The sequence below is a fragment of the Hyaena hyaena genome, unplaced genomic scaffold (genome assembly GCF_003009895.1).
Source record: "Hyaena hyaena isolate Hyena2069 unplaced genomic scaffold, ASM300989v1 scaffold_1349, whole genome shotgun sequence".
Taxonomy (NCBI): domain Eukaryota; kingdom Metazoa; phylum Chordata; class Mammalia; order Carnivora; family Hyaenidae; genus Hyaena; species Hyaena hyaena.
In genome coordinates, this window is record NW_024081983.1 from 327725 (window position 1) to 399813 (window position 72089).

The 72089-nt window shown below is 38.4% G+C and overlaps 1 protein-coding gene and 1 long non-coding RNA gene across 3 annotated transcripts; one reads left to right on the plus strand and one right to left on the minus strand.

Moving 5' to 3' along the window:
* Positions 1–10067: 10067 nt before the first annotated feature.
* On the plus strand, positions 10068–38646 carry VSIG4 (V-set and immunoglobulin domain containing 4). Its single transcript, XM_039223451.1, has 8 exons — positions 10068–10122; positions 15341–15697; positions 16626–16907; positions 29918–29980; positions 30543–30620; positions 35347–35451; positions 37562–37583; positions 37916–38646. The coding sequence occupies exons 1-8, from the start codon at positions 10068–10070 to the stop codon at positions 38151–38153; spliced, it is 1200 nt and encodes a 399-aa protein (XP_039079382.1). The 3' UTR covers positions 38154–38646.
* Positions 38647–41705: 3059 nt separating this feature from the next.
* On the minus strand, positions 41706–45088 carry LOC120225192. Of its 2 annotated transcripts, none has more exons than XR_005526760.1 (4): positions 44995–45088; positions 43569–43732; positions 42303–42369; positions 41706–42124 (listed from the first exon to the last, which is right to left on the minus strand). It is a non-coding gene; the product is annotated as an uncharacterized LOC120225192 (long non-coding RNA). The 2 variants fall into 2 exon arrangements; XR_005526761.1 differs by lacking the exon at positions 43569–43732 and adding an exon at positions 43759–44015.
* Positions 45089–72089: the final 27001 nt, after the last annotated feature.

The following is a 72089-nucleotide window of genomic DNA, read 5'->3' on the forward strand; positions in this document are numbered from 1 at the left end:
ATCACAAAAGCAGTAAAAGTGAATTTCTCTACAGAAAAAAACAGTGAAGAAACTCACACAGAAAGTATATAAAAGATAAAAATTTATACCTAAACTGTGGGGATAAGAGGAAAAAAGAGCGGATTCAAACTTGAACAACCATCAACTTAATATAGAATGCTATTTGCAGAAGACATTACAGACAAACACAATGATAATCATATATCAAAAACCACTACTAAACACAGAGAATAAAGAGAAATAAATCAAAATATTTCACTAAACAAAATCAGCAATACATGAAAGAAAAGGACAAGAAAGGATGACAGAAAATTTTGAGAAACAATGACAAAACAAGTAATAAAATGGCATAAATATATATCTATCAATAATTACTTTAGGGGCACCTGGGCGGCTTGTCAGTTAAGCGGCCAACTTTGGCTCAGGTCGTGATCTCATGGTTGGTGAATTCGAGCCCTGTGTTGGCTCTGTGCTGACAGCTCAGAGCCTGGAACCTGCTTCAAATCCTGTGTCTCCCTGTCTCTCTGTCCCTGCCCTGGTCATACTCTGTCCTTCTCTCAAAAATAAACACTTGGTGGCACCTGGGTGGCTCAGTTGGTTAAGCGTCTTATTTCAGCTCAAGTCATGATCTCACGGCTTGTGTGTTCGAGCCCCGCATCGGGCTCTGGGCTGACATCTCAGAGCCTGGAGCCTGCTTCTGATTTTGTGTCTCCCTATCTTTCAGCCCCTCTCCTGTTTACACTCTGTCTCTCTCTCTTTTAGAAATAAAGATTTAAAAAACTTACAAAAAATAAACATTTAAAAAATTAAAAAAATATTACTTTAAATGTAAATTCCCTAAATTCTCTAATAAAAGATATAGGATGTAAATCAAAACCCACAAAAGCTGGTCAACAACAAGATATATTGTAATTAAATTTGCAAAATATGGTGATAAAGAAAAAAAATCTTAAAAGCAACAAGGGGAGACAACATCAAGCTAGCTGCAGATCTCTCAACAGAAGCTTAGCAAGCCAGAGGGAATGGCATGATATATTCAAAATGCTTAATGGGAAAAATCTGGAGCCAAGAAGAATGTTCTCTCCAGTAAAACTATCATTCAGAATAGAAGGAAAAATAGTTTCCCAGATAAAAAAAAGGGGGGGGGGAGATTTTATGACCACTGAACCAGACCTTCAAGAAATATTAAAGGAAATGTTTTTGAGTGCAAAGGAGAGACCAAAAGTAACAAAGACAACAAAGGATCAGAAAAAAATTCCAGAAACAAAGACAAAACAAGTAATACAATGACAATAAATACATATCTGCATATCTCTCAACAATTATTTTGATGTAAATGAACTAAACACTCCAATCAAAATATACAGTGTCAGAAATAATAATAATAATAATAATAATAAAACAAGACCTATCTATAAGTTGCCTACAAGAGATTTACTTTAGACCTAAAGACACCTGCAGAATGAAAGTGAGGGGGTGAAGAAACATTTATCATGAAAATAAATGTCAAAAGAAAGCTGGACTAAGAATACTTATATCAGACAAACTAGACTTTAAAGCAAAGACTAGGGTTGCCTGGGTGACTCAGTTGGTTAAGTGTCTGACTCTTGATTTTTGGCTCAGGTCATGATCTCTCAGTTCATGAAATTAAGTCTTGCATCAGGCTCAACACTGACACCACAGAGTCTGCTTGGGATTTTCTTACCATCTCTCTCTGATCCCTTCCCACTCATGAGCTCTCTAAACAAACAAACAAACTTAAAAATATATATAATTAAAAATAATAATAAATTAAAAATAAAACAACTACTAAAACAAGCGAAAAAGGACAGTATATAATGATAAAGGGTAAAACCCAAAAAGAACTAACAATTCTAGATATTTATGCACCCAATGTGAAGCACTCAAATATATAAAACAATTAATAACAAACAGAAAGGAAATATTAATACAATAACAGCAGGTGATATCATTAATATGTTCCTTTCTGTTTGTTATTGATTGTTTTATATATTTGAGTGCTTCACATTGGATGCATAAATACAATAACAGCAGGTGATTTTAACACCCCACTTACATCAATGGACAGATCATCTAAAGAAAAGATCAACAATGAAACACTGGCTTTAAATGACACCCTAAACGAGATGGACTTAACAATTATATTGAGAACATTCCACTCTAAAGCAGCAGAATGCACATTCTTTTCAAGTGTACATGGAAAAATTCTCCAGAATAGATCACATATTAAGTCACAAGTCAGCCTTCAACAAATACAAAAAATTAAATTCATACCATGCACCTTTTCTGACCACAGTTATGAAACTAGAAGTCAGTCACAAGAAAATATTTGGAAAGAATACAAATGCATGATGGTTAAGCAACATGAATGGTTGCTTACTAAACAATGAATGGTTCAAACACGAAATCAAAAAATAAATTTCCATGCAATTTTTAAAATACATGGAAACAAGGGAGTCTGGATGGCTCAGTCAGTTAAGCGTCCAACTTTGGCTCAGAATATGATCTCGCAGTTCTTGGGTTCGAGCTCCACGTCGGGCTCTGTGCTGACAGCCAGCTCAGATCCTGGAGCCTGTTTCAGATTCTGTGTCTCCCTCTCTCTCTGACCCTCCCCTGATCTCTCTCTCTCTCTCTCAGAAATAAATTTCAAAAATTTTTAAAAATTATAAAATAATACATGGAAACAAATGAAAATGAAAACTCAGCAGTCCAAACCCTTTAGGACTCAGCAAAAGTGGTCCCAAGAGGTAAATGTATAGCAATATAGGCCTACCTCAAAAAACACAAGACATCTCAAATAAATAACCTAACTTTGCACCTAAAAGAGCTTGAAAAAATAGCAAATGAAGTCTAAAGTCAGTAGAAGGAAGGAAATAACAAATATTAGAGCAGAAATAAATGATACAGAAACTAACACACACACACACATGCACACACAATAGAACTGATCAATGAAATGGGGAGCTGATTCTTTGAAAAAATTAATAAAATTGATAAAACTCTAACCAGACATCCAGACATACTGAGAGAGAGAGAACACAAATAAATTAAATCACAGATGAGAGAGGAGAAATAATAAAACCATGGAAATACAAAAATCATAAAAGAATATTAAGAAAAACTGTGTGTCAACAAATTAGATAACCTAAAAGAAATGGGTAAATTCCTAGAAACATAAACTACCAAAAATGAAACGGGGAAATTAGACAACTTGAACAGACCAATAATTAGCAAAGACACTGAGTCAATAATCAAAAAAATTCCAGAAAACAGAGGTCCCGGACACATGCCTTCACAGGCAAATTCTAACAAACATTTAAAAATGAGTTAATACCTTACCTTCTCAAAATATTCCAAAAATAGAAAAGGAAGGAAATTTTTTTTTTAATGTTTTATTTCTAGGAGAGGGAGAGAGAGACAGCGTGAGCAGGGGAGGGTCAGAGAGAGAGGGAGTCACAGACTGAAACAGGCTCCAGGCTCTGAGCCGGCAGTCAGCACAGAGCCCGACGCGGGGCTCGAACCCACGAACCGCGAGATCATGACCTAAGCGAAAGTCGGACGCTTAACCGACTAAGCCACCCAGGCGCCCCAGGAAGGAAAATTTTCTACTTCATTCTATGAGGCCAGCATTACTCTAGTATGAAAACCAGATAAAGACTCCACTAAAAAAAGAGAACTACAGGCCAATATCCCTTATGAACACAGGTGCAAAAATTCTCAATTAAATACTAGCACACCAAATCCACCAATACATTTAAAAAATAATTCACCACAATCAAGTAGGATTAATTCCTGAGTTGCTCAGGAATATGTGTTGCTCAATATGTGTAAATCACACCAATAAGAGAAAGAGTAAAAATTATATGATCATTTGAATAGATGCAGAAAATATTTGATACAGTAAAACATTAATTCATGATAAAAACACTAAACAAGATAGGTTCAGAGTGAATATACCTCAACATAATAAAGGCCATATATAAAAAACATACAGTAAAAATCATCCTCAATGGAGAAAAACTGAGAGTTTTTGCCTACAAACCAGGGATAAGACAGAGATGTCCACTCTTACCACTGTTATTTAATAAAGTACGGTAGGTCCTAGAGACAATAATCAGACAATAAAAAGAAGTAAAAGACATCCAAATCAGTAAGGAAGAAATAAGACTTACACTCTTTGCATATGACATGGTATTCTATATAGAAAACCTGAAAGATTCCACCCAAAAACTGCTAGAACTGATACATGAACTCAGTAAAGTTGAAGGATACAAAATCAAAGTATAGAAATCTGTTGCATTTATATACACCGATAATGAAGCAACATAAATTGAAATTAAAAAATCAATCCCATTTGCAACTGCACCAAAAATAAGATATCTAGGGATAAACCTGACCAAAAAAGTGAAAGATCCATACTATGAAATCTATAAAGTGCCAGTGAAAGAAATTGAGGATCAAACAAAGAAACGGAAAGACATTCCATGCTCATGAATTGGAATAACAAATACTGTGAAGATATCTACACTACCCATAGCAATCTACACATTTACTGCAATCCCTATCAAAGTACCACCAGCATTTTTCACACAAATAGAAAAAAACACTCCTAAAATCTGTATGGAATGACCCCTCTTATATCAAATACCCTGAATAACCAAAGCAATCTTTAAAAGAGGGAAACAAAACTACAGGAACCACAATTCCAGACATCAAGTTATATTACAAAGCTATAGTGATCAACATGGTATAGTACTGACACAAAAATAGACACATACATCAGTGGAACAGAATAAAAATCCCAGGAATGAACCCACAATTATACGGTCAGTTAATCTTCAAAAAGCAGGAAGTAATATCCAAAGGGAAAAAGACAATCTATTCAACAAATGGTGTTGGGGAAACTGGACAGCCACATTCAGAAAAATGAAAGTAGATCACTTTTTTACTCCATAAGAAATAAATTCAAGATGGATGAAAGACCATTTCATGATCTTTCACAAATTATGAAACAGGAAACCGTCAAAATGCTAGAGGAGAATACAGGCAGTAACCACTTTGACATCAGCTGTAGCAACTTCTTTCTGGACATGTGCACTGAAGCTAGGAAAACAAAAGCAAAAATAAACTATTGGGGTTATATTAAAGTAAAAACCTTCTCCATAGTGAAGAAAACATTCAACAAAACTAAAAGTACCGTATGGAATGGGGAAAGATATTTTTAAATGACATATCTGATAAAGGGTTAGTATCCCAGATACTTAAAGAAGTTATAAAACAACACGTCCACAAAAACTCAACACCAAAAAAAAAATCCAATTTAAAAATAGTCAGAATACATAAACAGATAGTTCTCCAAAGAAGACATCAAGATGGCCAACAGACACATGAAAAGATGCTCAACATCACTAATCATTAAGAAATGCAAATCAAAACTACAAATGAGATATTACCTCACATCTGTGTGTATAGCTAAAATTAACAACACGAGAAACAATAGGTGTTGGTGAGGATGTGGAAGAAGCTGAACCCTCTTTCAGTGTTCCTGGAATGCAAACTGATACAACCCCTATGGAAAACAGTATAAAAGTTTCTCAAAAATTTTAAAAATAGGGGCGCCTGGGTGGCTCAGTCAGTTAAGTGACCAACTTCGGCTCAGGTCATGATCTTGCAATTTGTGGGTTTGGGTCCCATGTCAGACTCTATGCTGACAGCTCAGAGCCTGCTTCAGATTCTGTGTCTCCCTTTCTCTCTGCCCTTCCCCTGCGCTCTCTCTCTCTCTCTCTCTCTCTCTCTCAAAAATAAACATTTAAAAATTTTTAAAAATTTTTAATGTTTTATTTATTTCTGAGAGAGAGACAGCATGAGCAGGGGAGGGGCAGAGAGAGAGGAAGATACAGAATCTGATACAGGCTCCAGGCTTTGAGCTAGTTGTCAGTACAGAGCCCGATGCGGGGCTGGAACCCTCAAACCGTGAGATCATGATCTGAGCCAAAGTCGGATGCTTAACCGACTGAGCCACCCAGGCGCCCCAATAAACACTTTTTTAAGTTAAAAATAGAACTATCCTATGATCCAGAAATTGCACTGCTAGGAATTTACCCAAAAAGTTACCAAAACACTAATTCAAAGGTATACATGCACCCTTATTTTTCTAGAGCATTATTTACAATAACCAAGATATGGCAACAGCCCATGTGTCCATCAACAGACGAATGAGTAAAGAGATGTGGTATTTATATACAGTGGAATACTATTAAGCCATTAAAAATAATGAAATCTTGCTATTTTCAGCAATGTGAAATGGAGCTAGAGAGTATTATGCTAAGTGAAATAAGTCAGTCAGAGAAAGACCAATACCATATGATTTCACTCATATGGAATTTAAGAAAGAAAACAAATGAGCAAAGGAGAATAAAAAGGGATTGATAGGCACACTAAGTAAGAGACTCTTACTCAAGAGAACGAACTGATGGTTCCCAGAGGGGTGGTGGATGAGAAGATGGGTTAAAAAAAATAGGTGATGAGGGGGCGCCCGGGTGGCTTAGTCGGTTAAGCGTCCGACTTTCGCTCAGGTCATGATCTCGCGGTTCATGGGTTCGAGCCCCGCGTCGGGCTCTGTGCTGACTGCCAGCTCAGAGCCTGGAGCCTGTTTTAGTCTGTGACTCCCTCTCTCTCTGACCCTCCCCTGCTCACACTGTCTCTCTCTCTCTCTCCTAGAAATGAATAAAACATTTAAAAAAAATAGGTGATGAGGATTAAGGAGTGCATTTGCCACCATGAGCACAGGGTGATGTATGGAGCTGTTGAATTACTACATTGTACACCTGAAACTAATATAATGCTGTATGTTAACTAACTGGAATTAAAATTAAAACTTAAGAAGAATAATGACATAAAAAGTTAAAAATACAGCTACCCTATGATCCAGCAACTGCACTACTGAGTATTAACCCAAACAGTATAAAAACACTAATTTGATGGAATATATGCACTCTTTTATTTATAACAGCAGTATTTTCAATAGCCAAGATACAGGAGTAACTTAAGTGTTCATTGGTCAATGAATGGATAAAGAAGATGTGGTATATATATACAATGGAATATTATTCATCCATAAGGAAGAATGCAATCTTGCCAGGTGCAAGAACATGGGTGGAGCTAGGGAGTATAATGCTAAGTGAAGTAAGTCAGAGAAAGACAAATATAATATGATTTCACTCATATATGGAATTTAAGAAAAAACAAATAAGCCAAGGGAAAGAGAAAGAGAAATCGAGAAGTGGGCTCTTAATTAAAGAGGACAAACTGATGGTTACTAGAGGGGAGTTGGATGAGTCAGAGTTAAATAGGTGATGAGGATCAAGGAGTGCACTTGCTGTGATGATCACCAGGTGTTGTGTGGAAATATTGAATCACCCTATTATCCACCTGAAACTAATATAACACCATATGTTAACTAAATGGAATTAAAATAAAAACTGGAAAAAGGAAAGAAAACAATAATGTTTTATTAAATATTCATCTGTGCCTGAGGCAAAAAAGAGCAACAAAGAGTAAGTGCAATAACCACCATGGAAGTACCAAATGATATAACCCCAAAAAAGTGCTTAGTATAGTGCATGGAAGAGTAAATGATCAAGAAAGAGTAGCTATCATTGTTATAGTTGTTATTGTATGTATAGTGTAGTTTGATTCTTAAAAATCAGAAACTATGTAAACATCAAATCTAATAGTGCTCATGTTACAATTGGGGAAGTTAAAGTTCAGATTTCACTTGCTCAAATCCTCAGAATGAAGTACATGCAGAGCCAGGCCCTTCTCTAGGCTTCCTGACTTCCCCTTCAATGTTCTTCTCATGGCTACTGATCTTACCTGTAGGACTGGAATTCTTCCCCAGAGAAAGGATGTACATGTTTCCCAGGAATTTCTTTATCTTCATGTCTATAAAGTCCTAACAAGAGGAAAGAGGCAGATCAAAAATACAGTTACCAGGGACCCTGGGTGGCTCAGTTGGTTAAGCATCCAACTCTTGATTTCCACTCAGGTCATAATCCCTTGATCATGGGATTGAGCCCCATGTCAGCCTCTGTGCTGACAGCGTGGAGCCTGCTTGGAATTCTCTCTCTCCCTCTATCTCTATGCCCCTTCCCAGCTCTCTCTCTCTCTCTTTCCCTCTCTCTCTCATAAATAAACAAACATTAAAAAAACAACAACTAGTCACCAGGCCAGGCAAATTAACACCAGTTCAATGGGACATGGGTTTTTGGTAGGCTCTTCATTAGGAAAGAATGTAAAGGGGAGGGGTGTGTGTGTGTGTGTGTGTGTGTGTGTGTGTGTGTGTTGGTAGTGGTAGGTTATTAGTTCTAAAATACAAAAGGAGGGATATCCAAAGTTCACAGTGTGCTATATGAGGATCCAATGGAAAACAAGGCCTGGAAGTTCAAATGAGGTGGACTGAATGAAATAACCAAAATTCAAGGGACAACCAGACAATTGGGATTGAATTGGAGGCAGAGGTGCTTGACAGAATTCCATGAAATAATAATATCAGGAATAGAAATGGTGAAGTCTTCTTCTAGCCTTTGTCAAGTCCCAAATCATCTGTATATAACTACCCCTTGGCAAGCATGTGGAGGAGATGATGTCTGTCCTTGGGGTCTCACTCACCATTTCTACAAAGTTCACCCCTTCTCTGATCAAGGCCTCTCATTTCCTTCCAATCAAAAGCAAAAACAAAAATAGGAGCACTTGTGGGGATGAGCACTGGGTGTTATATGGAAACCAACTTGACAATAAACTATTTGTAAAAAAAAAAAAAAGAAAGAAAAGAAAAGATGCAGGAGGAAACTTCTGAGGTTGATGGAAATCTTATCTTGACTTTGACAATGGTTTTATGAGTGTATATATATGTGAAAACTTATCATCTTTCCCCAAGTACAGTTTATTATCATCAATTGTGCCTGAATAAATTTGTAAAAAAAACAAAGTAAAAAAAAAAAACATAAAATCAAAGGCCAAGGTTAGACTTTACTTATATTTTGGTATGAATTTATTGGATGTATTTCTCCTTCAGGAGGTGTTTATATTTTCAAAGCTTTGTAGACTATGAGTAGTGCCAAACCGAGGGTAGACTGCTAGTGAACTTACATTTGCTCTGGGGGCTATGAACAGAATCAGTTAGGCTTGGAAGCTTAATTCCTCTCTCTTGCTAATCATAAACATGCAGCAATTGAAAGTTATTGAAAAGTTCAACCTAATAGAGCATACCACTACCAGGTCAATGGACAAGTACACTGGATGTTAAACTTAACTTTCTCTTAAATAACTAAATAATAGAACCCTAATGAGCACTAACGGGAACAAAAGAAGTGGAGCGATTGGAGAAAGTGATTCAAAAAGCATCCAAAATATGAGATATAGGGGTATATATCCCCATAATGACTTTATCCAAGGGCTTGCCAATTATTTACGTTTTGATTTACAGAAAGTTCTTTCATACATTTAATCTCTTGTAATCTGAAGCCCATAGGCACCCACTGCCAACACTCTGTTCATTTTCATAGGTGTATCAGGCATGAGTTAAAGGTATCACTGCTAAATATTGCATAGGTGAGCAATGTTGATCTCTCCTCCCTGCCCCACCAGAAAGGAAAATATCTCCATACTAGAGGGAGAAAACTCATCCCCAAAGGTCATCCCCAAACTCCGAGTCTTGTGGAAGAAACCCAGAATAAACACAGCCTGGGAGATCAAAGACCAGAGAGCTCTGTTGGCTCCAGGGAAAGTCAAATCAACAATCTAGCAGGGGGAGGAATTGCTTCACTCATCCTGAACCTCCAATCCAAGGCAGGGGAGGAAGGGGATGCTCACATGACTTGTGCTGAAATAAGGAAGGAAAGAGAATGTGAGATGGGACTGGGAGTCCAAGTGAGAGATATAAAGAAGGAAGGGAAGTAAGCAGGCACAGAAGCTGACAGCCATCAGAAGTTCAAGCCTTTGACATCAGAAGGTTGGAACAAAGGAAAAAAGTATCTAAGGCTGTGATGGAGCTTTTACTGGACCTCCTGCTCCTGGGCCACCTAGCAGTGATCACCTATGGTAAGGCAGAAAATTGCGACCTGGCTGTTACTGCTGGCACAAGCAAAAGGCTGGAGGGTGGGGATTGAATGGCTACTGAAGAAAGCCTATTCCTGCTAAATAGGTGAGTGTTCGCAGTGTTACAGACTCAGTTTGGGGGCAGCTGAAGCCTGTTGAAGAAGCCAGAAGGTAAGTTCGGGTAGAACTTGAAAAGGGTCCTCTGTTGAAAATATCCATATGATTTTCTAGTACTTGTCGTATTTGAGGGAAATTAAGAAGTTGCCCAATGCCACCCAAATCCTTCCTCCATCTTCTGTCTTTCACCTGAAATTCTACCATTATACCTTAACTTCTCTGATTCTAGGTCTTGATCCCTTTTAAGATATATAATATTCAAAGAAGGAATGTTGTCCAAGAGTTAGATGGGACCTTAAAAATAACCTAAACACATTCTTCATTGTTATGAACAAGTGCTCAAAATGTTTACATTCTTCCAGTGATTGTGAGTTCACCACTTCCCCAGACTATCTAGTCTATCCAGGAGTAGTTCCAAATGTCAGAAGGTCTTCTTTGTGTTGAACTAAATCCACTTTCTTGTGACTTCCATCTTAAAGCCCCACTTCTATTTCTTGGAGACACATAGAACATATCTACTCCCTTGATGTTGTGACAGCCCTTTAGAGCTCTGAGGACAGACATCATGTCCCATTGATTCATGTCTTCTCAAAAATAAACAAGCCCTAACTTCCTCAACTGGTATTCACAGGACTTGGTGGTTTCTTACTGCCTCCTGGGGTAACTCACTTCCCTGTGAATATGCCCCAATTTGCCCAGGTTACGTGAGGGAAATTAATGCTAGATATATACCCTAAAAGCGGTCTGACTATCCCATAGAAGCATTGTATGTTTGGCTATTCCCTCATCCCCATTTATAACCCTGAGAATTGAGATAGACTTTTAGGTAACTAAGCCTGAGTAATAGCTAAGTGAAACCCAAGATAGGACAAAGGGGTTCTTCCTGCATCTCTACTTGTTCCATATCTTTATAGGAAGAGGATGTATGTATGTATGTATTCTAGGGGCCAGAATCAGCTGCTGGGTCAAAGCAGCTGATTAATAATAATAATAATAATTAATAAATCCTAAATATTTTCATTTTATAAACACTATAAACATTTTATTAACAGCTATTATCGAAGCCAGGAGGCAACCCAAGAGAGGGAGAGAGGCCAGACACCGGAGTGTGTGGTTATGGGAAGATAGCATTCTCTGTGTCATGCTGAGAGGAGGAAAATTCAAAAAGAGACCCAAAATTGGACCTATAAAGGAACCCCTCCACAGAAAACTAAGCCTTTCCTTTCTTTAGGACTGTTACACAGGCCCCACATTTTGCTTTTCTAAGTCCAGTTTCTAGGAAAAATACTGTCCCCTCTTTCTCAAATTAAACTATTTTCAACAAAGCTCCTTGAGTCAATGCCTAGCCCAGGTCTTTCTCATGTGGAGGGATAAGATTTAGAGAAAATTCAATTCTTCCCTGAGAAAAGATAGTAGGACTCTGAAAGCCTGGGAAAGGCCTTTAAGAAAATAGCCACCAGATGGAATTTTTTTCAGCAAGTCAAGTGGATATTATCCTAGTATAACATACTATAAACCAAGTCAAGTAGGCCCAAGTAAGGGGTTACTAATTTCAGTCGTGGTTAGTGGTTTGATAAGGTAAGAAGGCAGTGTAGCATATGAAAGCCTTTCTTCTAGGCCTCTAGGCTCTTGCTTTCTGTGTAACCTTAGGTAAGGATCTTTCTTTCTCTTGGCTTGCCTATGTATACCCTGAGGAAATGCAACTAAAAGCCCTTGCAGCTATGCCATTCTAGAAGTCTTCAAATTCTATACTGCCTGGTCCCCCAAGCCCTGTTACACCAAGTACCTTGCCATTTGGTGGTTTTCACGGATCCATAAAGGGCAGAACATTCCCCCAGGAGGTGAGACTTTCCTGATATAATTTTTTTCCTACCCAGTCCTCAAGAAAAGTTAGGTATATTACTTAATTTCACCAACTTTTCACATTGGCTTCCAAACCAGCTCTGTTGCTATAGATACAGGCTACTCCATCCTTTATAGCTCCTTACAATCTATGGATGGTCTATTTCCTGCTCATAACTTAGTAGACTCCCTCAAGCTGGTGAGGGCAGCTGCTTACCTTCTCATGTGCTAACTTTTCCTTCAGGTCATCATTAAAACTAAAAATGATCTAATCTAATAAACCTGTCCACTCTGAAGAAGACAGAGGATTTCTGTAAAATAAGAATCAAAACAAATATGAAGAGTTTCTCCTGAGGCATGAGACAAGACTGGTAATTATCCACCACCTACTAAATGCCAGCCATTATGCTAGGTGCTTTCATACCTATAAGCTCATTTGATCTTCAAAATAGCCCTGCATGGAAGATTTATTGTTATGTCCATTTTACTGATAATGACCCGAAGCTCAGACAGGTTTATCAATTTACTCTAGGCCACACAGAGACATGGTGAAACAGGTCACATGTTAAGATAGACCTTGGACTTGGATTGGTGTTGCTCTTCTTACTACATCATGCTGTCCTTCACTATTCTCCTGATCTCATTAGGTGCTTCTGTTCAGTGTTTCTCTAGGTTCTCTGAGAATCACAAGGATAGCTGGAAGGTGTAAGTCAATTCTATTGAGATTACCTTCACTTTGGAGATCAGAGTACATAGTGTAAAATGTCTTTTTGTGTGTTTGATGCTCTGTGCATACCATATACTCTGTCTTTGTGTTACTAATGAAGCAGGAGGAGCAAGATGGGAAAACAAGAAAAAGAAGGAGGAAGAATAAAATCCAAATGGAAGAAGGAATTGAAGGAAGGAAAAAAGAAAGGAGAAGGGAAGAAAAAAGTAAAAGGGGAAAAACTTGTAATTAGTTTTTTAATTAGTTAGTATGGTTACTAACTCTGTCACATGCCCATATTCTGGAATGTGAAAGTCAAGCCCAAACTACTTTTCTTTTTTACTTTTACTTTTTTTTAAAGTAGGCATCATGCCTAGCGTGGAGCCCAGTATGGGACTTGAACTCACTACCCTGAGATCAAACCCTGAGCTGAGATCAAAAGTTGGACGCTTAACCAACTGAGTCACCCAGGGGCCCCAAGCCCAATCTACTTTTAGAAGTGACTTTCAAGATTGAAAAATTGAGACTGTCTATTCATATTATTGACAGACCAGAGTGAGCTCTGTGAGAATCCCCAGGAAGTTCCCAGAGAGGGTAATGCAAGCCAGCTCTTGCAGTTCTCTAAAATCCCCCAAGAAGGGAGGCATACATACACATAGACAAAGGCATTCTCAGCTTTTCCAGATGTCGTCACAGCAGAATACTGCTTTGTTGTCCAGGAGAAAAGTGTGAGAATGCTTTTAGAGGAGGGGAGGCATATTTGGAAGAGCTGGAAGATTAGTGGGAAAGAGGACATTAAACTGAAAGGTTAAGATGGTTTTCATGGGGCTTAAGGCCCCATATGTGTGCTTGCAAGTGACATGTGTGTGCTCATGATGATGATAAGCTGTATTTGCATGCATATGGAGGCCTACACTAGTAACAGCAGAGTGATACTCACCACCAGCAGGTGAATGTTCACCACCACTTAGAAAACATAATTATTTAACTTCCATTTCCGTTACAGTCTGTTAGTAATGAACCATCTAAGATTGGAAGAGAACGTAAAGAGTAATACTGTCCCATACACAAACAAAGCTCAGAACTTCCCCCTGACAGCCTAGTCAATCAATAAACAGATCTGATTAATTATAAAGTTCATTTTTAGGGCAAACCAAAAACTGTCCCTATGGGCAAATCTCCCATTCATGGGTCTGAGTTCTGCTTCCTGCCCAATCTGAAACCCTCCAGAGTATATGTGGTGGATTTAACAACATGGACTCATGTTTATTTATTCTTTTCTACTCAAGGCTTTTATCTTGGCCAAAATATGCTAGTTATATTCTAAGAATCCCTGGTGAGAGCACAGACTAGAGGCTTGACTTTAGTCTCCCTACAGATAGAAGCCCTGGTACTTGGCAATAAATTCTGGGAGCATACACCCACTCTCTCTTCCATTTGTTTGACTGAGGACTGGGAATCCTGAGCTACATAAAAAGGCCTTTATTCAATAACATCTCACAGTTTCAACCTCATTCTTCTATGACAGACATAAGGAAATTGTCTAAATACAATCCATCACTCCTGGTCATAGTTAAATAAAACACAATATCTTCAAAATATGAGTTCATGAATGGAAATTTCTAAAGCTCTCTCAACATCCCCAATTCCCCTCCCCCATGTTTACCTCCCCAACATGCCAAGGATCAATCTCCTTTTTTTCCTATTACCATCCCTACCATAGCCAGCTCTAGGATTTTATTCATATCCATTTCTTCAGATATTTTCCTCTCCATTCCTCCTCAGGATGGAATTTTCCAATGTACCTTTGCTGAAACCTAAGAGAAAGCAAAAATAAAGATAAATCAGGAAAAAAGTCAGGCTTATAAATGCAAGTTTCATACTTAACAATAACTAATGATTTTCTTAGAAAGGAATATATTTCACACAAGTTTCCACCCTCAGAGTTGCCATTTTTAGCAAACTTCCTCCCTTGTAGAGAAGAACTTAGGGATGGGAACACAAAAAATGAGCCTTTCTGTGGAGCAATGGGGAATAAGCAGGGAATATGGCCCTTTCTTTCTTAGACCTGCAGCCCTCACATTTCTCCAGGTACATAATTACATAATAAAATATCCCAAACACAGCTGTTCAGCATTTGCCCCTACACTTCTTTTGCAAAATGTTGAAAGAGGTTTTTCTTTTATTGACTTAGAGAATGTCAGAGTTTGAGGATCCTTAGAGATCATTCCATTCAAACTCTCTACGTTATAGATAAGAAAGTGAGTCCTCGTGGTGGGAAGCAACTTACCCAGGGTCATCTTTCAGCAAGGTAGTGACAGGAAAAGGACTTGAAACTGAAAAGAGCCAAAGTGTTAAGAGATTTCCTTCTGATGATTGGTTCTGATTGATGGGAAGGCTGATAGAGAACAAAATGACACATGGAATCTGAAAGTATTATGGAAGGAAATTTGAAAGGTGTTTCTCAGAAGCCTCTTGAGATCTGCCACTGCTTTCCTAGCTTCCAGGTGGGTGTGCTATCTGTGTCTGCTTTCTTCCTCTGTTTTTCCTTTTCAGGCCATCCCATCCTGGAAGCACCTGAGAGTGTGACAGGGCCTTGGAAAGGGGATATAAATATTCCATGTACTTATGGTCCTCTGCAAGGTTACACTCAAGTCTTGGTAAAGTGGCTGGTACATCGTGATTTGGACCCAGTCACCATATTTCTACATGATTCCTCTGGAGACCATATCCAGCAAGCAAAGTACCGGGGCCGCCTACAAGTGAACCACAAGGTTCCAGGAGATGTGTCTCTCCAACTGAATACTCTCGAGATGGATGACCAGAGCCACTACACATGTGAAGTCACTTGGCTGACCCCTAATGGCAACCAAGTGGTGAAAGATAAGATCATTGAGCTCCGTGTCCAGAAACGTGAGTCACTGTGGGGGTAGGAAAGCACTAACAGACAAAGACCAAATAAAGGACTATAATCCTAGAAAACCTTGAGAAACCCAGATAATTTTGTTTACTTGTATACGGACTCTTTTCAGTTATATGTCCTAATCAGGAGACGTGGACAGGCATAAGATCCTTAAGGACACCACTCTCATAGTATAATTTTAGAAGTGTTGGGAAGGGTTCCTGGCCTTAAAATATTTGCACCCTTAAGTTTCCCAGAAGTTCCACCATCCACACCCTAGTTGCCCTTCTTGGGTTCTGGGTCTAAAACTCATGAAAATGAGTATGTCTGTATAATCATAATATTGGAGAGTAACTAGAGGCTGACAGAGAAGCTCTGGGGAAAGGGATACTGGGGTCAGCCAAGATAAATATTGCTGACTTGACAAGAAAACGTCACCCTGGTAATCCAAAATTGAGGATAATTCAAAACTCAATCTACTGTTATCACCATGAAAGAATCTTGAAAACTGAGAACAAACTGAGAACTGATGGGTAAGGGGGGGAGGGGGGAGATGGGCATGGAGGAGGGCACTTGTGGGGATGAGCACTGGGTGTTATATGGAAACCAATTTGACAATGAACTATTTGTAAAAAATAAAATAAAATGAAATGAAATGAAAAAAAAAAAAAACCCTCCATCTACTGAACCCTAAAAGAATCTATTAACTTTTAAAAAATCAGTTAATTTTTAATTCCAGATAATACCAAACCCCAGATAACACAAAACAGTACCTAATCTTCCAAAGGAATATATTTTTCTTTCCTCCCAAGTCAAGAGCCCCTTTTAGTTCCCTTTGCAGATATATGGTTATCCCTATACCCAGGAAGGATGACTCAGTCTTGTCTTCACATATCCTTGTAACTTCTCAGAGCCTCCCCTCTTGTCTTCCATTTGCAGTCTCTGTTTCCAAGCCCACAGTGACGACTGGCAGTGGCTATGGCTTCACAGTGCCCCAGGGAATGAGGATTAGTCTTCAATGCCAGGCTTGGGGTTCTCCTCCCATCAGTTATGTTTGGTATAAGGAACAGACTGACAATCAAGAACCCATCAAAGTAGCAGTCTTGAGTACCTTACTCTTCAAGCCTGCTGTGGTGGCTGACTCTGGCTCCTATTTCTGTACTGCCAAGGGCCGAGTAGGATCTGAGCAGCGAAGCAACATTGTGAAGTTTGTGGTCAAAGGTGAGAAATCTTTTCTTTTGGTGATCCTTGCAATCCTTGCAACGTAAATATCTTTATTCCAGAAAAGAGAGTTTGTGTGTGTGGTTGGGGTGTGGTGTTCTGGGTTGTACAATCACAGAGAAAGAAAAATTCTGGTGATAATCGCAAGGCTGGAGATGATGCCAGTCATGTTTTGGGTTAAGAAGACAAAGAGGGTAAAGGAAAAAGTGACTTTCACTAAGTAAATCATATTTGGCAGATACAATTCACAAGAACTCAAAGCACATTTTGTAATTGACACCCACATCTATCTTATGAGATAGCTATCATAACACTAATTTTACAGAAGAAACTGAACATCAGAAAGAGAAATTTATTTGCCACGGGGCTCACAGCTAGGAAGTTCAAGTTGTAACTTGCGAAAGATGGAATACTCTTTCCATTACATCTAATTGTCTCTTATGTTTGAATCTTTATTAGCTCTTGGACACCCTTTTGAATCTATTTTTTGTTGTTCTTTTTTGAGTAGGTTGACACACAGTGTTACATTAGTTTCAGAAGCACAACATAGTGATTTCACAAGTGTAGCTGCCATCATATCACTATTACAATATCATTAACTATATTCCTTTTACTGTGCCTTTTATCATCTTTTATTTCCTAACTGGAAGCCTGTATCTCCCATTCCCTTTCACACATTTTTCCCATTTTTCCACACTCCTACCCTCTGGCAATCATCACTTTGTTCTTTGTATTTATACATATAATTCTGCTTTTTGTTTATTCATTTTTAGATACCAAATGAGTGGAATCATATGATATTTGTCTTTCTCAGTCTCACTTACTTCACTTAGCATAATATCCTCTATGTCCATCCATGTTTTCTCAAATGGCTTGATTTTAACTTCTTTTATGGCTATGTAACATTCCATTGAATGTTATACACACACACACACACACACACACACACATAATGCTGTGATAAGCATAGAGGTGCATATATCTTTTAAAATTAGTGTTTTCATATTCTTTGGGTAGATTCCCATTAGCAGAATTAATGGATCATATAGTATATCTTCTTTTAATTTTTTAAAAGCCTCCATGCTGCTTTTAATAGTGGCTGTATCAGTTTACATTCCTACCAGTAGTGTATGAAGGCACCTTTTTCTCCACATCTTCACCAACACTTGATATTTCTTGTCTTTTTGATTTTAGCCATTATGGGTGTAATGTGATATCTCATTCTTCTTTTTCTTTGTTTTGTGCAGTGAAGGTTTTTTGTTGTTATTTTCTTTGTTGTTTGTGTTTGGTTTTGCTTCATAAAATAAAGTCCAGATATCTACATAGTTGTTTTGTTTTGTTTTGTTTTGTTTTAAATACCACCTCCCCATCTTCTTCTAAAGTCAAGTGCAAGTTCTGGCTGATGTCTCTGATTGACTCTGGTTAATAAAGGTCTGGTTATTTCTTACAGCATTATCCTGGGAGCACTACAAATTATGTACATGAGGGCTGAAGGCTGGAGTTTAAATGAACATCCCAGCAGTGATACATCTAAATGAATCTTGTTTCCTTCCAAGTGATCTCCTTGGAAGGGAGGACACTTATTCCAGCAAGGCTGCCACTGCCCAAAACATGATGGGAATTAACTGCTTTTAGTACTTATCCTCAGAGCCATCTAAAAATTACTATCATCAGAAGATACCTCTGTATAAGGAAAATGAACAAACCAGCTCTAACTCACAAAGCTGTTAGACACTACTTACCTTTGCCTCCTACTGATGAGAAAGGAAAATGAGGCTCAGAGAAGTTACTCTCAGTCTTGCACCCTTCCCTGTTCTCTGAGCCTTCACCTTCTTTCTGTACCTCAACCTAGTTCCATGATTCTGGTTCCATTTAATCTCTGACCTACGTAACTCTCAATCGTCATCCCTCTGCCTTACCCTCTATACTGTTCCTCACTTATGATATGGACTTGTATGCCATGCCCTTCTTCACATTCAGACAGCTAAGCTTTGCTAAAAAAATGCAGAGATGCTTTGGTCTCAGTTCTCAGTTTAGTTTCATGCTCTGTGACATCCACTGCTTATCCCCATAGTGTTTACCAATTTGTAGATTTTCGTCCTATATAGCAGCAGTTCATAACACTTTAACTTTATTTTAGGCCTTCAGGCCAGCTCTCAGAACATGAAAGAATACCCAGAGTCCTCTCAGATGTGAATTCTATCAACTCTTTTCTTTGCCTTGACATTCCCCTACCTATTCCTTCTTGGATCAGAGTAAAACATGCTCTTCTCTCCACAGCAAACCTTCCAGCTGTGCTTTTAACCTAACTCCCTGACCTACCTATTGAACCATCACTAACCTCCAAATTATGAAAACCCTAAGCCTTTTCATCACACATATCCTCCCAACATCAGTGTAGCAGTTGACATTCCTTCTTCCTCAAAGGTCTTTCAGCTTCTACTATCAACACCACCATTCTCTCTTGGTTCTCCTACAACCTATCTGACTTATTCTACTAAGACTCCTCTGCTGGCTTTTCCTTAATTTATCTCTTGATCATAAATGTTGTCAAAGTCCTGGTTTGAAGATTTGACAATATCTTTAACTCCTCCCTCCCCTTCCCTTTCAAATAACCATCAATATCACCGAGTGCTGTGAATTCAACTATTGAACCAGCTCTCTTATTAAGCTCTTCTTCTCTTTTCCAATACCCCCATTTTTTAAAACAATTTCTGGGGAATGTGAAATAAGGAAAGTGCCTTTTTTTTCCCCAATAGCCTTTTAAATGACTACTGTATCTCCATCCATCCACATAAAGATATCAACTTTCATCATTTATTGAGTATCTATCCGATGTCACAAGATAGAAAATCCATGACAAGTTCTTGATGGTCCAGCAAAGCACTTGGCATATAGTAGGCACTTAATGAATATTTGTAAATGAATAGACAAACTATACCACTCCTTCACCTTCAAAAACCTCACCACACTGTTGTCAGAATTATTTTCCAAACACTTAGATTGGGCAGTGTTTATTCCTTCCTCAGAATCATTCTGTTGCTCCCCATGGACCTTCTACAAAAAAGCCAAATCTTAAACTCCCTTAGTCTTTTCCCAGCCTACCTATTCAACCTATATTTCCACATCTGTAACATAAAGTGATGTTCTTCCTGCCTGCAATTTCCTTCTTCGTCTAAAGAAATTCTATCCATCTTTCACTGATATTTTTATACTCTGTGCAAAGTATACTTTGCATACTATAAAATTCAACATTTTAACATATGATTCAGTGGTTCAGATAGCTGTACAACCATCACTATTATCCAATTCAGGAGCATTTTTTTCACTCCAAAAGGAAATTCCATGCCTATTAAGCAATCACTCTCATACTCCATTCCTCCAGCCCTTAGAAATCACTGACCTACTTTCTATCTACTTATCTTAGAATATTTATCTATTCAAGGTATTTCATATTAATTGAACCATGCCATATGTGACTTTTTGTGTCCGATTTCTTTTACTTAGCATGATGTTTTCAAAGTTCATCCATGCCGTAGCATGTATTAGGTTTTCATTCTTTTTATTGGCAAATAATATGCCATTCCATAGATATAACACATGTTATCATTCACTCATCAGTTGATGGAAACTGAGGTTGTTTCTACTTTTTAGTTATTAGGAATAATGCTGTTATTCGCAATCATATATAAACTTTCATTTAAAAATATTTTTTCAGTTCTCTTTAGTATATGACTATACTATTATACTACTATTCTACTATACTAATTTCTATATCATATAGTCACTCTGTATATAATTTTTTGAGTAACTCCCAAACTCTTTTCCAAAGTGGCTATAATATTTTACATTATCATTAGCAGTGTATGAGGGTTGCAGTTTCTCTGCATTCTCATCAACTTATTTTCTATTTTATTTATTAAATTATAGCCAACTAAGTGGGTAAGAAGTAGTGTCACATTGTGGTTACAATTTGCATGTCCGTAATGACTAATTATGTTGAGTATCTTTTCATGTGCTTATTGGCCCTTCATATGCCTTCTTTGGAAGACAGCTTATTCATATACTTTGCACATTATCTTTTATTGAAGTGTATTTAATTGAAGTATACAATATTATATTAGTTTCAGGTGTAAAAGGTGGTAATTCTACATTTATAAACATTATGAAGTGATCTCCTTGATAAGTCTAGCTACCATCTTTTACCATGCAAAGTTTTTATGTATTATTACATATTATTAACTGCATTTCCCATGTTGTACATTGTATCCCCATGTCTTATTTTATATTGGTAATTGTGCACATTTTAACATTTGATTGTTTGCCCTTGTAATTGTTCAGTTGGATTTTAAAATATTTTTAATATTTATTCATTTTTGAGAGTGAGAAAAACAAAGTGTGAGCAGGGGAGGGGCAGAGAGAGAGAGGGAGACAGAATCAGAAGCTGGCTCCAGGCTCTGAGCTGTCAGCAGAGTCCAATGCAGAGCTTGAACTCATGGAACCCGAGACATGACCTGAGCTGAAGTCGGAAGCTTAACCACTGAGCCACCCAGGTGCCCCTGTAATTGTTGAGTTGTAATAGTTTTTTTGTATATTCTGAATACTAGCTTCTTTTCAATATATTGTTTGCAAAAGTTTTATCGCATTTGATAGGCTGCTTTTCACTTTCTTGATAGAGTCCTTTGATGCACAAAAGTTTTTAATTTTGATGAAGTCTGATTTCTCTATTTTTTTCTTTTGATGCTTGTCCTTTTGGTGACATATCTAAGGATCCACTACCAATGCAAGGACATAGATATTTACTCCTATACTTTCTTTGAAGAATTTTAAGCTTTTATCTCATATGTTTAGGTATTTGACCCATTTCAAATTAATTTTTATATACAGTAAGAGATATAATCATTATTTATTGTCTGGTTGTCCTAGCATTATTATTTGAAGAAACTATGCTTTCCCACCGAATGGTCTTAGCAGTCCTGTCAAATACCAATGACCAATGATATACAAATTTATTTCTGGACTCTCAATTTTATTACATAGTCTATATATTTATACAAGTACCACAGTTTTGGTTTTTATAGCTTTGTAGTAAGTTATTAAATTGATGAGTTTTCCAGTTTTGTTTTTATTTTTCAAGATAATTTTGTTTATTTAGGATCCATGGCAATTCCATTTGGAGTTATAATGATCCATGTAGGATCAACTTTTCCATTTCTGCTAGTAAGTCATTGAGATTTTGATAGTGATTGAATTGATTCTACAGATTTTGAAAGTATTGCCATCTTTATAATATTAAATCTTTCAATCCATGAACATGAGATGTCTTTCCAGTTATTTGAAACTTCATTCAACAATGTTTTGTAGTTCTCAGTGTACAAGTCTTGCAGTTCTCTAGTTAAATTTGTTTCTGAGTAATTTATTATTTTTCATGCTACTATAATAGAATTGTTTTCTTAATTTCATTTTTTGGTATAGTTTGTTGCTAATGTACAGGAATATGACTCATATTTGTATATTGTTCTTAAATCCTTCAACCTTTCTATACTCATTTATTAGTTCTAATAGTAGAGCATTGTTTTGTGGATTCTTTAGGATTTTCTATATATGATTATGTAATCTGAAAATATAAACAGTTGTAGTCTTCCTTTCCAATCTTGTTGTATTTTATTTTTTTCTTGCATAAATTGCTTGGCTAATACTTACAGTACAATGGTAAATAAGCATGGTGAGATTGGACATAATTGTCTTGTGTTTGATCTTCTAGGAAAAGTATTCTGTCTTTTACCATTAAGTATGATGTTAGATGTATGTGTTGTTTTTTTTTTTAATGTTTACTTATTTTTCAGAAAGAGTGTGAGCAGGGAAAGGACAGGGAGAGGGGGAAGAGAGGATGTGAAGTGGGTTTTTCTCTGACAGCAGCAAACCCCATGTGGGGCTCAAACTCGAAACGTGAGATCATATCTTGAGCTTGTCAGATGCTCAACTGGACCACCCAAGTCCCCCGTGTGTGTTTTATGTAAATACTCTTATCAAGTGGAGAAAGTTGCTTCTATTCTTAGTTTGTTTAATATTTTATATAAATCAAAGAGCGTTGGATTATGTCAAGTGCATCTTCTATGTCTATTAAGATAATTCTGTGTCTATTCTATTAATAGAGTGCATTGCATCAACTTGTTTTTCATATGTTGAGCCAATCTTGCATTTCTGGGATAAACCTTAATTGTGATGGTACATAATCTTTTTAATATTCTGCTGGATTTGATATGCTTGTATTCTATTAAGTAGTTTTACATTTATATACATAAGGCATATTGTTTCTTAGTTTTCTTTTCTTTTGATATCTTCATCTGATTTTATTTCTGGGTAATACTGGTCTCATACATGAAGTTGGGAAGTGGTACCTTACCTAGTTTTTGGAAGAATTGGTGAAGAATAGACATTAATTTTTCTTTAAACCTTTTGTAGAATTCACCATTAAAGCCACCTGGGCCTAACCTTTGTGGGAAGGTATTTGATTAGAGATCCAATCTTTTAACTTGTAAATTTCTGCCTATTTAAGTTTTCTGTCTCTTCCTTAGTTAGTTTTAATAGTTTGTAAATTTCTAGGAATTTGTCTCTTACATCTTAACTAACTCATTGCCTTACAGTTATTCATAGTATTCCCTTAGAATTATTTGTTTTATTTTCTACAAAGTTAGTAGCAAGGTTCCCTTTTTTATTAAGTATATTAAATATTTTAACAATTTGAGTCTTCCTTCTTTTTCTTAGGTTGGTCTAGCCAGAGGCTTGTCAATTATGCTGATTTTCTCAAATAACCAAATTTTGGGTTTGTTGGTTTCTATATTAATTTCTATTTATTATTTCATTTATTTCTGCTAAGTATGTACGTTCTTTTGTTTGTTTTCTGTTTAATTTGTTTTAGTTTTCTTCTTAAGGTGGAAGATTAGATTATTGACTTGAGAGCTTTCTTATTTCCTGATGTTGTTTTTATACCTATTATTTTTTCTTTGGGTACTATTTCACTGCCTCCAATAAGCTTCATATGTTGTGTTTTCATTTTTTACAATCTCAAAATGTTTTCTTATTTCCTAATAATTTTTTAAAATTTAACCCACTGGTTAATTGGGAATGTGTCATTTAATTTCCACATATTTGTGAATTTCTCTAATTTTCTTCTGTTAATGATTTCTAATGTTATTTCATTGTGGTTGGACAAAGTACTTTGCATTGTTTCTTTTTAAAAATTTTTATTGTTTATCTTTATTTATTTTTGAGAGAGAGAGAGTGAGAGAGCGCTAGAGAGCGGGGGTGGAGCATAGAGAGAGGGGAGACACAGAATCCTAAGCAGGCTCCAGGCTTTGAGATGTCAACACAGAGCCTGACGCGGGGCTCAAACTCACAACTGTGAGATCGTGACCTGAGCCAAAGTCAGATGCTTAACCTACTGAGCCACCCAGGTGCCCCATTTTGCATTGTTTTAATTGTTTCAAATTTACTGAGCCTGATTTTGTGGCCTAATATATGGTCTATTCTGGATAATGTTCCATAGGCACTTGAAAAGCCCATGTATTCTGCTGTTGTGTGGGGTGCTTTGTATATGTTGGTTAGGTCCATTTAGTTAACAGTCTTATTCCAGAACAGTGTTGTTCAAAGCTTCAATTTTCTTGTCATCTTTCATCTAGTTTTTCTATCCATAATTAAAATTAGACTATTGAAACCTCAAACTATTATTGTTGAATTATTTATTTTTCCCTAAAATTGTCAGTTTTTGCTACATGTATTTTGGGGCTGTTTTATTAGAAGCACATATGTTTATAATTGTAATGTTTTCTTGATGGATTGACAAAATTATAAAATGGACTTCTTTGTCTCTAATAACAATTTGTGTTTTAAGTGTATTTTGTTGAATATTTGTATAGCTACTCCAGTTTTATTTTAGTTACTGTTTGCATGGTATATATTTTTTCATACATTTACTTTCCTACTTTTTTTTCACTGATACTTTGTTTCCTTTTTAATAGTTTATAGTCATATTGGTTTCCATACAACACCCAGTGCTCATCCCCACAAGTGCTCTACTCCATCAAAAACCTTCCCCTCTCCCCCATACCCATCAGTCCTGTTTGTTCTCAACATTCAAGAGCCTCTCATGGTTTGCCTCCCTCCCTCTCCCCCACCCTGTTTCCCCCCTTCTTCTCTCCCACGGTCCTCCGTTAAGTTCCTCTTAATCCTCCTATACGTGCAAACATATGGTAGCTGTCCTTCTCTGACTGACTTATTTCGCTCAGCATCATACCCTCAAGTTCCATCCATGTTGCTACACATGGCCAGATTTCATTCTTTCTCATCGCCATGTAGTATTCCATTGTATAGATAAACCACATCTTCTTGATCCATTCATCAGTTGATGGACACTTAGGCTCTTTCCATGTTTTGGCTATTGTTGAGAATGCTGCTATGAACATTGGGGGCCATGTGCCAATCCTGTTGTCCCTTGGATAAATTCCCAGAAGTGCTATTGCTGGGTCCTAGGGGAGTTCTAGTGTTAATTTTTTGAGGAACCTCCACACTGTTTTCCAGAGGGGCTATACCAGTTTACATTCCTACCAACAGTGTAGGAGGGTGCCCGTTTCTCCACATTCTCGCCAGCATCTACAGTCCTCTGATTTGCTCATTTTAGCCACTCTGACCTGCATGAGGTGGTATCTAAGTGTGGTTTTGGTTTGTATTTCCCTGATGAGGATGGATGCTGAACATCGTTTCATGTGTCTGTTGGCCATCTGGATGTCCTCTTTGGAGAAGTGTCTGTTCATATCTTCTGCCCATTTCTTCGCTGGATTGTTTGTTTTTTGGGTGTGGAGTTTGATGAGTTCCTCATCAAAGGATACTAGCCCTTTATCTGATATGTCATTTGCAACTATCTTTTCCCATTCTGTCTGTTGCCTATTAGTTTTATGGATTGTTTCCTTTGCCGTGCAGAAGCTTTTAATTTTGATGAGGTCCCAATAGTTCATTTTTGTTCTTGATTCTCTTGACTTTGGGGATGTGTCAAGTAAGAAATTGCTGAGGTGGAGGTCAAGGAGGTTGTTTTCTGCTTTCTAATCTAGGGTTTTGATGGTGTCCTGTCTCATGTTCAGGTCCTTTATCCATTTTGAGTTTATTTTTCAACACATTTATGTGTTTGAATCCTAAATATACATACAATGGAACTAGATTGTTTTCTTTTTTAATGAAAGTTGCCTTTTTAAACTTTGTTCTATATTGAGTACATATGACACACAATGTTACATTAGTTTCAGCCGTACAACATAGTGATCCAATATCTCTATATGTTATGCTATGCTAACCAGAGGTGTAACTACCACCTGTCACCATATAATGCTATTAGAATATCTTTGACTATATTCTTTATGCCTTTTATTCCCATGATTTATTCATTCTATAATTGGAAGATTTTATCTCTTACTTCCCTTTCCACATTTTTCCCTTCCCCCAATCCCGGTTCCCTCTGGCAAGCATCAATTTGTTATCTGTATGTATAGCTCTGATTATGCTTTCTGTTTATTTGTTTGTGTGTTTTGTGTTTTAGATTCCACATAATTATGTTTTCCTATTCACTCTACCAATCTTTGCCTTTAAATTTGATAATTTAATCTATTCATATTTAATGTAATTGTTTATAAAATAGGATTTGTGTTTGCCATTTCATTATTCATTTTAGATATATATCCTTTTTTATTTTATTTTTAATTGCCCCTCCTTTATGCTATTACTGTAAGAAATTACATCTTTAGGGGCGCCTGGGTGGCTCAGTCAGTTAAGCGTCCAATTTTGGCTCAAGTCATGATCTCATGGTTCATGGGTTCGAGCCCCGCATTGGGCTCTGTGCTGGCAGCTAGCTCAGAGCCTGGAGCCTGCTTTGGAGTCTGTGTCTCCCTCTCTCTCTGACCCTCCCCTGCTCACGCTCTCTCTCTCTCAGAAATAAATAAAAAACATTTAAAATTTTTTAAAAATTACATCTTTATACATTATAATCACATCAACATTATTGCTTTATGTCTTTGTCTTTTAAATCAGATAGAAAAAAAGAGTTACAAATAAAAAATACATTTATATGTTCTTTATATTTACTTATGTAGTTATATTTATTGTTGCTTTATTTCTTCATGTTGATTCAAGTTACTATCTAGTGTCCATTTATTTCTGTTTGTAGACTACCCTTTACGATTCTTCATAGGATAAATCTGCTGGTGACAGACTCACCCAGTTATTGATTATCTTGGAATACTTTAATTTCTCCTCTGTTTTTAAATGGCAGTTTTGCTAAATGTAGAATTCCTAATTGAAATGTATTTTTAGTACTTTGAATGTTATCTCACTATCTTCTGGCTTCCATTGTTTCTAATGAGAAATCAGTCATAAATCTTTTTTATATATAAATGCATGTTATTTTTAAAAAAAATTATTTCTTTTAATTCAAGTTAGTCGATATACAGTGTAATACTTGTTTCAAGAGTAGAACCTTGTTCTTCATCACTTACATATAACACTCAGTGGTCATTTCAACAAGTGCTCTCCTTAATGCCCATCACCCACTTAGCCCGTCATTCCACCCACCTCTCCTCCGTCAATCCTTAATTCGTTCTCTGTATTTAAGAGTCTCTTAAGGATTCCTTTCATCTCTGTTCATCTCTTTAGTTTCTTAAACTCCACATATGAGTGAAAATTCAGAATCTCATACATGATGACTTGCTTCTCTCTTGCTGCTTTTGATATAGTTTCATTGGCTTAGGCTTTTGATTATGTGTCTAGGTGTAGATGTTTGTATGTTTATTTTCTAACTGAGGTTCATTGAGAGTCTTATATTTGCAGAATAATACTTATAATCAGATTGAGATTTTTATGTTATTTAAAAAATAAGATTCTGTCTGTCATTTTCCATCCTTTTTAGGACTTTAATTATGTGTACATTGGTACACTTGGTGGTGTCCCACAGGTCTCTGAGGAAGTGCTCACGTTTCCTCATTCATTCTATTTTCTTTTTTTGTGGCTGATTTCATTTGTCATCTTTTCAAGTTTAATGACTTTTTTTGGCCACATCAATTAGCTCTGGTAAAATTTTTCCCCCTAGTGATTTTTTTCTTTTGGTCATTGTGCCTTTCAACTCAATTATTTGTAGATGGCTCCTGTGTTATAATTTATGTCTCTATTTGGTTTGAATAAGTTTCATTCTTCCAGTTCTTCAGACATGAAATTTTTAGTTTTTTAACATATTTAAAATAATTCATTTAAAATCATTGTTTTTTTTTTAAATTTTTAAAAAAATTTTTATTTATTTCTGACAGAGAGAGAGATAGCGTGAGAAGGGGAGGGTCAGAGAGAGAGGGAGACACAGAATCTGAAACAGGCTCCAGGCTCGGAGCTAGCTGTCAGCAGAAAGCCTGACACGGGGCTCAAACCCACAAACTGTGAGATCATGATCTGAGCCGAAGTCGGACACTTAACCGACTGAGCCACCCAGGCACCCCTAAAATCTTTGTTTAGTAAGTCCAATACCTGTGCTATTTCTTGATTTTTTATCCATTGATTTTCTATTCATTGATTTTTTTTACCTGTTTATGAGCTATACTTTCTAATTTCTTTGAATATCTCATATTTATATTAAAAACTGGAGTTTTTCATATATAACATAGCAATTCTGGAAGCCTGATTCTCTCTCTCTAAGGCTTAGAATTGGCATTGCTTGTTGTTTTAGTTGCTGTTTATTTGTTTAGTGACTTTTCTGAACTAATTCAGTATAGTCCTTTGTATTCATTATCATGGATGGCCAATGAAGTCTCTACTAGTAAAGCTTAATGGTCAGCCAATCATTGGATAGAGAATTCCTTAAATACCTAAGACAAACAAATGTCTGACTGTTTTCTAAAGAGCTCTGTTGCCTGTTGAAATATGTCCTCAACACTCACTCAGGCAGTTTATAACTGTGCCATAACCTTCACTTCCTGCTTACACAGAGCCCCAAGGCTAGCAAGAGGTAAGGGCTTATGACCTTCTCATGTCTTCCTGAACATGAACACAGCACTATGCTTGGCAGTTGTTTTCCTTCTGGATTGTTAGGAACGTGTTAGAGATTTTCATAACCCAAAAGTCAATAGACATTTGACTCTTCCTTGTAAATTTTTTGCTCAGTCTCTTGTTTCCCTCAATTGTTATCCATTGCTTCAGGCAGATTTGTGACACATATACGCCTTTCCCAATGGAAAGTTTTAGGACTGAGTAACCAATAAAGGCAAGCTTTTTGAGTCAGAGAACCACCAGACAGGTCAAATAATGACAGTTTTTTGGAAACTAATCTGTTCTGCTCACTCAAGGCTACTACTGGTCTGGGGAGGAGTAATGGGTTTAGGAAAAGTTAAAATGCCACAAAGTTGCTGTTATTAACAACATTGAGGTGCTTTTATTCTAAAAAATACTCCCTGGATTGATGCAAACCTCTAGGTATTTTTTTTTTTATTTTGATAAAAAGTTGATGCTGTTTGTTTGGAAAAAAAAGTTGATTTTGCAAAATTTTGCCAGCTATTTCATTGCTTTTGTAGAGAAGCAAATATCCTGAGATCATAACTCTACCATTTCCACTGACATCACTCTTCTTTGTAATACTTCCTAAATCTCTCTCAATAAAATTAATATCTAAATTTCAGAAGTTATTAAAAACAAAATATGCCTTTCGATCCATGTTGAAAGATGCTCTGGACTATAACTACACATTTATTGGGAGTCTATGAATCTTGGTTTAAGAATTTTGTCTTAGAAAGATGTGAAGGATGAACAGGTAACATGCAACTTTCCAGCATCATAAGAAAAGTGTTGAGATAGGTCCAGGTATGGACCTGATTGGCCTTTACTTACTTTCTCATACTTAGCTTTTTTTATTTACTTACTCATTTCTCCAGGACATTCAACTGTTCACTCAAGGGTGTGTCCTTGACTGAGCTCCCTTTTCCTTGCAGACTCCTCCAAGCCACTCAAGACTAAGACTGACACACCTACAACCATGCAATATCCCTTGGAATGTGAGTCTTACTATGGTTCTTTGGGTGCGGTAGAGGCCAGAAGTGATGTCATGGAAACCAAAGAAGGAGGCTCAATGCCATTATATGGGTAATAAGCGGTCACTGAGTTCCTCAGAGAAAGCATAGCAATAACAGAATGGAAATAAAAGAAAGGTAGAAATGATTAAAATGTTTTGAAGAAGTGGAAAAATGAATATATATATATATATATATATATATATATATATATAATCTTCTTTGTGAAAGCTTTGGAGGCAAAAGCAAGAAAAGAGTTAGAATACTCCTGTGGGAAAAGAGAAAACTCTTAATTCTGTTTTGCTCCTAATCTGACTTGCTGTGGGACTTTGGTTATGTTGCTTACCCTCCATGGGCCTCATCCTATCACCAACATTAAGAAATGAAGATACCTCATCTCATAGTACCACTGACCAATACAGACCCAGGAATTCTGGAAAGCTCAATATAAATACCCAGTTAAAGTATCCAAACTGTTCAGTCACCCTCTGCCTCAGAGTTCTTGGCTGGAAGAGAGCCCTCTGATCCTAATACCTTGTTCTCATAGCAACATCTACAGTGACTTCGTTTTGGAACTGGACCACTAATGTGGATGGCTACTTTGGGGAGACCAGTGCTGAGCCAGGTAAGGAAAAGGTCAGGACTTCTATCTTTCCTTCTGGGCTCTTAACTTTGCAACTGAAACTTCTCACAATAGACACTGTTTTGTGGCATCCAATTATTCAAACAAACATTGCACAATGGTCAAAGGCCCTGGAGATGAGCTGAATGGGTGGGATGGGGAAGGGGAACAAATGCAGATTCAGTAATTAATCAGAGTTGAATTAAGTGGTAGTTGTGTTTTTAGCTGATTTTCTGTTGTCATAGTAATACACCTCTCAAACACTCTAAGCAAGAATAGGAATTGGACTGTGGCCTTAGCTAGCAATCCTAGGGAGATGGGCATTGGATCATGTAAGGGTAATGTCAGGGCCTCCTTACTAGCGCTCTTAACCAAGGTTCACCAAGCTTTCAGCTTATTTGTGAGTTCTCCAAAGTCAAGGATCTCTAAGTTATGGTCTCAAAAATTCAAGCCCCAAAGAGAGGCTTGTTTTACCTGGAACTTATAGTCAGGTTGTTTGTACTGGTATGACTGCATTGATTGTTAAAATAATGAAGTACAGGGGCGCCTTGGTAGCTCAGTTGGTTAAGCGTCCAACTTCAGCTCAGATCACGATCTCATGGTCCGTGGATTCGATCCCTTTATCAGGCTCTGCTGACAGCTCAGAACCTGGAGCTTGTTTCAGATTCTGTGACTCCATCTCTCTCTGCCCTTCCTTTGCTCTCTCTCTCTCAAAATAAGTAACTGTTAAAAATTAAAAAATAATAATAAAATATTTTAGTACTATCTAATAATTAGATACTTCCCTTAATAATTGAGATCCCCATTATTAGCAAAGCTGTCCTCACTTATCCCTTAGAGTTCTCCAGACCACATATTTTCCTGCAATGAAAGTATGTAGCAGGGGACCTCTGAGACCCCAGGTTTAGAGTAAGCATCTATTTATACTGGCTGATGCTAACTAGTCATGACTGTCACTACTGTTCTCATTCTCTGATTGTGTACCAGTAATGGTGGACTTCTTAATGTCCATGTATTTCTCCCCTTGTGGCTGTACAACTTTTTATCTTCAGGCATAGCCCAAAGCTGTTTTATGGGATACTTTTGCATTGCCACCTTTGGCTTGAAGGCTTCCATATTCCATGACTTTTGCAGGACAACATCCAATGATACAAGGGAGATTAGAAGATAGTTTTTGGAGAGTTATTTTGAGAAAATGAGAAGATAACCCCAAGGGAATGGAAATTTTCTGATATTGGGTGTATGCCTTACATTTTCTATCATTTTGTTTTTTTGTGGTTGTTGTTGTTGTTCTTTTGCTTGTTTTTGTTTTCCTACTTGACTCCCTCCAAGGGGGATTCTTCCTTGAATCTCTATCATCTTATAGCTTGGGTTCTTTCATTCCATCTTAAAGCAGCAGAATACACATTCTTTTCAAGTGCACATGGAACATTCTCCAGAATAGATCACATACTAGGTCACAAGTCATGCCTCGACAAGTACAAAAAGATTGAGATCAAAACATGCATATTTTCTGACCACAGCACTATGAAATTTGAAGTCAACCACAATAAAAAATTGGAAAGACTACAAATACACGGAGGTTAAATTACATGCTATTATAGAATGAATGGGTTAACGAATAAATCAAAGAAGAAATTTTTAAAATACATGGAATCAAATGAAAATGAAAACACAATGGCCCAAAACCTTTGGGATGCAGCAAAGGTGATGATAAGAGGTAAGTAGAGAAATACAGGCCTACCTCAAGAAGCAAATAAAATTTCTCAAGTAAAGGAGCTAGAAAAATAACAACAAATGAAGCCTAAATCAAGCAAGAGTAAGGAAATAATAAAGATTAGAGAAGAAATACATGATATAGAAACTAAAAAAAAAAAAAAAAGTAGAACAGATCAATTAAACCAGGAGCTGGCTCTTTGAAAGAATCAATAAAATTGATAAACCTCTATCCAGACTTATTAAAAAGAAGAAAGGACCCTTATAAATAAAATCACCAATGAGAGAAGAGAGGTAACGACCAACACCACAGAAATACAAACAATTATAAGAGAATATTATAAAAATTGTATGTCAAGAAATTGGAAAATCGGGAATAAATGGATAATCAGAAAATCAAAGAAGAAATACCGCTTGGGTTCTCTCAGCTCCAACCAGAGCTCTGAGGACCACAAATATCAGTTTTTTTTTAATTTATTTTTAAATGCAAGATGCAATGTTATATTAGTTTCAAGTATATAATGTAAATATTCAACAATTCTATACATTGCTTAGCATTCTTCACAATAAGTGTACTCTTAATCCCTTTCAGTTATTTTTCCAATTCTTCACCCACCTCCACTATGACAATCACCAGTTTGTTCTCTATATTTGAGTATATTTTATTGTGGTTATTTCTTTTTCTCTTGGTTTCATTTGTTACTTAAATTCCACATGTGAGTAAAGTTAGGTGGTTTTTTTCTTAATGTGTGTTTATTTTTTAATGTTTTTTATTTATTTCTGAGATAAAGAGAGAGACAGCATGAGCAGGGGAGAGTCAGAGAGAGGGAGACACAGAATCCAAAACAGGCTCCACGCTCTGAGCTAACTGTCAGCACAGAGCCTGACACGAAACTTGAACCCACAAACTGTGAGATCATGACCTGAGCCGAAGTCAGATGCCTAACCGACTGAGCCACCCAGGTGCCCCTAAAGTTATGTGTTATTTGTCTTTCTCTGACTGACTTATTTCGCTTAGCACTATACTTTCTAGATCTATCCATTTTTTTTTTCAAATGACAAGATAGTATTCTTATGGGTGAGTAATATTCCAGATTTCATTTTTAAGTTTGTTTCTTTGTTTGTTTAGAGAGCACAAGTGGGGAAGGGACATAGAGAGAGGGTGAGAGATAATCCCAAGCAGACTCCATGCTGCCAGCACAGAGCCTAATATGGGCTTGATCATATGAACTATGAGATCATGACCTGAGCTGAAATCAAGAGTCAGACACTTAACCAATGGAGCCAACCAATGTCCCATATTCCAGATTTCTAAGACAAAATATTTTAAGGTTTGCTAAAAAATAAAGCCAGTTGCTGCAAAAAAATCCTAAAGATAATAGAATTTCTTTTCCTACCCCTTTCTATTCCCTGATTTCACCCCTTAGATTCAGAATATTGTAGCTACACGTGCATTAGACATTATACAATCTTTTCACTGAACTTAAGGGAAACTAAGACCTACTCAATAATTTGAATAAAGTCACTGTATTTATTTTTCTAAGATGGCTATAAAAATTAGTGCCTCAAACTTAGTGCCTTAAAATAATACAAATGTGTTATACATTTCTGGAGATTAGACGTTTGACACATTGAGCTAAGATCAAGGTATTAGCAGGGATGTGCTTCTTTTGGAGTCTTTGGGTCAGTTTGGTTTTTTCCTAGCTTCTAGAAACTACTCACATTCTTTGGCTCTTGGTCTCCTTCCACATTTTCAAAACTAGCAATGTAGCATCCTCAAGTCTCTCTCTAACTGTGACCACTTTGTTTCCGTCTTCAACATTTTAAAAATTAACTTTATTTATTTATTTATTTATTTTGAGAGAGAGAGATAGAGAACATGAGCAGAGTAGGGGCAGAGAGACGGGGAGGAAGAGAATCCCAAGTTGTCTCTGCACTATCAGCACAGAGCCTGATGTGGGGCTCAAACTCACTAACTGCAAGATCATGACCTGAGCCAAAATCAAGGGTCAGTTACTTAACTGACTGAGCCACTCAGGCGCCCTACCTCTCTTCCACTTTTAAAAGACTGATTACATTAAGCTCACCAAGCTAACTCAAGATAATCTCCCCATATCATGGCCAGCTAATTAACTTCAAATATATCTGCAACTTTAATTCCTCACATTTTAAACTAAAATACTCACAGGTTCTGGGGATTTGGATGTGAACATTTTGAGGGAACTATTATTCTACCTACCACAGTCATACAGCAAAGAAATAACAGATCCAGGACTGAAATTCCAGTCCAGTAGTTTCCTTCAGCTTATAGGCATAATTAGGATAGCTAACTCAGGAAACTCTAGAAATATATTTTGAGGAAAAAGAAATCTGAGTATTTTCCCAGAAAGTGTAAAGAAAATAATTCCTGTGGCTAGAAGTAATGACCAGAATATCAATTAGGTAGCAGTTTTGTGAAGTGGGGAAGCCAAGGTACTACTTTCTTTTTAAGAGAAGGTGAAAATATCTTGCCTTGGCCCCGTGGAAAGCTTGGAGTACTAGTTCAAATGCCCAAGCCAATCAGCCATCAGTTAGTGGGCTTGGAAGAATGTGTTTATACATAGAGTCTCTAGCCTCTCTCAACCCTTTCTCATGGGTCTACAGTCTTGATTGTCTCTCCGGCTAGCAAATAAATCTAGGAAAAAAATTAAAAATGAAAAGAAAGTTGTATGGTGGGGTGTTTGGTTGTCTCAGTTGGTTAAGCAGCCAACTCTTGACTTCAGCTCAGGTCATGATCTCATGGTTCATAATTTTCAGCCCCACATCGGGCTCTGAGCTCACAGTGCAGAGCCTCCTTCAGATCCTGTCTCCCTCTCTCTGTCCTTCCCCCACTCCTACTCTCTCTTTCTGTCAAAAATAAATAAATGTTTAAAAAAACCCAAAGAGTTATGGGCTGATCTCGGCTGTTCCTTGGAGTTTCTGTTTCTAAACTCATTTTCAACCATATACATCTTGGTCTTGTTTTGCCTCCTAGGAAAGGGCCTACATATCTTTTCCATCATTCTCATCATTTCTCTGTGCTGTATGGTGGTCTTCATCATGGTTTATGTCATGCTCTGCAGGAAGACATCCCAACAAGGTGAGTGATGAATATGAATGAGTGGCTTTTGCTTATTAATTCATTCTGACAGTATAGTTAAGCATAAATTCTGTACCAGCCGCTGAGCTAGGCACTTCAAGGAGTTCCCAGCCTAGTTTGGGAGTGAGAAAAGGAGTGCATGGAGATAGATATGCAACCCAACAGTGACAGGATGATGTGTGAAAGTTAATTCACAAATCCTTGGTACCTAGCCTAATTCAAGCAATCACTGTAATGGTTTGTCTCATGAGGATGCAAGAGAAATGGAAGCCACAATCCTTGGCTTCAGGTTGCTTAAAACTTATTTAGAAGATTCAAAGTAGAAACATTAAGTTTATCAATAACCACACATAACAATAAAGGCCATAGAGTCAAAGTCTGGAGAAGATAATCAATGATAAAGTTTCCAGAGGAAAGGAGTCAGTTAAGGCTGAAGAGATTAGCAAGAGCTTTTAGACCAGGCCTTGGAGGATGAAAACAAATTAGAAAGCAGTATTCCTGGAAGAAAGAACTATATGAGTAAAGGTGCAAAGGCTTAAAATATGACTGTGATTGGAATCATCAATGTATAAAATTCAGAGGAGAAATGCAGGAGAAAAGGAAATTTTATTCTTGATAACAGAGTGCCATTTAAATAACAGGCTAAGGAATTTGGAATTTTTTCTCTAGGCTTTTCAAAGGAAGTAAAAGTCACCATTAAAAAAAAAAAACAAGCAGATGGCATCATGAAGGTGCATTTGTCAGGGCCATTTAATAACTGTGAGCCAACATAGGAGTAAAAAGAAAGTTTGGACATTGATTTCTAAGTAAAACCTCAATGCCTGCTGAACTGGCCATTTCTCCATAAGCAGCTCCTATTCCTAAGTAGCCTAGTTTCCACTATGAGTTCCTGCAGCCAAAGAGAAGGGAACCTGAGTATTTCCTTCACCTGGGTGTTAAGTATAAGCTTTGGTCTTGGCCAGTTAGCATGGCTATGACCCATGAGGCTGAATTTGGAAGTAGAGATAACTCAAATAGCCACAAATCACAGGAAAAAACATTCATCATAGTCTCAATGAGATTAGGTGTAAACTGTAACCATATTAGATTGTTTCCCTCAAAAAAAAAAAACAAAAAAAAAAAAAAACAAAAAAACACCTCCTAGGGCTGTTTGTGACCCAGGGGATAGAAGTCAAAAGTTTCATTCCATTCAAGGCCCTCTCTGATGTGGCTCTAGCCTATTTTTTTGACCCCCATCTCTCCTTAATTTCATTTCTAATCACTGGACTCAAACAGGCAAATATGTCACATATACCTAATGTCTTAATGCTTTTTCCTTCCTAGATTGACTTCCAGAATTTTTGTTTTTTATCTCTATAGGGGAGATAACCTTGGGCCACCAATTCAATTTAACTTGTGCCTACTCTTGTTGGGATGAGTGCTAGGGGTTTATGGAAAAAAATTGACAATAAGCTGTATTTAAAAACAAACATGTGCCTACTATGTGCTAGGTGTGGGCATATGAAAATGAAATCAACACAACACCTGTGGTATGGGAGCTATCAGGCCTATGGGGCAGGTAAGACATGGAAACACAAGACTGTATCACAAAGCAGAAGGTCTGTGGCATACTCTGTTTTCCTTCTTGTGTTTGAAAGCATGCATTCCCAGTTGCATTCTTGAAAGATTATAAACTCTTAGAGGGCAGTACCATCCATCTTTGTATCAGGTTATAGAGCCTTTAAGCCCGCACAGAATGTAGACAGTTCTCCACAGACACTAGGGCACAACGGTGACTTATTTCAGGATTTTTCCCGGGTGCAGAGTGGAGATGAGTACATTTGGAAATGGCTCAGGCCATGGTCCTTGAGAGACTAATTTAACCCCTTCTGCCTGGACTCTGGCCTGGCCACCAAGTTTCCACAAAAATATCCCTGGGGATCTTTGGCAAAATTCCTTTCTTTGAGAAATCTGTATCCCTGTGTTTAATTTTATCTTCCCAAGACCTCCCAATTGAGGTCTCCCTTTCTGTATCTCCTTCCCTCATCCTTTGACTGGTAACCAGTGTCCATTTTTGGCCCTTGTCCACTCCTCATAGAGACTTATGACTTGATTTTTCCTTCTTTTCTAGAGCATGTCTATGAAGTGGCCAGGTAAGATTTCCTCTGCTTTTCCATCTTCTGACCCCTTCCCTGCCTTCATTCTGTTTGTCACTAGCATGGAGGAAAGAGGGGTTGGGTCAAACCCATTTCTAAGCCCAGAGACCTTCAGAGTCAAAGAACAGCTTTCTTCCCTCTCTGAAGCACTTCCAGAGGTCTTGGCCCACAGATGACACAGGATAATCCAGGTCCTACATTCTCCTGTTCCCAGAATCCTTTGTAACAAGAGCCTAAGGGTCAGTTGGCAAGAATTGGGGCAGAAGTGTGGGAAACTAGATTCCCAATCTCAAATCCCTCTTTATGTGTGGTGGGATCTTGGGCCACAGGGCACATGCCAGGGAGGCCAGCGATTCTGGTGAAACCTGGAGAGTGGCCATTTTCACAAGTGCCTGCTCCAGTGAAGAGCCATCTTCCCAGACTCCGGACAATGACTACTCTGACGATCCCTGCCTGGGCCAGGAGCAACAGATCATTGCCCAGGTCAATGGTGACTATGCTCGCCTGTTGCACACAGTTCCTCCAGATTATGAGCTTTTGACAACCAAGGACAAGAGTGGCTGCTAAGCTATGGTCTGCTGACATAATTGGCTATTTACCCCCTGCTTTCTGCATATCTGCCTTCCCTTGTACTTCTCTTCCTGGATAGCCTAATGGGACTTTCCTCCCTGAGGTTCTAAGAGTGACTGACTTTGCCTAAGAAGTTACCATATGCACTTCAAGCAAGCCTACTGCTGGGTCAGATCTTAGACCCTTCTATTATCCCTTTCTCTGCTTCTTCTCTTCAAACACCAAAAGGAAGTTCCGATAGCACTAAGATGTCGTCATCATGCCTCCAAACACCACTCAGCTTTGGCCTCTTGCCACCAGAAGACCAGAGAGAAACTCAGCTTTCTCCTTTGCCAGCTCAGGGGACCAGTTGTGTCCAAGATCACTTCCCTTTCTTCAGGGCCAAATGCCTTTTTGTGTAACATGCTAGGATTAAGTATGCTTCTGAACTGTGAATCTAGTGCTCTGGTATTCTTTTGGTGCTCAATAAATATCTACTCATGATAGCAAACTTGGCTATATTGGTCTTCTTTCACATACCTATCAAGTGATTAAAATTAGACTAGTTGAGATGTTTGGGGACATGGAATTATAAATAGCACTTATTCATTTTTGGTCTTTCTCTTTCCCACACATACCACTTTATCTTACTTCAGAGGCGGATCCATCTGGGACACAGTGAATATTTGGAAAATTAGTATTCCATTACATTTATATTATATAGTAATTATATATAATTAATTATATAGTAATTACATTACATTCTATCTTCCATTACATTCCCTGTCACCCTGCCAACTCCACCTGGATGATTCTCTTAAGTCAATTGGAAACCTGAAAATGAGGGACCAGCTTTTCTGTTTCAGGGGACTGTGGGAGCAGAGATGAAGGGCTCCCTTTCTTTCCAAACTATGAATACACCACCCTCAAAGATTTCTACCTCCTGGAATCCTAAAATCTTTGTAATAGTTGTATTCACCATAAGTCATCTCTATACTCTGTACTCTGGTCTCTTCTTACAACGTGGGGGTCAAAGCAAGGAAATCTTTTTCCTCAAGCACAAATGAGAACTAGGAGTGTGTGTGTGCATGTGTGTGTGTGTGCGTGTGTGTGTGTGAGTGAGCATGCGCGTGCGTGCACATACATGCATGCATGTGTTTGACAATTTGTACGTGTGCACACATGTGTACATCTTTATTTCAGTCTCTTCTGTAAGGACCTGTTCTAGACTAACACAACACTATTTCCTTTCCTTCATGTACTTCATGTCAAACCTCTTTGCTCTTCATGGAAGCTGTTTTAGCCATTTTGGGTTCCAATGCAGCCCAAGGTCAGCTCAGGTTTCACCAGGAGATTCTCTCCTTTGAGATGATTATAGAAATCAAAATAGTACACAGAAGTGAACAAGAATTATTCCTCTGCTTCACCACCATCAACCTGCCAAGTCCATGGTCAAAACCTCAGCACTTTCTTCAACCCATATGCCAGCTTCAGATAGCTAGTGAAAGGAGAAACTTATTCTTCCCCATCATGCTTACAAGCCTCTGAAACAGGGACCCCACCCAGTGGAAACCTCAGCTTCCTTCATAAAACAGCTGTGTTCAGACCCTCAGCCTCAGGAAAAAAAAAAAAAAAAAAAAAACATTATTCTCTTCCTACTACGCTTAGAGAAAAAAAATGACTGGGGTTGGAAAGAGAATCATAATTGCATGTGCATTAATAAAAGGATCTCCAATGGTGCCGGGTGGCTCAGTCAGTTGGGCATCCAACTCTTGATTTCAGCTCTGTTTATGGTCCCAGGGTTGTGGGATTGAGCCTCAAGTCAGGTTCCTCACTGAGCATGGAGCTTGTTTGAATCTCTCTCTCTCTCTCTCTCTCTCTCTCTCTCTATCTATCTCTCTGTCTCTCTATTTCTCTGTCTCTCTCTTTCTGTCCCTCTCCCACACCTGTGCATGCTTTTTCTCTCTCTAAAATAAAAAGTATGTAATGGGGAGCCTGGTAGGCTCAGCCAGTTGATCTTCCAACTTTAGCTCGGCATAACCTTACAGTTTTGTGGGCTTGGGCTCCATGTCAGGCTTTGTGCTGAGAGCAAGGAGCCTACTTCAGATTTTGTCCCCACCTTTCTCTGCCCCTCCCCCTTTTGCTCTCACTCTCTATCAAAAACAAATATTGAAAAAAGAGTTTAAAAAATTAAAAAACACACAAATAAATAAGTAAATAAATAAATAAATGGATTCCCAAACCCAGGAATATTCCCCTACTACTCCCATAGAAGCTATGGTTTACCAAGGATATCTCAGAGTCTCTTATCTTAGAAAGCTTAAAGATTATTGATTTTAATTCTCCCATATTACATATGAGGAAATAAAGCTTAGAGAGTGACATGACAGTATAAAATCACACACATTAGGTCAGTGATAGAGCAGAGACAAGAAAATAGGTCTCTGAACTCTTAGGAGCATATATTCGTTGCAGCAGGAATCATCTTTGCCCAAAAACTATTTTTTTTCCCATATAAGTCAAGTCAGTAAGAGAGTCCTAGGTATAGGGTTATCCCAAAGCTTTAGGATAGGCTAAACAAACAGGAAATGATAACATAAAATTTGTCTTATGCAAATAGCAAGTCAGGGAAAGCTGAAAGAAAGAGAGAAAAAAAGGAGATCGCCAAAAAAGGCAGAAGATATGAAGTCCCTCTAGGGCAGTTTCCCAAATTTTGACCAAGAGATGGCCTACAGATAAAAAAATCCACAATTAGATAGGAATGAAAAATGCTTCATTCTGTAAATCTATTTGAGATTTCCAATGCAATATTAGAAAATTAAAGGCTCTGAAAATCCTGCAATAACTTTGAGTTATCAAATAATTCCAAAACACATTTGCCATCTGAGCCTATTTTGCCCTCCCACTCCAGTCCTTGACCCTATTTCTCAGAAGGAAAATCCCTCAATGTTGACTATTACCTAACATACCCTATAGCATTATGGTGACCACAGTTTAATTTTTTTCACAAAATTTCTGGATGGCATCTTGACCAAAAGCTAAGGATAAGTCTAGTAGAAAATCAATCAATCAGTTAAGATGTATTGTATTTTTGTAACCAGAGTTACTGGATGTAGGGATGGAAAGTGGAGACAGCAATTCAAGAAAACACAGTCTTATCCTCACAATTTAGTGGGAAATTAAAAAATATCCAGCGAAAAAGTTTATTCACAATTCAAGAAGTGTCATTGGACTATAGAAGAAATGGGTACATACAAAGACCAAAGCAACGATGTGTTCTTTGAATGAAGAAGAACAAGAAGTGTAGATTAACTTTCAAACTCCTTGGAAACAGTGGACTTTTGCTGGGCCAAAAGTATGAGAAATAATTGAATAGGCAAGAACAAAAAAGATAAAGTATTACCAGAAGGAGAAAATACATGAGAAAGAAGAGAAAGATAAGGTCAAAGTGTGTTTAGAAGCCAAGGCTGAGTGTCAGGAAAGTGGGATTTTAGCTGTCATGAAGCTTGTGTGAGAATTCTGGCGTCCTTGCTAGGAGACGCTGTAAGAGTAATGTGAAGAAATAAAATATGAATCAAAGAGCACTTCCATCCCTGGATTCCATATACCTTTTCAAGACCATTATATCCCGCTTGGGCTCTGACAATGTGTGTAGAAACAATCCAGAGCTGTAGCTTCAAGAGTTTCTTCACTTTTCCCCTGGCTCCCTCAGATGCAATGCTTAGGTTCCCTCAAGTCACTGAAAACAACTTATGAGCTTAGTTCATGTTTGGAGAGTGATACTGTATTCAGCTGGCAATTTATTTGTTGTATCCCAACTGCCCTGCCTGGAGTTGTTAGGCATATGCCGCACTTGGGGTATTTGACAAACTGACACTCTACCACATGGAGTGTCCAACTCAGCTTGTCAAATACACGGAGTGTGGCACTGCAGGAAGCCAGGTCAGGGGCTTCAGTGAGGAGGCACGGTCTTCCTGGGAGATGTGGCCCTGGAGGAAAAGAAAGAAAAAAGAGTCACACCCTGAGCCCCGCAGAAAGTTCAGAGGCTAAGGACTAGCTGAAACATCAGAATATGTAAGTGGGCAAAACAGGCATAAAGCTCCCAACCAGAAGATGGATCTTTAGGGAAAGCCCAGCTGGGACTGCAGATAAGGCTCCAGTGCTCACCTAGGGATCCTCAGGCCTTAGTGCTATAGCTTTGGCATTTCTTGGAGTTCCAAGCTTCAGTGGATTCCTATATGCAGTAGGGAAATAATTTGGTCATTGTCCTGCTTCTCTGACCTCAGGAAAGAACTAGACCCCAAATCAGTATCCATGACCCTCCCCATTTGCCAACCCTCCCACAGTATTGTAATTGTGAACATAAACTTTGGGGTTAAACATGGGCTTAAATTTCAGCTCTGTCATTAAGTAGTTGGGAAACCTCGGAAAATTATCTCATCTCTCTGAGCTCCGGTTTTTCACGTCCGCAAAATGGATTTGAGTACCTACATAATAAGTTATTGTGACAATAGCATGAGGTAATGTATGTAAAGGCTTTAGTTCAGTATTTTAAACTCAAAAAATGGTGGTTGTGCTATAAGAAGGAAAGCAAATACCAGTGACAACTGATTTAACAGGGTCAGAACAGGTGAAACAGGACTGTTTTACGGCTTCAAGCTTGCCTAACATGCCCCCCCCCCACTTGTTCCATCAGGACTAAAAAATGGAAACTATAAAAGAACCGTCATTTAGTCTTACCCACTCATATTATAAATAAGGAAATGAAGACTCATAGTGAAGAAGAGAGTAGCTAAAGGTTATACAAGTTGTTCGTAGTTTAGGGCTGTGTCGTATATCACCTCATTGTGTCTTTCAACTTTCCTCATTGTTTCTTTTACCTCTCTGCTCTGTATATCTCTCTCTCTGAGAAAAGGGAGACACATCCACAAGGATGGCAAAAGACTAGCAGTAGATGTGGCAGTGAAGTATTGGGATCTTTCAACCCACAGCCATTAGGGAAATAAAGAAGATGCCAGGATCATGGTCAGGCCTGGAACTTCCAGGGGAAGGGCCTTGGCAACACCCAGATCTTGTTCATTAAACATCCAGGTTGTCTGTGTTAAATGCTTCACCATCCCAGCTGTGGCAATTGATCTATGAGAAAGTATCATCTGGCTCGTATTAAATACTGGTATGACAAGTGGCAAACATTACAAGACTGTCAGGAATTTAAAAAAGTACCCCATGAGGCCATAAGGCCCTGTCTGAACTAAGACAAGGAAGAGGGACTTGTATTTTAGGAACAACAATATTTTTTTTAAAAATCTTAACTCTCTTAGTTTAATATACGTTGATGAGGGGGTGACATGCTTTTCCAATTTGAAATATAAGAGTGGCTTCAAATATAAGTCTATAAACAATTTTCTCCACCCCCTCATTTCTCATACTTACTCAATTCATCCCAAGCCACCCATAGCAGCGAAAGCAACAATCTTGGTCACCATATATGGTATAGTGGGAAAAATCAGACAAACTTGGATCCTAATGCTGCCTTGAGTACCAGGTAGCCAATCATAGCATTGGACAAATATTTCTTTGTGCTTCAGTTGTCTTTTCTGGAAATGAGAACAAGAAGACTTACCTGGCAGAATTGTTAGGAAAGTTTTCTGAGCTTTTCAGAGCTTCCCATATAGGAGTTCACAGGCACCATGGCTAAGTCCTTGGAGCTGTGGGTTGAGGCTAGCCAAGAAAGCTGATTAATGGAGTTTGTATTCAAGGTGGCAAGACAGAACTGGACTGGTGCCTTTCTCTATCATTATGCTCATTGGGTAACAGTTCCATTGAGAAGGCCTGGATAAACTGGAGGTGACCTAAAAGCCTCCTGAAAGCTCTTTCTGACTTCATCAAAAAAAAAAAAAAAAAAAAGAAAAAGAAAAAGAAAAAAGAAAAAAGAGTGAGAGAAATATGAAGTGGCTAAATATTCCTTCTTAGTATACTCAAAATTGAAGAGCCTTATAGACCATGTAACCTTAGTATTAAGTGGAAGGAGTCAGTGGCTGAGCTGAAACTGGATAGGTTTAATTCCCCCTCTTGATGATCTAGTGCATGCCTCTCCAAATGAGTGTATATAATAAAAACAGGTTCAGTTGAGAAAGGCTTGCCAAACCCATAGGAAGAAGATGTGAATATCTACATAGAGATATTAAGGACTTCTGAAAGCTCTTCGCCTAGTCTCTCATAGTACACAAAATAAAATAATTTGTCCCCTATCTACCCTAGCAGGAGTAACCTAAAAAGCAGCAGTATGTGCCCTGCTTCTCAATCAGTTGGTTCTTCTCATACTGGAAGCAGTCAGGATTTTTTTAGGCATGGTTCAATCCCCTATTCAGCCCCACCCAGATATATTTACTTAGCATCTTTCTTATGTCTTTCTCAACAGAGGGTTGACAACCATAAAAATAAGGGATATAAAAACTAAATGAGCCTCTAGACACTATTCATCTAATATTTCTCTTCCTCTTCTTTGCAGAAGAGGCCAAAAGTATGAATCCCAGAAAGGAGAGAGGACTTATCAAAGATACATAGTGGGTAAATGGCAAATTCAAGACTGCTATTCAAATTTCCTGACCTGTGATTCCAGAGAACATTCCATTTCCATGTGGCTATCTCCTAAACAAAATCTGAGGAAGAAATGTTATCTTCCCTTCTCACCATTAGAAGTTTCAGAATAGAAGACCAATGGGAACCTTCTTCTCACCCAACCTTGACTCCAAATCCTTGAGGAGAGTCCAAAGAGAATGGGGTAGGTAGGTCCAAGCCACCTTTAGAGCTCCCCCAGCTTGGGAATCCAAGCAGAGAGGGCAAATGGATATTATACCTGTTGTTGGAGTGATGCTTTGGTCTTGGAGGAGGCAAATGTTCCTTGGTGATGAGCCAAACTGCAGAGGCCAGAGGTAACTGGCCTTTTTGCCTGGAGCAGGATGGTTGTGTGTTTTGAAGGGCCCTTGATGTCTTTAAGAGGAAACAGAAATGAGGAAGATAAGGCTGAGGTTAGCCAACGGAAATCTGGGTACAAAATGACAAAACAGTGCTGTTGTGAAAGGGTCCACTACTGTAGCAACAGTCCCCACTGCCATCAACCCCCCAGCCTACTTGTAGCTAACCTCCAACAGATAATAGTTCTTTCTCTAAGATGCAGAGAGTTGAAGCAGAAAGCCTCTGGCTACCCTAGGCTTTACCTATGGGTCAGGGAGTTTTCCCTAGAGTTAATGTGGGAATTCTGGAATGTCAGAGTTGAGGCATTATCAAATGAAAATCTACACTGTCAAAATTGAGAAACAGATCCTCTAAGGGATGAAAGAAAATATCTGATATCAAAAAGCAAATTAGTGGCATATATGGAATTTAAATCCACTTCTATCAACTTCAAAGCATGTGTTCTCCCACTCTGTCAGAATGCCTTCTGGTCCTGAAATATCCTTTTTACTTCCCCTGATACAGCTTCTCAGCTGGTACAGCTACATAATTTGCAGGGCCTAGTGCAAAATTAAAATGAGTGGCCTCCTATTAAAAAAAAATGGATTTCAAGATGGTGACAGTAGAACATTAAGCTGGAGCACCTGGGTGGTTCAGTCAGTTAAGCATCTGACTTCAACTCAGGTCATGATCTGGTGGTTAGAGAGTTCAACCTTCGCATTGGGCCCCTAGCTGACAGGGCAGCTTAGGATTCTCTCTATGACCCTTCCCCACTCACTCTCCCAAAGCAAATAAACTTTTGAAAAAAAAAAAAAAAAAGAACATTAAGACAAGTGTGTGAACTTTCTAAGTATGGGGACCTGGAAAACTTTACAGGTCACATGTCTATGAAGCTGGCCCTACTGGCACAACTCTGACCACAGATCACATTTTGTCATGAAGGGCCTTACAGAAGGAAGGAAGAAAGAAATTCACATCTATTAATAATAAAATTATGTACTTTACATATGTTATCTCATTTAGTCATCAACCCCAAGGTATGGTATTATTATTGTCCTTATCTATAGGTGAAGAAACTGAGGCACATAGAAGTAAAGTGACTTACCTATGAACACAAAACTAAGAAATAACAGAGAAGATAGAATTTGCATTCAGGTCTTTCTGACTCCAAAGTTAGGCTTTTTCTACTCTCCCACATTGGCTACAAGGAGAGAAAAAAGTAGTTGGCCTTGAGAAGGAAAATATGGTGCCAGATCCTTAAGTTCAATTGTGACTTTCAGGCTTCATGAAGGACATGAAAAGTGTGAGAAGAAAGTGAGTGACCTCCTTGTGCCACATGTTTGCAATCTTTGGGCAGTCCCCATTTATAGCCCAGAAGACACTGTATTCCCATTATTCAGTGTTCTATGTCATGAATCCTGATGGTGTGGCAGAAGAGAGAGACAATTTCTTCAATTCCTTTAGGGTATACTTGTGATTGCCTTCAATATTGCAGTGCTTAAGTCCCAGTCCTTAGTCTACATAGTAGAAGTAGTACCCTGGACCATGCTCAAACCATGGTGAATAATCTACCCAAGCTACATACAGTCTTATAAATTCAAGTTCAAGAGAAAAGACCATATGATTGGAGGCAGGAGTCTTGTGCCCCAGTCCTAGATTTGTCAGCTGTGTTTCCTCCCTTAGCTTTGGTTTTCCATTTAAACAGAAGTTGGACTAGATTATATTATTGGCTCAGTAATCAAATATTCCCTGGATTCCTTATAAACCTCTCTATCCATGACCCTCCCTCACTGTGTACTTCCTTGTGGTTTCAGGGCCTAGAGGCTGAAGAGACAGCTTGGGATAGAGATTCACTTGCAGTCACACTAGTCTGCAAAAACTTTCTTCTACCAGAAAAATTTATTGGCTTAGTTAATGAGACCAATTTCCCCAGATATGGCTTCTAGAAAGATTCAATTCCTTTTTATTTTTGGTTTCTGACTAAAGCTTTGGGTGGAGTTAAGGTTGTCCTGTGGGCACTTTCCTAGGGGGGACTCCCTCTTTCTACTCACTCCATAGAGATTGAGTAAGTTCATCTGTCCACTCCTTTTTTCCTCACCTATCACTTAAAGTATTCTGTTTTTTTGCTGGATTTTTGTTTGTTTGTTTGTTTTTAACATGGGCTTTCTGGAAACAATGTCTTTACATAAAATAGTAATTAATAGTGCCCCTTAGAGCCATGCAGTACGTCAATAGAAGAGAGCATTAGAAACCATGAGGACCTGAAAATCATGCCATCTATGCAGAAGACCTGAAATAAAAGGCATTGGGATCCTTGGAGTCCCTCTTTACCTCACAAGCACAAAGCATGCTGAGTAGGGCCAACTTTGCAGCAACAGTACAAAGGGGGCTTTTCCTTTAAGTCTGTTGTGCAACCTAAAGATACACAGTTCTCTCATTTTGGATGCTTTTTGACTTGGCTAAGTCTACGAAGGAGGATGAGGGAGAAGGGAGTTGGGTGGGGAAAGCTGTTAGTCAGTGCTGGAGTCCCACACTGTAGACACATTCATTTATGCACTCAGTGCTGGAATGGGAAGAACAACTGAATTTTAAATTAATGTCTTTGATTTTGGACTATAGGTTTTAACCCCTGAGTTATAGGCCCACCTCTATAACTCATATATGTCCTTGAAAAATTATGCACAGCTTGTCTGAGCCTTAGTTATCACATACTATAGAGGGATTTGGGGACAAGCATGCACCCAAGGAACCATGTCTTTCTTCAGTATAAGCAATTAGACAAAGGTACAAGTGCTATCAGAAGACTGGGTAAGAAAGTTGTAATTGTTCCAGGGCAGGGGCAAGAAGGTAACTCTTAGAAAAGTAGTATTTTAGCTAGATGTTAAAAGATGGAGAGAGAAAATAATGATGCTCATTGTCTCTATGGACTTCTATGACCACTCTTCTCCCAGTGAAAAATAATTACTCCCTGCTTTGCTTGTCTCTAGTGTCCAAAACTTGTCCATACTACCTTATGTATCTGTCTCTTCCAGGAAACCAAGAACCTCCTAAAGTAGGAATCATGTTTGGTCCCTTATTTTCTTCACAAGGCCAGACATGAAATAGTTTCCCAGGAATTTCAAGTTGAATAAATGAATGTATCATTGCATTAGCAAAAGAAGGAATCCTCATAGCCCAAGTTCCCCACACTCATTAGCTTGTCTCACCTCCATGAAGGAACTGAGAAGGCCTCCCCTTGACTTCCAGTTTCTCTCTCTGCTCACTTGCCCTATTGGAAACCTGTCAAGAAAAGGCCCCAAGAACAATTGCAAAGCTGAGGCCACTTCCTGTGCAAGAGCCCAGTGTCTACACAATCCAACTTGACCCTGGTGATTGCTGTGCATATGATTGCACTGGGACTTCCTTTGAAAGGAAACAAAAGGCTGATGCAGTTTTTAAGGCACCTCCAAGCCAAGACTGAAAAACTTTATGTACATACACCTAGGTCTGGGGACAAAAGATTTACTGTAATGTTCCCCACAAGCCCAGTGACACTGACAAGAGAAGTGGCAGCAATTAACCTACCAACTACAGTTCAACTTTATTCAACAAGGGTGTGTTGAGCGCTTACTGACTACAAAGCTCTATGCTTACTACCATGGGGAAAATAAATATATAACCAGTAATATATATCTAATAGAATGTAATGTGAGCTACCATTTTTCTAATAGCTGTATTAAAATTTGAAAAATAAATAGATGAAGGTAATTTTGATAATATATTTTATTTAACCCAATGCATCTAAAATGTTATCTTAACTTGTAAGCGATGTAAAAGTTTGTTGAGATGTTTTACATTCTTTGAAATGTAGTGTGCATTTTACCCATGAACTAACCATGTTTTCCAGTGTTCAACTGACATATATAGCTAGTAGCCAATTGGACAGCACATGTGGAAGTTGTGGTCCCTACTCTCAAGGAATTCACAGCCTCGTCTATGAGCCAGACTGATACATAAGCATGTATAAGTAACAAGTACTCTAGTGGAGTGCATGAATGGCAAAGAGCACTTCACCAGAGGTTAGGAGTCCTGGTCTCTGTTTTTTTTTTTCTCTGTCACTGATTTTCTGTGTGAACTTGAGTAAACCCCTCTCCCTCTGTGGGTCCCCATATTTTCATCTCTGTAATGAGGTTTAACTAGATTTTTTCATTGAACAAATATATGTTGAATGTTTTCTAAGTATCAGACATGGTGCAAGGCACTTAGGATACAGAGATGAACAAGATACATACAATGCTTGCCTTCTTGACACTTGCAGTGTGGTAGAAAGTAGCTATTAAACAGTTATGTAAATATGACAATAAAGAGGGAAGCCCAGAATGCTGGGAGAACATATAACATAATCCGCCAGGCTTGGATAAGTGAAGGAAGCCTCTCACAAGAAGTAACCTTTGAAGGCTGTATGAAAAATGAGAAAAAGTGAAACAAGTGAATAATGCCATTCCAAGCAGAAGAAACAGCAGGTGTAAACACTCTGAGATGTAAAAGAATGTGTTCTATCCCAGGAAAACAAGGAGGTTCATGTGGCCTAGAATTGAGTGAGCAAAGGAAAGAAAGTAGGAGAGATAAGCAGGGGGCCAAAGTAGGAAACGTCTTATATATTATGTGGAGGGTTTGAAATTTATCCAATGAGTCATGAATAGCCAGAGAAAGTACAGATGATGCAGTGTCCTTTCATCTCCAAGGCAAGGAATTTTGAAGTTCAGATCATGGATAGAAAAGGTAATTCCAACCAGTTGGACAAGAAACTTCATAGAAGAGACAATGTTTTAAAAGACCACTAGGGGCGCCTAGGTGGCTTAGTCGGTTAAGCGTCCGACTTTCGCTTAGGTCATGATCTCGCGGTTCGTGGGTTCGAGCCCCGCGTCGGGCTCTGTGCTGACTGCCAGCTCGGAGCCTGGAGCCTGTTTCAGTCTGTGACACCCTCTCTCTCTGGCCCTCCCCTGCTCACGCTGTCTCTCTCTCTCTCCTAGAAATAAATAAAACATTAAAAAAATTAAAAAAAATAAAAGACCATTAAAGAATAATAAGATCACTAATCAGAGAAGTCTTTCGGGAAGAGGAAAGAACATGAATGAAAGTGCAGAGATAGGGAGGAACATGGTGAGCTTGTGTAAATGGAGGGAACACTTATGCAACAAGGTGAATATTAGTCTAAGAAAATCTATGAATATCTATAGATGTACTACAATAATAGAAGCCCAAAGTCCTATCCAGCACACTAAATTGTGTTCTGGGAGAAACCAGACAAATATATTGGACCTACAAAGATATTAACTTTGAATAATAATAATAACAGTAATAATAATAATAATAATAATAATAATAATAATAATGGTGCCTGGGTGGCTCAGTTGGTTTAATGTCTGACTTTTGATTTCAACTGAGGTCATGATCTGAGAGTCGTGGGATGATCTCATGATCTGAGAGCATTGGGCACTATGCTGAGCATATAGCCTGTTTGGTATTCTCTCTGTCTTTCTCAAATTAAAAGTAAATAGAAATAATAACAAAAATAATAATAAACACATATTGTCAACTTACTAAGTAACAGGCACTGTCTCAAGCCCTTTATGTGTATTAGTTTATGTAATTTCCTTCCAATGACTTTATGAGGGAGATATTATAATTATCCCCCTTTGACAGATGAAAACCTGTCACTTGCCTAAAGATAAATAGCTAGTAAATGGCAGAGGCAGGATTGAAATGTCATCAAACAAATTATGAAGGGTAGGGATTTTGGAGCAATCTACAAAAATATATAATATGGCTCTGGCTAAGAAATATGAAAATCAGGCCAGTTATCATCACAGTCTACAAGGAAAGTTTTATGCAGAAAAGAATTCAATTTCCAATTTATGATCATTAGACATGTTGAGCTGAAGCTGAGCTTTGTTTAGTTTCTTAGAAATAAAAAAAAAATAAAGGAAGTAAATAAGAGTCCAAGAGAATTAAAGACTTAGAAAATCAAACTGATTCCTCTCTTAACGCCCTGTACCTTACTTCTAGATTCATTTAGAAGTTTCTGTCTATGAAAGAAATAACTGAAGTGCCCTTGACAACAATCCCTATCTATTTTCTACAATGGTCCACAATGGTCCACCTAAGGGAAAAATCCCTGGCAACAGTTTTGAATGGACAAGGAAGGAAGGAAAGGAAGAAGGATGAACTAACGTGTGACAAGATGCCATATATTTGGAAGGAACAAAACTGCATTTTTAATATATATATATATATATATATATATTTTTTTTTTAAATTCAGAATGGGGTGCGTGTCCCTACTATCTTTGATTTGACACACACGGACTGTTTTCATTTTCCGAGTGTTTCCTCTGATGAAAAGAAGGGCAAACACAGTGTGTTGTGGGAGGAAAAGGATAATTTAGGACAAACCCTTGAACTTACACCACATCTAAACATCTTCTAGAACTAGGATACTAGAACTTGGATTAGCATTGATTTAGGAGGCAATCAATTCCTACATACTTCTCTCTAAAGTTAGTTACCATGACATTGTTCCTTAATGTTCTGGTCCTATATTTGCATATGTCAGTTTCTATAGGCTTATCTAAAGAGTGTCAAAATCATAATTTGTATGGCAATAGGTAGCTCAGAATCTCCAATGTATAACCAGAACTTTTCTAACCCAAATGCAGATGCTATGATGTAGATGGCCAAACGTCTCTTACTGTTAAAGGGTCTCACAACTGTACTGAGTGGGAAATAAGAATATTAGAGATGCTCAAATCTGGCTTTTGACTGGTAACAGGTATCCCAGGTTGTCATGTGAGGCCTTGTGCTATAGTGGTAACAGCATTGAGCTTGGAGTTCAAAGACCTGGATTTGAATTCCAACTTACTACTATCCATCTTCAGGGGCTTATGTAAATTACAAATATTTCTCACTATCCATTTCCCTATTTCAAAATTGAACTAAGAAATAGATACTTCATGGGATTTAGTAAAATGAAATACCTGAAAGTTTTTGTCAAAACAAGATAATACAAGGTAAGAAGCAAAAGAAAAAAGAAAAAAAAAAGCTACATGTTGCCCCAATAAGAGGAACTGCTCTTCTATTGTCAGTTCTAGGAAGAATAAACACTGGGAAATGGAAGGGCAAAAAAGTGCTGTGTTTGTTTGTTTGTTTTAGTTCTTAAGAATGCTCATATCTATTACATCACTTATTCTTTTCAACCATCCTGTAGAAATAAGAATCATTCCCATCTCAAAAATGAGGACACTGAAACCCAAAGATATTAAACAATTTGTCTCAAAGTCACATATTTAGTAAGTGGCAGAGTTGAGATTCAGACTTATATTAGCTATGCCCCTAAAAAGGCATTTAAGGGGCTACTCAAGAGTTAAACATTTGTTTTGTCTCCTATAAACCCTGCAGACCACCCACTCCCTCAGTCTTAGAGAAAAAAGGGTTATTCCACTAGATTACAAGCTCTATGAGAGCAAGAATCTTATCTGTTATGCGTAATTTTTTATAAAGTTACTGATTTTTTTCAAAATTTATTTTGAGAGTTCCTTATATATTAGAAAAATTTTCCCTTTTTATATTATAAGAATTGCAAATATTTCCACTGATTTATCATTTGCCCTTTGCCTTTGATTCTACCATTTTATATTTTTATTTATTTTTGGCGCTCTACCAAGCTCTAGTAAGGCAGTGACTTTATCTTATTCATAACAATATCACTAATGACTAGAAATGTGCATTGTTTATAGTAGGTGTTCAATAAATATTCATTAGTGAAAAATAATTCTTCCTGTTGCACAGGCCTGAAAATAAGGTGACATCTAAATAAGGAATGTCATGGCCTTCCTTTGACCCTGGTTCCTGATAAATTGGGACATGAAATTAACCAGAATTGAAGATTCATTAAAAAAAATCTAGACAGAGAATATCAGAAAACCTGAGTTTCAGACCCAGCTATGCTATGCCTTGTTGTATGTCCTTGGGAAAGTTCCTTCTTTGCTCTTCTTTATAAGGGTGCTAGAATAGCTCATCTTTGAGAGCCCCTTTCTCCAATTTATAGAGTTCCCAAATGGTCCGGGCGCCAGGTGGCTCAGTTGGTTGAGCGTCCTGCTTCGATTCAAACCATGATCTCACGTTTCGTGGGTTCGAGCCTCGTATCGGGCTCTGTGCTGACAGCTCAGAGCCTGCAGCTGGTCCTCAGATACTGTGTCTCCCTCTGTCTCTGCCCCTCACCTGCTCATGTTGTCTCTCTCTCAAAAGTAAATGAAACATTAAAAAGAAAAAGATTTCCCAAATGGTCTGGGCAAAAAGATACCAAAGATAATATGACTAAGACCTTGCCCACCTGGAACTCATGCTGTTTTTTTTTTTTTTCTTTTTCTTTTTACTTTACTTTTTAAATAGATTATTGTCAAGTGGGTTTCCGTATAACACCCAGTGCTTATCCCAACAAGTGCCCTACTCCATGCCCATCACCCCCCTGCCCCCCTCCCCCATGCCCATCAACCTCAGTTTGTTCTCAGCATTCAAGAGACTCCCATGGTATGCCTCCCTCCCTCTTTCCACTATTTTATACCTTCTCCTCCTCCATGCTCCTCCATTAAGTTCCTCCTAATCCTCCTATATGTGAAAACATATGGTATGTGTCCTTCTCTGCCTGACTTATTTCATTCAGCATAACACCCTCAAGTTCCATGTTGCTACACATGGCCAGATTTCATTCTTTCTCATTGCCATGTAGTATTCCATTGTATAGATAAACCACATCTTCTTGATCCATTCATCCTTTGATGGACACTTAGGCTCTTTCCATCTTCTGGATATTGTTGAGAGTGCTGCTATGAACATTGAGGTACATGTGCACCTATGCATCAGCAATCCTGTATCCCTTCGGAACATTTCTAGGAGTGCTATTGCTGGGTCCTAGGGGAGGTCTAGTGTTAAATTTTGAGGAACCTCCACACTGTTTTCCAAAGAGGCTACACCAATTTACATTCCCACCAACAGTGTAGGAGGGTGCCCAATTATCCACATCCTCGCCAGCATCTAGAGTCTCCAGATTTGTACATGTAAGCCACTCTGACCGGCATGAGGTGGTATCTCAGTGTGGTTTTGATTTGTATTTCCATGATGATGAGGGACGCTGAGCATTGTTTCATGTGTCTGTTGGCCATCTGGATGTCCTCTTTGGAGAAGTGTCTGTTCATGTCTTCGGCCCGTTTCTTCACTGGATTATTTATTTTTCAGGTGTGGAGTTTGGTGAGTTCCTTATAGATTTTGGATACTAGCCTTTTATCTGATATGTCCTTTGCAACAATCTTTTCCCATTCCATCCATTGCCTATTAGTTTTATGGATTGTTTTCTTTACCATGCAGTTTTTATCTTGATGAGGTCCCAATAGTTCATTTTTGCTCTTGATTCCCTTGTTTTGAGGATGTGTCAAGTCAGAAATTGCTGTGGTTGAGGTCAAGGAGGTTGTTTCCTGCTTTCTCCTCTAGGGTTTTGATGGTTTCCTATCTCACATTCAGGTCCGTTATACATTTTGAGTTTATGTTTGTCTATGGTGTCAGAAAATGATCTAATTTCATTCTTCTGCATGTTGCTATCCAGTTTTCCCAGTACCATCTATTAAAAAGGCTGGCTTTTCGACATGATACCCTACATAGAAAACCCGACAGATTCCACCAGAAGCATACTAGAGCTGAACCAAGAATTCAGCAAAGTTACAGGGTAAAAAAACGTACAGAAATCGGTTGCAATTTTATACACTAACAACAAAGCAACAAAAAGAGAAATCAAGAAACTGATCCCATTCACAATTAAAAAAAAAAAAAACATAAAATACCTAGGAATAAACCTAACCAAGGATATAAGAGATCTGTGTGATGAAAACTATAGAACACTTATGAAGGAAATTGAAGACACAAAGAAATGGAAGAATATTCCATGCTCATGGATTGGAAGAATAAATATAGTTAAAATGTAATTACTACCCAAAGCAATCTACACATTCAATGCAATCCCAATCAAAATTACACCAGCATACTTTTCAAAACTAGAGCAAACTATCCTCAAATTTGTATGGAACCACAGAAGACCCGGAATAACCAAAGTATACTGAAAAATGAAACCAAAACGGGAGGTATCACCATCCCAGACTTTAGCCTCTACCACAAAGCTGTCATCATCAAGAGAGTATGGTATTGGCACAAAAACAGACACATAGACGAATGGAATAGAATTGAGAACTCAGCATTGGATCCAAAAGTATACAGCCAACTAATCTTTGACAAAGCAGGAAAGAGTATCCAATGGAAAAAAGACTGCCTCTTTAACAGATGGTGTTGGGAGAACTGGACAGTAACATGCAGAAGAATGAAACCAGATCAATTTCTCACACCATACACAAAAATACACTCAAATGGATAAAGGATCTGAACGTGAGACAGGAAACCATCAAAACCCTGGAGGAGAAAGCAGGAAACAACCTCCTTGACCTTCACCACAGCAAGTTCTTACTTGACACATCCCCAAAAGCAAGGGAATCAACAGCAAAAATAAACCATTGAGACCTCATCAAGATTAAAACCTTCTGCACGGCAAAGGAAATAATCCATAAAACTAATTGGCAACTGATGAAATGGGAAAGAGTCGTTGCAAATGACATATCAGATAAAGGGTTAGTATCTAAAATCAATAAGAATCAAAGTCCACACCCGAAAAACAAACAATCCAGTGAAGAAATGGGCAGAAGATATGAACAGACACTTCTCCAAAGAGGACATCCAGATGGCCAAGAGACACATGAAACAATGCTCAGCGTCCCTCATCATCATGGAAATACAAATAAAAACCACACTGAGATACCACCTCACGCCGGTCAGAGTGGCTAAAATGAGCAAATCCGAGGAGTCTAGATGCTGGCGAGGATGTGGAGAAATGGGCACCCTCCTACACTGTTGGTGGGAATGGAAACTGGTGCAGCCCCTCTGGAAAACAGTGCGGAGGTTCCTCAAAAAATTAACACTAGAACTCCCCTATGACCCAGCAATAGCACTGCTAGGAATTTACCCAAGGGATACAGGAATGTTGATGCATAGGGGCACATGTACCCCAATGTTCATAGCAGCACTGTCAACAATAGCCAAAACAAGGAAAGAGCCGAAGTGTCCATCAACAGACGAATGGATCAAGAAGATGTGGTTAATCTATATGATGGAATACTACATGGCAATGAGAAAGAATGAAATCTGGCCATGTGTAGCAATATGGATGGACCTTGAGGGTGTTATGCTGAGCAAAATAAGTCAGGCAGAGAAGGACACATACCATATGTTTTCACGTATAGGAGGATTAGGAGGGACTTAACGGAGGACCATAGGGGAGAAGAAAGGGGTAATAATGGGGGAGAGGGAGAGAGGCAAACCCTGAGAGACTCTTGAATGCTGAGAACAAACTGAGGACTGATGGGTGTGTGGGGGAGGGGGGATATGGGTATGGAGGAGGGCACTTGTGGGGATGAGCACTGGGTGCTATATGGAAACCAACTTGACAATAAACTATTTGTAAAAAAAAAAAAAAAAGAGGCTGTCTTTTTTCCATTAGATACTCTTTCCCACGTTGTCAAAGATTAGTTGGCCATACATCTGTGGGTCCAATACTGAGTTCTCTGCTCTGTTCCATTGGTCTATGTGTCTGTTTTGTGTCAATACCATACTGTCTTGATGATGACAGCTTTGTAGTAGAGGCTAAAGTCTGGGATTGTCATGCCTCCCGTTTTGGTTTTCTTCAATATTACTTTGACTATTCGGGGTCTTTTTTGGTTCTATACAAATTGAGGATAGTTTGTTCTAGTTTTCAGAAGAATGGTGGTGCAATTTTGATTGGGATTGCATTGAATGTGTAGATTGCTATGGGTGGTAATGACATGTTAACAATATTTATTCTTCCAATCCATGAGCATGGAATGTTTTTCCATTTCTTTGTGTCTTCTTCAATTTCCCTCATAAGTTTTCTATAGTTTTCATCATACAGATCTCCTATAACTTTCGTTAGGTTTATTGCTAGGTATTTTATGGTTTTTTGTGCAGTTGTGAATGGGATCAGTTTCTTGATTTCTCTTTCTGTTGCTTCATTGTTGGTGTATAAAAATGCAAATGATTTCTGTGTCTTGATTTTGTATCCTACAACTTTCCTGAATTCATGGATCAATTCTAGTAGGCTTCTGGTGGAGTCTGTCGGGTTTTCTACGTAGAATATCATGTCATCTGCGAAAAGTGAAAGTTTTACTTTTTCTTTGCCAATCCTGATGCCTTTGATTTCCTTTTGTTGTCTGATGGCTGATGCTAGGACTTCCAGGACTATGTTTAACAACAGTGGTGAGAGAGGACATCCCTCTCATGTTCCTGATTTCAGTGGGGAAGCTCTCAGTTTTTCCCCAATGAGGATGATGTTAACTGAGGGCTTCTCATAGGTGGTTTTTATGATGTTTAAGTAAGTTCCTTGTATCCCGACTTTCTTGAGGGTCTTTTTTAAGAAGCGATGCTGTATTTTCTCAAATGGTTTTTCTACATCTATCGACAGGATCATATATTTTTTATCTTTTCTTTTGTTAATGTGATGTATCACATTGATTGATTTACGAATAGTGAACCATCCTTATAACCCAGGAATGAATCCCACTTGATCTTGGTGGATAATTCTTTTTAATGACTGTTGAATTCGATTTGCAAGTATCTTGCTGAGGATTTTTGCATTGGCATTCACCAAGGATATTGGCCTGTAATTCTCATTTTTTGCTGGGTCTCTATCTGGCTTCGGAATCAACGTGATGTTGGCTTCGTAGAATGAGTCCAGAAGTTTTCCTTTGATTTCTATTTTTTGGAGTAGCTTGAGAAGAATGGGTAGTAATTCTCTTTTAAATGTCTGGGAGAATTCCCTAGGGAAGCTGTCTGGCCCAGGGCTCTTATTTGTTGGGAGATTTTTGATAACTAATTCAATTTCTTCACGAGTTTTGGGTCTGTTCAGATTTCCTATCTATTACCGTGTGAATTTTGGTAGTGTGTTGTGTGGTTAGGAATTTTTCCGTTTCTTCTAAGTTGTCCAGTTTGTTGGCATATAATTTTTCAGCATATTCCTTGATAATTGCTTGTACTTCTGAGGGGTTGGTTGTAATCAGTCCATTTTCATTCATGATTTTGTCTATTTGAGCGCTCTCTCTTTTGTTTTTGAGAAACCTGGATAGAGGTTTGTTAATTTTGTTTATTTTTTCAAAAAAACAACTCTTGGTTTCATTGATCTGTTCAACTGCTGTTTTTGGTTTCTATATTGTTTATTTCTGCCCTGATTTTAATTATTTCTCTTGTCCTCCTGGGTTTGGGGTGCTCTTCTTTCTCTCATTCTAGCTCCTTTAGGTGTGCTGTTAGATTTTGTACTTGAGCTTTTTTCCAATTTCTTGAAATAGGCCTGGAGTGCAATGTACTTTCCTCTTAGGACTGTGTTTGCTGTATCCCATAGAGTTTGGATTGTGGTTTTTTTCATTTTCATTTGATTCCATATATTTTTTAAATTTCTTCTCTAATTGTCTGATTGGCCCATTCGTTCTTTAGTAGGGTGTTCTTTAACCTTCATGTTTTTGGAAGTTTTCCAGATTTCTTCTGTGATTGATTTCAAGTTTCATAGCATTGTGATCTGAAAGTGTGCATGGTATGATCTCAATTCTTTTATAATATGGAGGGCTGCTTTATGTCCCAGTATGTGCTCTATCTTGGAGAATGTGCCATGCGCCCTTGAGAAGAATGTGAATTCCATGGCCTCAGGATGTAGAGTTCTAAATATATCTGTCAAATCCATCTGGTCCAATGTGTCGTTTAAGTCCATTGTGTCTTTACTGATGTTCTGTCTAGTTTATCTATCCATTGATGTAAGTGGAGTATTAAAGTCCCCTCCTATTAGTACATTCTTATCTGTAAGATCGTTTTTGTTTGTGAATAATTGTTTTATATATTTTGGTGCTCCTGTATTTGGTGCGTAGACATTTATAATTGTTAGCTCGTGCTGATGGATAGACCCTGTAATTATTATATAATGCCTTTCTTCATCCGTTGTTGCTGCCTTTACACTAAAGTCCAGTTTGTCTGATATAAGTATCGCTACTCCAGGTTTCTTTTGACTTCCTGTAGCATGGTCGATAGTTCTCCATCCCCTTACTTTCAATCTGATGGTGTGCTCAGGTGTAAAATTATTTTCTGGTAGAGAGCAAAGAGATGGATTTTGTGTTTTTTTTTTTCCCTTTCTGTTACCCTATGTCTTTTTTTTTTTTTACAAATAGTTTATTGTCAAGTTGGTTTCCATATAACACCCAGTGCTCATCCCCACACGTGCCCTCCTCCATTCCCTATGTCTTTTGATTGGAGCATTTATTAAATTTGCATTAAGTGTTATTATAGAAAAATATGGGTTTAGAGTCATTGTGTTCTTTGTAGGATTCATGCTTGTAGTGGTGTCTCTGGTACCTTGTGTTCCTTGCAACATTTCCCTCATAGACTTGCCTTCAGGATTTCTTGTAAGGCTGGATTAGTGGTGAAGAATTCTTTAATTTTTGTTTATTTGGGTAGACTTTTTTTTTATTTCTAGGAGAGAGAGAGACAGTGTGAGCAGGGGAGGGTCAGAGAAGAGAGGGAGTCACAGACTGAAACAGGCTCCAGGCTCTGAGCTGGCAGTCAGCACAGAGCCCGACACGGGGCTCGAACCCACAAACTGTGAGATCATGACCTAAGCGAAAGTCGGACGCTTAACCGACTAAGCCACCCAGGCGCCCCTATTTGGGTAGACTTTTATCTCTCCTTCTATTCTGAATGATAAGAATGCCTAATAGAGGATTCTTGGCTGCTTAATTTTTCTGTTTATCACATTGAAGATTTCCTGTCATTCCTCTGGCCTGTAAAGTTTCAGTAGATAGGTCTGTCACCACTCTGACTGGTTTCCCTTTGTGTGTTAAGGCCCTGTTATCCCTAGTTGTTTTCAGAATTCTCTCTTTGTCCTTATATTTTGCCAGTTTCACTGTGATATGTCATGTTAAAGATTGATTCAAGTTATGTCTGAGAGGAGTTCTCTGTGCCTCTTGGATATCAATGTCTGTTTCCTTCTCCAGATTGGGGAAGTTCTCTGGTATAATTTGTTCAAGGACTCCTTCAGCGCCATTCCCTCTCTCTTCCTCTTCTGGAATTTCCATGATATGGATATTGTTCCTTTTGATTGTATCACTGAGCTTTCAAACTCTTCTTTTGTGTTCCTGGACCAGTTTATCTCTCTTTTTCTCAGCTCCATCTTTTTCTATAATTGTGTCTACTAATTCACCTATTCTCCTCTATGCCTCTTCAATCCATGCATTGGATGCCTCCATTTTATTACGCATCTCATTTACAGCATTTTTTATTTCATCATAACTATTTTTCAGCTCCATATTCTTTGTAGCAATAGCTTCTCTGATGTGTTCCATGCCTTTTTCAAGCACAGCAGTTAATTTTATGACCATTGTTCTAAATTATTTTTCAGTTATGTTGCTTATATCTGTTTTAAGCAATTCTTTAGCTGTCATTTCTTCCTGGAATTTCTTTAGCAGAGAGTTCTTCCGTTTCTTCATTTTGGCTAGCTTTCTGTCTCTTGTTAGTTTTAAAAGCTTGTTATTCACTCTGCACCTGTGCATACTGCTGTATTAAAGAAGGCTCTTTGACTGTCCAGGGCCTGTCAATTCAGGAAGTGTTCTTTGAATGTTGTCTCTTGGTCTGTCTTGTTGAGACTTCAGTTATTTTATTTCCCTACTCGTAGTGTTACTTGGGACTCTCCACCATGTGTACTTCGGCTTGTTTGTTGAGATAGCCCTGGAAAAGAAAACAGACAGACAAACACACAGGGAACAAACACATAGAGAAATCCAACAAACACGCAAATCGAAAGGGAAGAAAGAAAAGAAAAAAAAAGAATGGAAAAGAAGGAGGAAGAAGACAAATAATAAATATAAAAATAAATAAAAATAAAATAGAAGAAAAGAAAAGAAACAAGAAAAAATCCCAAGGAACAAAGGAAAGCCTAAAAGCATAAAACTACAAATAAAGAGCTGGGTGTATGCAGTGCTGATGGAAGAGCATATACAAAGGAGAAATGACAGGGCTGGGAAGAAACGAAATTGGAAGATAAATGACCAGGCAGAGAGACTAAGAGGCTTAATTCATAGAGAGAAAGAGGAGAATATGGTAAGAGACAAGGAGAAAGAAACAAAGATAATGTTACTCAGAGAAACTATATAGTCTGATTACTCCAGAGAGAGAGAGAGAGAGAGAGAGAGAAAGGTAGTGGTGGAGGTGTAGAATATACATCTAGAGAATGGATTAAATGTGACTGTTTAAGCAAACCAATGACCAGAGTGCCCAGTCCAGCAGAGGGGAGGGTTATGAATGAGACAAGAAAAAACATATCTGAATAGGAATAATTGATCTAGAACCAATCACGGCAGTGCATCCATGTTGGTCTTGCCCCGGGCTCTGGTTAAAAAAAAAAAAAAAAAAAAAGCAGCTCTCTAATGGGGATGGTTGTGGTTTGGTGTAGGCGGGTCTTAGCCTCCACTGTGACCCGCAGGTGACTCCCTGAAGTCCCACCTTGGTGGTTGTGGGGAGAAAAATGGCGGCGCCCCAGTCCTTTCTGAAACCCAGTGTTGCAACTCACTGTTTTGCGTCCGATCCCCCTGTGCCACATGCGTAGCCAAGGTAGGCCTTGCTCTATGTCCCAAGCCAGGCCCCAGGCCTCATTTCCAGACTTTAGTCTGCGTGCCCCATTGCACCCAAAATATAAACCCGCAGGCCGAGTCCCTCTTAGCAGTTTCAAGCCTCTCACCTCTGCGCTGGGAATTGAGCCGAGCCATAAGAGCGGTGGAGCAGCTTCAGGTGTGTCACTTCCCCTCAGGTTGAGCTGGCAAGCTGATGAGCGATTTCTCCCGGCATCACCTGGGACCAGTGGGTCCCACTCAGGGTCAGCTGGACAGTAGGAAACAGGATCCCTCTGTGTCCGGAGCCAAGGTTTTTTTCTTCTTCAGAGACAGGGACAGTTTTTTGAGCATTTTCTGCTGCTCTTTCTTTTGCCCTCGACTCAGCACAGCTAGCCGCAAAGGGGGCTCCCTCCCCTCCCTCTGTGTCTCAGATCCCAACCCGTTTTTATCTTCCCCAGTTCACACTCATGCTATAAGGTTTTCTCAGCGGACTCTGTCTCCTTTTCCTCCCAAACTTCTGGACTCTGTAAGGGTTACTATGGCTCCAGGCCTTCTCCGTTTGGGAGATGGGGGCAAGTGAAATGTACGGAGCTCCCTACTTCACCACCATCTTCCTGGAACTCTAGTTCTAATGAGGGAAAGTGGTACTCAACAAACAATTTCACAATAAAAATATGTTATGGAATATAAATATAGGGTGTTATGAGAGAAAGTAATAGTAAATCTAAGCTGATATGAGAGTTTAAGTAAGTCTTTCTTCAAAACTGTCTAAAATTAAGATCTGAAAGATGATGCAAACTAAGTCAAATTCTCTGGGTCTTGGATTCTTTAACATACATATTAAACATTAATGATATTTATATCATAAGTATTTATATTATATATTTATTTTTATTATAAAATTATATACTTTTATTGTAGACATATTAAACACAAACATGTGTGTATATTTATGCTCACACGCACACACACACACTCACACACACACACATTTATATAAATCTTTACCTAACATGTCAAGAAAGCTTTTTAGACTGTAAAATAATACAAATGTGAGGGATATCATTTTTCATGTGGCTGGGAATTTCTCTGGACCTGTTTTAGTATGCCATGGGTAGCTTCCACTCCAGGACTTTTTGAGTCTGGACCTGAGCATGAACTCAGGACTCCATGGGACTTGTAGGGAGATATGCTGCTGCTTTCTGTAACATGAAGCAGATGCCATCTGTCTCTGAAAATAAAAAATATTTTTCAGATCTAACTACATATTATGTCCACATTTCTGGCCCACTGGTGTTATCAGACATCATGGAAGCTGCTTGGCTTGTCTCAGTGCTTGGCAATGGAGGCAAGAGGAGGGGTGTTGTGCAGGCCTCTCTCATCAGCTTGACTCTATCCAGGAGATGATCAGCTCTTGAAGATTGTGGCATGTATTACTAGCATCAACAGTTGTTTTGTTTTTCTTTTCATATTCTCATTATATTTAAAAACAAAAAAGGGGGAAGAAAAGGACATTGCATCTGGGAACTCTAGCACACTGTATGGATAGGACTGGGGAAACAGAGAAAGTAAGGGAAGAGAGCCAACAGTTGACTAATGGCTACTCTGTCCCAGGCACTGTGCTATATGCTTTATGCACATCCACTCATATAATCTTTACAGCTATTCTAGAAAGTTGGAATTGTTCTTCCCTTTCCACAGATGAGAAAAATGAAGTCCAGAATGTTCAAATGACTTACTTCAAGTCATCCAGTAAGCAACTGAGCTGGAGTTCGAACCAACTTTACTAGTTTCTTCAATAGTACATGATACTTGGAAGAGTCATTTCAGTATATTCTACTACCCCCAGGCTGGGTCATACCATTTTTACCCCAAAGAAGAGGGATGATTTTATGTTTTAGGGAATTGCAAATATAGAGATTCTCTTACTTCTCTTGCCATGAGCTATACTCCTCTGGTAGGAAGTTGATCCCCTCATCTCATCTGAACCATGCCTGTTGTGGTTTAAGTCAGCTTCCTGTCCCCTTATCCTACTTCTCCTCCAAACATTTTCCCTTGAGTCGCACGCTGTAGCCTCCACGCTCTGGTGCCTCTTTGGAACTTTTGAACCTCTCATTTTGACTCTTAAGCCAAGCAAAATGGTTTCAGAACTGAGATTAGCACCACTTCCACCACGTGCTTCCACTGCTCCACTGGCTCTGCTTTCACAAATTCATCAACCCAATGGTCTCTTCTCAAATGTCATTCTATTTGGTCCTTCATCTATTGATATTTTTGCCTATAAACATAGTCAAGTTATAACAAACTCCCCAAAAAATCTTTCCAATGTCCACCCCATCATTCTTCAGTTCCCTCAATACAACCTTCTTAGGAAGTAGTTTCTAAACTTTTAACTTCCTAATCTACCATAACTTAGCTTTATATTTGTTCTCAATTCCAATTTCTGCACTGACCCTGGTATCTGGTGTCACCAAATTACTATGAACTCCTAATCAACAAATTCAAAAGCCTCTCTACTAGCCTTCATCCCCCTCAATGTCTCTGTAGCAGCTAACTTTGTCAGCTATTCCTTCTTTCTTTAAAGTACTATCATCTACTGGTTTAGAGGATATCCTTCTTCATCTTCAGACTGAATTCTGTCATCAGAAGACACACAATCATGGTTCAGATGAGATTTAAAGATCAACTTCCTGCCAAAGGATCATAGCTGATGGTAGTAATTGCCTTCTTCATTTGCATCTCTCATGTTTAGCTCAGCATCTGATACAGAGTATTGTTTAGTGAGAATTGATAAATGTGTTTACCTACACTCTTTAGATTCACATATCTTCCTGACCACTGTCCTTGGTTTTCTTCATGGGCTCCTTTATCTTTTCTTCCATCCCATTACATGTCAGTGTTTCCCAGAACTCTGTACTTTTTGCATGTATACATATGTGTGTCTGCATACTTGCTCACTGTCTATCTTCCTAACATCCAGAACTGTAGAGTAAAGTGAATATTGAACATATCTTTCTAAATGTCTAAGTCCTCATGTTCTCAATCTTGCACCTCAAACAAACTTACTCATCATCCTGAAGGAAATCCATAACTCCATGTAGGGAATCCAAGATAGAAAAATAATTCATCTTTGACCTCCATTATATATTTTATTAATATTTCAATTATAACATTTATGACTTTGTAACATGATATTTTATGCCTTGCTTTTCCATCATTATATCTAGGGGTTCCCTCAAAGACAAGGATTTCTACATGAATTAATTGCTGCATCCCAGTTTTTGGCACAGAGTGAACTACGGTTTAGGAAATGTTGGCTAAATGAAAAGCAATGAGGTCAGGTCCCAGAGTGCCTATAATACGAACAATAATTTTGTTCCTAATGATTAAGAAAAAATAAAAAAGATGTATAAAAATGCAACCGATTTCTGTACGTTGATTTTGTATCCTGCAACTTTGATGAATTCATGGATCCGTTCTAGTAGGCTTCTGGTGGAATCTGTTGGATTTTCTATATAGAGTATCATGTCGTATGTGAAAAGTGAGAGTTTGACTTCTTCTTTGCCAATTCTGATGCCTTTTATTTCCTTTTGTTGCCTCACACCTGTCAGAGTGGCTAAAATGAGCAAATCAGAGGACTCCAGATGCTGGCAAGGATGTGGAGAAATGGGCACCCTCCTACACGGTTGGTCGGAATGTCAACTGGTTCAGCCCCTCTGGAAAACAGCGTGGAGGTTCCTCAAAAAATTAACACTAGAACTCCTCTATGACCCAGAAATAGCACTGCTAGGAATTTACCCAAGGGATACAGGAGTGCTGATGCATAGGAGCACATGTACCCCAATGTTCATAGCAGCACTCTCAACAATAGCCAAAACATGGAAAGAGCCTAAGTGTCCATCAGTGGACGAATGGATCAAGAAGATGTGGTTCATCTATACGATGGAATACTACATGGCAATGAGAAAGAGTGAAATCTGGCCATGTGTAGCAACATGGATGGACCTTGAGGGTGTTATACTGAGCGAAATAAGTCAGGCAGAGAAGGACAGATACCATATATTTGCACATATAGGAGGATTAGGAGGAACTTAACAGAAGACCATGGAGAAGAAGGGGAAAAATAGTGGGGGAGAGGGAGAGAGGCAAACGAAGAGAGTCTCTTGAATGCTGAGAACAAACTGAGGACTGATGGGTGGGGTGGGAGGGGAAGGGGTTGATAGGCACAGAGGAAAGCACTTGTGGGGATGAGCACTGTGTTTTATATGGAAACCAACTTGACAATAAACTATTTTAAATAAATAAATAAGAAGAAAAAATAAAAAGAAATATGTAAACATAATATTTTCAGTCAATAACATCTTTCTCACTAAAGTTTGGCATTTATTGCCAGAATTATCTTTTAACAACACAGCTCTGATGGTGTTATTCCACTGCTTGAAAAATGATCAGTGGCTTCCCATTGCATAGGTAAAAGTTCAAAATTCCTCAGTAAGGTGGTGAGGACTCCTCACAACCTGTCCACAAACTACATCCATCCTATATTCCAAGTACAACATATATTATACTCTAATACACCTCTGACCTTTCCATATTTCTCTGTGGCCCTGGAAAGTTTTCTTGACCTCTCATATCTGTCTTTCCAAGAGACAGTGTGTTTGTTCCTTAGGCCCAGCTCAATTATTACCTCCTCTGAGGAACCTCTCTGGCTCCCCTAAAGTTTCCTGTATTTTCTGGGGTTTTTTATGTTTATTTATTTATTTTGAGAGAGAGAGAGCGAGAGAGAGAGAGAGCATAAGAAAGTGAGCATGAGCGAGGGAAGAGCAGAGAGAATGGGAGAGAGAAAATCCCAAGCAGGCTCCTCACTGTCCGTGCACAGCCCTACACCAGGTTCAATCTCACAAACCTCCTTAAAACCTCTTGCACTGTTGGTGGGAATGGAAACTGGTGCAGTTCCTCTGGCAAACAGTTATACAGGTTCCTTAAAGCGTCAAAAATAGAACTGCCTTGTAATCTAGTAATCACAATATTGGCTATTTGCCCAAAGAACACTAATTCAAAGGGATACGTTCACCACTATGCTTATAGCAGCATTATTTACAATAGCCAAGATACTGAAGCAGCCCAAGTGTTCATCGATTGACGAATAAATAGATAAAGAAGATGTGGAGGGTACCTTGGTGGATCAGTCAGTTAAGCATCCTACTTCAGCCCAGGTCATGATCTCATGGTTCATGGGTTTGAGCCCCGCATTTGGCTTGGGCTCAACAGCTCAGAGCCTGGAGCCAGCTTCTGATTCTGTGTCTCCACTTTCTCTTGCCCATCCATCACTCGTGCTCTGTCTCTGTTTCTCAAGAAAATGAATAAATGTTAAAAAATTACTGAAGATGTGACATATATATATATACATATATATATATATATACATATATATATATATGATTCAGCCATAAAAAAGACTGAAACCTTACCATTTGCAACAACATGGATGGAGCTAGAGAATATAATGCTAAGTGAAATAAGTCAGTCAGAGAAACACAAATACTGTATAATTTCACTCATATGTGGAATTTAAGAAATAAAACAAAGAGAGAGAGAGAGAGAGCAGAGAAGACAGATATAAACTAAGAAACAGAATATTAACTTCAGAGAACAATCTCATGGTACCAGAGGGGAGGTGGGTAGGGGAATGGGTGAAATAGATGTTGGGGATTAGGGAGGACACTTGCTGTAATGAGCACTGAGTTATGTATGGAATTGTTGAATCACTATATTGTATACCTGAAACTAATATAACATTGTATGTTAACCATACAGGAATTAAAAGAAAAAGAAACAATGGACTCTTAACAAGACATTTATAAGATTGTAGCCAGTGCTCTTCCTGCACCCAACATTGCCTCCAGATGGCTATCAATCTCCAGATGGCTAGACTATGTACACCTCTGGCTCTTTTTTCTTTTTTTTAATCTCCAAACCTTTTTATTTTATTTTATTTTATTTTATTTATTTTATTTTATTTTAAATTTAGTGAGTAAATGACTGGTACTCCTGAAACAACATAAGTCAAGATGAGAAGAGTTGGTGTTAATGGCATCAATTTTGTGATTAAGCTGAAACAAAGAAGCTGAAAGCATGGAACGGCCAAATAACTGTTAATTTGGATGGACATCAGGCTCCTATAACACTAGAGATCAGGTTCTGGCCATGGAAGAACCATTAGGTAAAGGCAGTGGACTACAGAAAAAAGCTGCCTCGTGGCCTATATCTCTAGACCTTGACATCTTCAAGTGTAATACAGAGGTAATAATTTTTGCCCTGCCTAAATTAAAGAGCTACTGTCAGATCTGATGTAATAATAGATGTGAAAGAACAAAGTAGTCTGGGGAGGGAACTCATGAGTGGGTAGCTTATCTACTACCTCCCCTAACCCAGGCTTGGCTTAAGGTAACCTATGTAACTACCTCCCAAGCCTCTAAAGTGCAGAGTCATTGTGAAAGGGAAGTCCTAGCAACAACAGTCTGGACTTCTAGCCCATACCTCCTCAGTTGCTCAAGAATGACAGTTGGCTTTTGCATCAGTCCTTCTATACCATTCTGTCCCCAACCCCACCTATAATATTGCCTCCCCAAAACTTGTGTGGCAATTTCCCAGCCCAGCATTTCCCCACCACTGTGGCAATGTTCTGGTCGCCCAGTCTCAGAGACCCTGGAGTGGTGATGGGGGTGGGAGGAACCAGGTTCTCTGGACTCCTCAGAAAAACACCTGATCTACCTGGGAACATGTCAGGCCATCTTATTCTCCTTTCAACTATTTATACTTTTTGGGGTCTAGGTTAATTTGGCAACTTGCATTGTTCTTTTTAAGGCCTGGCATTGGAAATGCAGCTCAGATCAGATCAGATCCCATAACTGGTAAACAGGCTAGAAGCCTACACTGTGTTATACCTAACTCTATCTCACTCCCGTCTTACCATCTTAATCACAGAAATTATGTTGATCATGTTAGACAGTGGGAAGAGGAAGGCACTCATACGTGGGAGTGTCCTTTTCTAATTTTTTTTATTTGCTCATTTATCAAACACATGCATACATACTCTGAGCTAGGTCACTATCTACTAGGGAAGATAACCAAATAAACAGACTTCCAATTAGCCTAATGTGCTCCCCAATATAGCATGTTCAAGGATAATATGTAATATAGTATGTATAAGCTACAATAGCAAAACAGGAGTCATCAACTTTCTGGGGAGAGCAGGAACAGTTAATTTGAGCTGAGACTTGAAATATAGGTAACACGATATCAAGCAGTTTATAAGCAGTTTTGGGGAAAAAAGGCATCATATGCATTCTAGAAGAGTATCTTATGACAGCATATGCAAAGATGTGGATATATAAAACAGGTAATTTTGGGAGACTACAATTCTGAGTGGTTTGAGTGCAAGATATATGTTGAGGAGTTACAGGAAATAAAACTGGTTAGATGTTCAAGTCCATATCGCTGAGGACCTTGAAGGTGTACAGACTTTAGAACTTGCCTCCAAAACAATAGAAACAAAACAATGGAGACAAAACAGGAATGCTAAAATCCATTTAGCACCTCCACAAAGTATATTTTCTGAACCCAGATTTGAACAGCCGGTCTGAAAAATGTGCACATAGTTATAGGAGCAACAGGACAAAATTCTTGGACCTGAAGTTATGCTGAGAAATCTGAAATCTATGTCCCCATATTTAAGATCAACACTGCCTAAAGATATAACTACATTTCCATTTCTGAATTAAAGATCTATAAATATAGAACAAATTCTATTGTGCTTGTTTCTAGAAAGGAAGTCAAGAACCCAAAGTTTTCTCAGGTGATCATATATTAACCAAAAAGGAGAAAATAAACAATTCCTTAGGGGAGAAAAAGGAACAAGATTATGCTAGCAAGGGAACAACCGGTGATTGCTGAGCAACCCCAGAATTCTAGGATAAAACGGTGTAGATACTAAATGACAATTAATATCCTAGATCCTTCCCACCTAACATCCTTTATCTCACAGCATCTTATTTATGCATTTTATACAACTATTTTTTCTTTATTTAAACCTAAAAGGTGGATTCTTTTCAGCCCAACCTCTGAGTATAATGTCTCCCCACCAAAATTCCTATATTGAAGTCTCCAGAACCTCAGAACATGATTGTATTAGGAGGTAGTGCCTTTAGAATTGATTAACTTAAGATATGGCCACTAGGATGGACCATAATCCAATATAAGTGGTGTGCCTGTCAAGAAAAGGACATTTGGACACAAAAGAGACACGTTGGGATGTGTGTATGTAAAGGAAAGACCATGTGAGGATAAAATCAGAAGGTGGCCATATGCAAGCCAGGAAAGAGGCCTCAGGAGAAACCAAGCCTGTCAAACACCTTAATCTTGGATTTCGAGCCTCCAGATCTGTGAGAAAATAAATAAATAAATAATAATAATAAATAACATGTTTTTTTTTAAAGCCATTAAGTATATTTTGTTATGGTGGCTCTTAGAAAACTAATGCAGGCAGGGACAAATTTTTTAGTCCACTATCCACTGACACCTCACCCAAGGCATCAGGAGTCCCTGGCAAAAGAAGGTCTTGTTAATAGTCTGGTAAGGTCTCTCTCCCCTCTTTATCACTATGACCAAGGCATCTCATGGGCAGCAAAGCCTAAGCACTGAGACCTATTTTTTGTGTCTTTTACTTCAGGTTTGGACAAGGTACCAAGTGATGTTGTCACGGAAATAATTTGTTCCATCTTTGAGGTATCCAGAAGTGGTCAGAGACAAGATAGCCCTGGCAGGAGTAGTATAGGTAGGAAATCCCACCAACCTTTAATCAAATCCAAATGTAAAAGCAGAAAAGCCCTAAATATGAATCAAGAAACTTTCTGTGTTCAGCTCTGCTTATAGTTAGTTACGTTACTCATAAGCCTTAGTGTCTATAAACCTTGGCTTTCTGATCAATAAATAGGTGACAATGTGTATTTCACTGGTGTCTTATAGTGACTAAATTAAGAGCTGATTATTATAAATTCTGGAGGAGTTGGAATTTGGATGGTTAATACAAAGGTGTGTCAAATCCCATTAGGGTGAAATCCTCCATCCAATCCCAGCTCCTCTACTTGCTCATGAAGAGGCCAAGTTAGACCAAATTTGATTTTGATTATATTTGGAAACTGGCTCAGAAAGAATTAACAAGGGGCGCCTGGGTGGCTTAGTCGGTTAAGCGTCCGACTTTCGCTTAGGTCATGATCTCGCGGTTCGTGGGTTCGGGCCCCGCATCGGGCTCTGTGCTAACTGCCAGCTCGGAGCCTGGAGCCTGTTTCAGTCTGTGACTCCCTCTCTCTCTGACCCTCCCCTGCTCACGCTGTCTCTCTCTCTCTCTCTCCTAGAAATAAATTTAAAAAAACATTAAAAAAAAGAATTAACAAGACACATATAAGCTGAACCCTTTGCAGAAAGAGTTCATCCTGAAAGAAAAATTTGACCCATACTATTCGTATGATGGGAATAGAATGTAATCCGAGTTTCCATCGAAGGACTTAAATCCAATATTTAGAAAGACATAGCATGAATGGAATTTGTTATACAGAAAACAGTAACCTACTCAGTTATGTCGTAACTTGGCTGAAGTTACTGTTGTGTTGTCATAACAGAGAGGAGGTTGGTGGTGGGTAGATGTGGCACTGGCACTAACCAAGGAGAAAGGTCATTGAGTCTATGGCTCAGCCTATGCCACAGAAACAGAAATCTCCCAGAAGCTGGAGAAACCAATTCCTATACCTACCCTGGCTCTAGGTAAATGTCCCAGAAGAACATCTAAGCCCGTTTGTCTTAATCTGTTTTTCGAATTCTCTTCTGCACTCAAGTCTTTTCCCCTGAGTAGACTCACCGTCAGTCAGAACTTGGATGAATAGCATATCTGGATAACTCAGCTTTGCTTATGGAGAATGAGAATTAGTGCCTCCGTGTCAGATATTTTGTTTTTTTAATTTTTTTATTGTTTTATTTATTTCTGAGAGAGAGAGACAGACAGACAGACAGCGTGAGCAGGGGGGGCTCAGAGAGAGAAGGAGATACAGAATCTGAAAAAGGCTCCAGGCTCTGAGCTAGCTGTCAGGACAGAGCCCGACACGAGGCCCGAACCCACGAACTGTGAGATCATAACCTGAGCCGAAGTCGGA

Excerpts from the sequence above, each read along its gene's own strand:
- VSIG4 (XM_039223451.1), top strand. The coding sequence starts at position 10,068 with ATGGAGCTTTTACTGGACCTCCTGCTCCTGGGCCACCTAGCAGTGATC. Across the intron at positions 29,981-30,542 it reads CATGCAATATCCCTTGGAAT|CAACATCTACAGTGACTTCG; the intron begins GTGAGTCTTACT and ends TTGTTCTCATAG. Across the intron at positions 37,584-37,915 it reads CATGTCTATGAAGTGGCCAG|GGCACATGCCAGGGAGGCCA; the intron begins GTAAGATTTCCT and ends CTTGGGCCACAG.